Raw genomic sequence first — 52,246 nt, forward strand, 5'->3', positions numbered from 1 at the left:
CACACTGGAGAACCGATTCACTGGGGTTCAGGGCTTCCAGAGCAGCCTGGTCTGGTTTGCAAACTCCGCACTGGAGAACCGATTCATTGGTCTGGTTTGCAAACTCCGCACTGGAGAACCGATTCATTAGGGTTCAGGGCTTCCAGAGCAGACCTGGTCTGGTTTGCAAACTCCGCACTGGAGAACCGATTCATTGGTCTGGTTTGCAAACTCCACACTGGAGAACCGATTCATTAGGGTTCAGGGCTTCCAGAGCAGACCTGGTCTGGTTTGCAAACTCCGCACTGGAGAACTCCCATCCAGGAGGGTCCAGCTTATACTCTCTATCAGCAACACGACACTGAACCAAATAATGGTGCAGCAAAAACAGCCAGCCATCAAAATGTGGTTCATAATAAGTCTCTGACATTTTATTTGGCAGCCAATAAAAATGAAAATTACTATCAACTCCAGCCACAGGATTCTCTTCTCCACCTCCAGCGGTTACAATCTGAAAAATTAAAAAAATTAAAACATTATCATAAAGGTGAAGCACAGAAATCATCCTAGTAATCATTAAACAACACACACAAAATACTGGAGTAACTAAGGAGGGAGGGAGGGGAGCGGGGGGGCGCGAGGAGGCGGGAGAGGGGAGTATGAGGGTGAGAGGGTAGCACAGGGGGGGCGGGGGGGGGGAGCTGTGAACGTAGAAGCCACAGGGATTTACTGTGTAGAGAAAGACTGCCATTTCCAGGCTGATTGTAAAATGATCCTAACATGTTGCAGATGTCCATCCACCACAAGGGAATGGATTTGGCTTGCCATGCTGATCCAAAGGTATTAAACAAGTGGGGGGGGACAGAGAGAGAGAGGGGGAGAGGGAGGGAGAGGGGGAGGGGGGAGAGAGAGAGAGAGACAGAGAGACAGAGAGGGAGAGAGAGAGACAGACAGACAGACAGACAGACTCACGCAAAAGCAGCCCCAGGCAGTTGGGCAGAAACTAGAGGCCAGACTTTCAGAGCTCAGGTTTTAAAGAATCAACTCCAAATCTCAGCTCAACAATTGGGCAAGTGGCATGTTTTCTTTTATAGATTACCTTACATGGATATTGTGTTCCTTGCAAATTTATGGAGAAGTCAAATGCTGTACAAGAAGCCTGAGGGGCCTGGGTAGGGTGGACTTGGAGAGACCGTCTCCTCCTGCTACCTAGCACTGGGATCTGTGTTTGAAAATAAAGGGCTTATTTAACATAGATCAGTGCAGGCCCTTCTGCCCATGATGTTGCAGCCACCTTTGAACCCACTCTAAGATCAATATGACCTTTCGCTCCCACACAGCCCTCCATTTTTCTGTCAGAAATGTCCCTAATATATCTGCCTCTACCCCCTCCCTGGTAGCACATTCCTCACACCCACCACCCTGTGTAAAAATATTACCTCTGACGTTCCCCCCTATACTATCCTCCAATCAGCTTAAAATTAAGCCCTCTAGTATTAGCCATCTAGTATTTTTCCCTGGGAAAAAGTCTCAATCTATGCCTCTTATCATCTTGTACACCTCTTTCAAGTCACCTCTCATCCTCCTTCGCTCCAGAGAGAAAAGCCCTAGCTCACTCAACCTATCCTCATAAGGCACGCTCTGTAATCCAGGCAGCATCCTGGTCATTGTAAATTGTCCTGTGATTGGGTTAGGTTTAAATGGGTTTGTCAGAGGTTGCTGGAGCAGCATGGCCTGAAATAAATAAATCTCCTCTGCACCGTCTCTGAAGTTTCCACATCCTTCCTATAATGAGGCAACCAGAACCGAACACAATATTCGAAGTGTGGTCCAACCAGTTTTACAGAGCTACAATATTACCTTACAGCCTTTGAACTCAATCCCCCAATTAATGAAGGCCAACTAATTAAAAGAGATTTCCTCTCTCGGGGGGGGGGGGGCTTTGCAATTCTTCCTCAAAGGGTACTGGAAGCAGTTGAATATTTTAAAAGGAAAGCCCTTCCACTCATCTAGTCTGTGCCGAACTGTTTAAGCTGCCTACTCCCACTGACCTGCATCGGGACCATCGCTCCCCTTGCCATCCATGCACCTATCCAAACTTTGTTTGAACATTGAAATTGAGCTTGCTTGCAGCACTTGTGCACAGAAAACAGGAGCCAGTGGAACTCTTTGTAAGTTCCTTCAAGGTGTGAAATGGATGGGGGTGGGGGGTGGGGCTGTGGGAAGGTTTGGGAAGACCAGTAGAGTTGTGCTGTGTAGTTTCTTTCCGTGCCTTGTGGTGCATCAGGCAGCAACCTTGCTGTTTCCTAAGCATTTGTGTCGAATTGCTAGCTTGATGCTCAACACAGCACGGATGGAAAGCATGCAAGGAACTGACCGGACTCCAACCCAGGACCACTCGCCTCGAAGTCCAGTGCGGATACCATCGACCTGCTAAAAAGTTGTAGTCAAGGGGGTGGCTGGGGGCAGCAATTGCAGTGTGTAAGCAGAACAGAGAACTGCTGTGTGGGCACACCACTTGTATGGGAGACGTGCACGTTACTGGGCTGCAATCAATGGTACTTTGACACCGGGACCACTAGACTCAAAAAGACAGTTACCTCCCTCATGCCATCAGACTGATCAACACCCCCACCCACTAACCGCACCACCACTACATCCACATCAACAAGTGTCACTTTACGTCCGTACACTCGGTCTACGTATACGTTGTTGTTCCTCTCTGCGCCTCGCGGCACATCCGGCTGCTACCTTGCCGTTTACTTAGCATTTGTCTGTTTTAAGAGGCTGAGTTGCTAGCTCGATGCTCAACACAGCACAGACGGAAAGCGCACAAGGAGCCAGCCGGATTCGAACACAGGACCAGGCGCCTCCACGTCCAGTGTGAATGTCACTGCACCACCGGCTGGCTAAGTCTACATATACAGTACACATTAAGTTTTATAGGATTGCTGTTATAATTATGTTTGTGTTTTCCTGTGTTTTTTTTTAATGTTTATTGTTTCTTTTGTGTTGCCTTGGATCCACAATAACAATCACGTTGTTCTCTTTGACACGTCATATCATCATATGCTGTGTCATATGATACCATCATTATATGTTGTGTTATGACATCATTATGTGCTGTGTCATATGACATCATCATCATGTGCTGTGTCATGACATCATCATGTGCTGTGTCATATGAGGGCAATCGTGGTCTTTCCATGACCTTGATTGTTTTTGGCAAATTTTTCTACCAAAGTGGTTTGCCATTGCCTTCTTCTGGGCAGTGTCTTTACAAGTCAGGTGACCCCAGCCATTATCAATACTCTTCAGAGATTGTCTGCCTGGCGTCAGTGGTCACGTAACCAGGACTTGTGATCTGCACCAGCTGCTCCCGTGGCTTCACGTGACCTTGATCTTGGCGGGGGGGGGGACAGCACTATGCAGGTGCTACACCTTGCTCAAGGGAGACCTGCAGGCTGGCAGAGGGAAGAAGCACCTTACATCTCCTCTGATAGACACATCTCCACCCCACTACCATTTACACTTCTGTATTGAAAAATGACAAGAAACAATCTTGAATTCCAAATCACTTCAACTGCAGTCTGTCTCAGAAACATCACATCACATCATCTCTCCCTGACATCCCACCATCATTCTTCAAAAAAACATATTTTTGAACTAGCCTCAATAATTGGCCAAACTACACTCTCTTGGATGAGGAACTACCAAGTGCTCATTCTGAAAAAAAAAGGATGGCTGCAGGTTTTTATAGATCCAGGGGACTTCTCCCAGTTCGTCTGCGAGACAGCTTATTCTTCTTTTCTCACGACTCTCTTTTCAAGACAGCTGGGGTCCTGTCGGAGCCCATGATTTACAGCTGTACTACGGTTCTCCACAAGTGGTGGGTTTCCACACCAGCCGTGCAGCTTGGTGTTTTGATACCCGCAGGTGCAGCCTGTAAAACGTGTGCCTTTGGGGTGCTGCCCCGTAGATGACCAGTTCCTTGCTGATGTCGCTGACTGAAGACTAAAGCATCAAGACAGCAGGCGGTGCGCACTGCTGTCAGAAGGAGGACCCTCTACTCGAGTGATCCTCTCTCTCTCTCGCTCTCTTTTTGATGGTGAGTGAGATCCTGTCGGTCCTCAAGTTGGGGTGTGGGAGGGACCTCCAGAAGCAATATGAAAGATTGCAACATCAGAACAGAGAACTGCTGGTCTCACTCCCTCGCTAGTGGGTGAAAACCTATCCGACATACAGTCAAGGTGTTCTGGGGGAGGTATTGTTGATGGTGCAAGTGGGGGGAGGGTCCATAATTTTGCTGCTGCTCATGTGTGGTGGGGGAGGTTGTGGGGGCTCTGACGTTTCTATCGTTCATTCTTTGGAGCTCTTTGTTTCATGGGTGTCTGTGAAGAGTAAGAATTTTAGGTTGTATACTGTATACATTCTCTGATATCAAACTGAACCATTTGAGCTGTGGACAGACTGGACACTTACGTAACTTCTCGGAACGCCCGCTTCTCAACATATTTTAGCTTGTACTTCCTCTTGAACCTAAGGAAGAAAAATAACAAACAGGTAAACAAAAAAACAGGTACAGATCAAACCCCTCTCAGGTGGATATAAAATATCCCAGTGTGGAATGAGCACCCTCTTCACCCATGACTGTGTCTGCCCCTGCCTACACCACCAACTCAATCATCAATCACGGCAAAGATTCGATTAATTACAAATAATTGCAAAACAGCAGAGAGGAGGTACAGAAACTGTTGTACTGGTGCAATAACCATAACTTTTCACTCAACATATTAACATTTTGTTGGGCATCACAGTAGCGTAGTGGTTAGCACAGCACTTTACAGTACAGGTGCTCCAGTTCCAATCACAAGTACCTTCTCCCTGTTACCACTTGGGTTTCCTCCACAGTCCAAAAACGTACCAGTTAGTAGGTTAACCGGTCATTGTAAATTAGGCTAGGGTTAAATCAGGTATTGCTGGGCAGTGCAGTTCAAAGGGCTGGAAGTATCTCAATAAGTAAAAAATAATAAGCCAAAGAATCGATTTCAGGAAACCAAGATGGTATGAACAAGCTCCACTGCTCATAAACAGCGAAGCAGTGGGAAGTTCTTGGGAGTGAACACGCCCTCTTGGACCACCAAAACTTCCTCGATCTTAGGGAGGCTCAGCAGCACCTATACTATTTTACGAGTTTATAATCTGCCCCAAAAGCTGATGGCGAATACGTAACTGTAAGCATACTGACCTACTGCATGACATTATGGTACATTGCTGCAACAAGATCGATCAGAAAGCACTTCAGCGGGTGATCAGGACACCAGAGAACATCACTGGGTTTCAACTACCAGATATGGAAACCATTTAGGTGAATTGGTCACTGTAAGTTGTCCTGCGATTAGACCAGCATTAAGTACGTGGGTGGCTGGGCGGGTGCAGCTTGCTGAGCCAGAAGGGCCTCTTCCCTATGTATCTCCAAATAAATATTAATTTATTTCAGAGACGTTTGGATAGGTATATGGATGGGGGTGGGTTTGGAGGGATAGTCTCCAGGTGTAGTTGATGGACTAGTCGGTTTGGAATAGGTCAGAGGGCCTGTTTCTGTGCTCAGTACTCTGACTCTGAATCAGCGTTGGGATAGCTGGAGGGGAGGGACTGGCATGATTCTGCCTCCAACTCCACCATACCCGACTCAGCTATAAAAACCTTGTTAGAGGGCAAGCTGCTGCCGTGTGTAACTGCATATTCACAGAAATCCACACCGTTCACATCCACTTACTTCGCTCTCAGTCTGGGTTCAATCAGATTCCTCTTCTGCAAGCTCTTAAAGCGGTCGCCAAGGATGCTTCCCTCTGGCTGTTGGAAACAAAATTCATGTTACAGATTAAAGATTCAGTCACTGCTTCCCTTCAGTGTAGACACAACATAGGCATGTAGAGAAATTTAAAATCCTGATGAAGGGTCTAGCCCAAAGTGCCATCCGGTTATTCCTCTCCATAAATGCTGCCTGACCTGCGGAGTTCTTCCAGCATTTTGTGTGTGTTGCTCTGCATTTCCAGCATCTGCAGAATCTCTTGTCTTCATCAATTTTCAACACCATTAAAATTCAAAGTTTAAAGTATAATTTATTATCAAAGTACATGCATTTCATCATATACAGCCCTGATTAATAGCTTTACACAAAGGACTTGAACACATCATCACCCACTTCCCCCTGGTACCCCCACCCCCTGTGCAGGGAGGAGAGACAAGAATGGAAAGGGGAAGTTATCCAGTGGGACAGAAACGCTGAGGAGGCAGGTAAGTGGGTGGGGGGCAATAGAAGGTAAAAGGAGAGAAGCTACAGCTTGTAAGATTAATGCAGGAACAGAGGGAGAGAGCTAGGGGTGGAAGGGAAGTGGGGAAAGAGGGGGAAGGGGAGGGAAGGAAAGGGTGAAGGGGGAGTGAAGGTGGGGGGGAGTGAAGGGGGAGTGGGGGAGGAAAGGGAGGGAGAGGAGGAAAGGGAGGGTGAGGAGGAAAGGGAGGGTGAGGAGGAAAGGGAGAGTGAGGGGGAGGGAAGGTGGGGGGGGAAGGAGATGTGTTGGTAGGTGGAACAGAGAGCAGGACATGAAGGGAATACACATTGAAAAGGAGGAAATAGCACAGGAAGGGGATAGGTGTGACAAGCCCATAACACAAGCTCTAAATCTTGTTCTGAACAATGCTGTAATACTAACCTTTAAAGCCCGGAGTGAACCAACAAGCTCATCACTGAGTTTCACTTCAAGGTCAGGGTCCTCATATCTGGAAGGAAAGCAAGTACACTCAGTAAGCTAAATACTGTAATTAGAGTCTAGGGCAGGGTCCATGACATAGAAAGGTTGGGAACCCCTGCTACAGAGGTACAGACAGGGCAAATACAAGCAGGATTTTTTCCTCTGAGTTTCAGTGAGACTAGAATGAGAAGTCATAGGCTAAGGGTGAAAGGTGAAATGCTTAAGGGAACATGAACTTCTTCCCTCAGAGGGTGGTGAGAGTGTGGAACGAGCTGCTAGTGGAAGTTGTGGATACGGGTTCAATTGCAACATTTAAGAGAAGTTTGGACAGGAGGAGGGGTAGAAGTAGATAGAATAATAGTTCAGCATGGACTAGATGGGCTGAAGGGCCTGTGACTGTGTTGTAGTGCTAGATGCTAAAAACCAGAATTTAAAAAAATACAAGATCCTAATCCAATTAGTAGATCCCACACGGATAGCACCGACAGAATGGTCAGAATCAGAATAAGGTTTAGTATCACTGGCATATGTCATGAAATTTGTTGTTTTGTGGCAGCGGTACAATGCAGTACACAATATTAAAAATGTAAATTACACAAAGAAATATATACAAATTATATTAGTAATGCAAAAAGAAAGCAAAAAAAGTGAGTGAGTGTACGAGTTCACTGTCTAGTCAGAAAATGAATGGTGCAGGGAAAGAATGTTCCTCAGGCTCCTGTACCTCCTCCGTGAGGTAACGATGAGAAGAGGGCATGTCCCGGGTCATTAATGAAGAAGGCTACTTTGTTGTGGCATTGCCTTTTGAAGATGCTGAGAGGTCAATACTCCCTTAAAACACCTGGTTTAATATTCCTTCATGTATTCCACCGCAGAACTACCTCCGTAGCCAGTGGTCTCTCCCCCTTGCAGGAAAGCAGTATCCATCATCAGGGACCTCCACCACCCAGGACGTGCTCCCTTCTCACTGTGCCACCAGGAAGAAGGTACAGGAGCTTCAGGAGTCACACCACCAGGTTCAGGAACAGTTATTACCCCACAATCATCAGGCTCCTGAACCACAGGGAATAACTTAACTCAACTTCATTTAACCCATCACTGAAATGTTCCCACAACCAATGGATATTTCATCTCATATTTATTGCAGTGCCTCAAGAAGGCGGCGTCCATCATTAAGGACCCCCATACCCCAGGACATGTCCTCGTTTCATTGCTACCATCAGGGAGGAGGTACAGAAGTGTGAAGACGCACACTCAATGATTCAGGAACAGCTTCTTCCCCGCTGTCATCAGATTTCTGAATGGACATAGAACCCTTGAACACTACCTCACTGCATTTTTAATTACATATATATATATATATATATATATATACACACACACACACACAAACCTACTGTAATTCATGTTTTGTTTCTCTATTATTAAACACTGCATTGTACTCCTGACCTAAAGGTAACAAATTTTACAATATAGGCCCGTGATATTTAGCCTAATTCTGATTGTTCTTTTTGTACTTGCAGTTTTTTGTCCTCTGCATTCTGGTCCAATGCCCTCATTGGGTAGTCTCTCATTATATGTAGTTACTATTCCATGGATTTGCTGAGTATGCCTACAGGAAAATGAATCTCGGGGTGGTATGTGGTGCCATTATTGTATGTACTCTGATAATAAATTTTCTTTACTGAACAGCAGTGATGCCATTTTACACTGCAGTTTATGACCTCCCAGGCACTGAGAAGTGAGCTCGGTCTCAAAGCTCTCTCACTTCCTCTGAACATGTGCTACTCGCTTCATCAAAAGGGATTAGTTCCGATTATTGTCTTGACAAGCATTTCCCACATTAGTTGCCAGGAACCTTGTTTGTTCATTCTCAGCGTGTAAGCTGTTTAGTCAGTTTCCAGTCTCCAGCTCGTGACAAGACTGCACACAGCAGTAGAACAGAGAACGCGGAACAGTACACAGCACAGGAAGAGGCTCTTCAGCCCACAATGCTGTGTCTAACCAAATAGTGAACAAGTGGCCAATCTCTTCTGCCTACTCAATGTCCATATCACTCCAATGTTCCTCACATCCATGTGCCTATCTAAAAGTCTCTTAAAATTTTCTAACATATCTGCCTTTACCACTACTTCAGGTAACACATTCCAGACTCTCTGTGTAACAAACTTGCCCCATAGCTCCTTTGAAATTACGCTCTCTCACCTTAAACCGAGGCGTCCCAATCCGAGGTCCACAGACCCCTTGGTTAAAGGTAAGGTTCCACGGTACAAAAAAGGTTGGGAACGCCTACCTTAAACCTCTGGTATTTAGACATTTCAACCCTTGGAAACAGATACTCCCTGTCTACTCTATCTATGCCCCTCATAATCTTATAAACCTCTTATCAGTTCTCTCCTCAGACTCCGTGACTCCAGAGAAAACCACCCAATTTTATCCAGCCTCTTGTGATAACACAAGCCCTCGAATCCAGGCAGCACCCTGGTAAACCTCTTCTGTCCCCTCTCCAAAGCCTCAACGTCCTTCCTACAGTGGGGAGACCAGAACATATAAAGGGGCAACTAGTATAATGGGGTAGAGGCTCCACCCCTCCCTCAGCACATAACGATGACAAATTGGAATACCACCTTGGAAATCACTCACTACAATTTTCATACAGCTACCAAAAATGAAGTAAAGTTTTACATTCAGTTTTCCCCTCCTCAGATACGATATGGTAACAAGCTGTGTAGAGACCATTATCTCCCTGGATTGTGGGGCTTCCCTCCCAGTGAGACACATCCTTGACCGTCCTAGGAAGGAGTCTCTGAGATCTTGTTTACTTAGAACATGGACTAGAACAGCACAGGAACAGGCCATTTGCCCCAGTGTTGTGCAAAACCAGCTAAAAAGCAAATCAAACACCCAGACACTATTCCCTCCTACCTACACAATGTCCATATCTCGCTAAAGCCTCAGCATGCTTCCTATAGTGGGGCGACACAGACTCTAACCCTAACACAGAAACCAACTTACACCTGGAGAGACATGCATATAGAGGGACAAACTATAAGCAGTTAAGAAAATTACTATTGAATGGGTGTCTTAGTCAGGGTTACATTAATGGTTACTACTTATCGTTGGATCCAAAGAAAATAATAGTATTTTTTAAAAATATTGTTTAATGATTTAGAAATAGAGCACTGTAACATGCCCCTCTGGCCCAACAAGCCCAAGCCACTTAATTACACCCATGTAACCATTAACCTACCAACCGGTACGTTTGGAATGTGGGAGAAAACTGGAGTACACACAGGAAACCCACACAGTTGTTGGGGTGTATTCTGGAGACATGGAATATAGCAAATTTGATTTCAACAGCAACCAGTCTGCAGATTGAATTTAAAATGCTGCCCAGAACAATGATGTTCCTGGAGCTGCAGACTGCGGTTGATTGCAAACCAGGAAACACCCCATTGACCTGAGATGTCTGCATATGCATGAATGCAGCTTAGATACAGCAGTGATCTACATTCATTTTGGGTGTCCGGAGTGTTGATGTGAAGATCTAAGTGTTTAAAAACTGTATGTAATTCAAAGGAAGCATTGTAGATACATTGTCCTGCTGTTACCTTTTATCTTTAACATATAAAAATGTCATGTAATATTGGGTTAGGAAGCCTCTATCCAAGAGAATCTCCAATATGATGCCCGCTTCTTGTGCTGAATAAAGACTTCTATATTCACCAGCTTTAGTGTCTCTCCGGTGACTTCATTCACAGCCACAATAGAGGTCACAGGGAGAACTTACGAACTCCTTGCAGACAGCGGCAGGTATTGAATCCGGGTCACTGGCGTTATAAAGCATTACGCTAACCACTATGCTTTCAACAATGACCATAACGCATCAAGTGACCTATCAATCAGCAAAATCACAGAGCACTGAGTGTGTTCAAAGCCGAGAGGGGTGGATATTTGGTCACGAAGGATTTGTAACCGGGGGAGCAGACTCAAGGGGCTTTTCGTGTTAGGTTAAATATTTTCAAAGTAAAAGAATTGAGACTGACCAGCGGGGTCATCCTGAGCACTGGGGGACAGACTCCGCCCAGCACTCCAACGATCATACTCCTAGCAGACAGACCATACACAGAGGAAATGCCAGAATGCTTACTTCAACCGGCCCAGTCTTCGGGGCTTGCTGGCTTCCGCCCTCCGTTTCTCCGCACGCCCGGCTTTCCTCTTTGCCAGCTCAACCTCCAGCTGCCTCACCTCGCCCTTGATGGAGCGGAGGCGGAAGAGCTGCTGCTGCCTCTCCTGTGCCTGCTTCAGCTGCTTCAGCTTCTGGTCCTGAAAAGAACAAGGAGAGTACACGGAGCTGCAGTCAAACTGGTTGAGCAGGGGCATGGCATTCCCAAGTTAAGTTTGAAAGTCATGATCTTTCAGCAAGAATAACCTCTCTGTTCTCCCATCTCAGGGAGAGTGATCTCCTCGCAACATTATGAGCAGTTTCTGGGCCCCATATTTAAGAAAGGATGTTCTGGCATTGGAGAGGGCCCGGAGGAGGTTCGAGAGAATGATTCCGGGAATGACAGAGTTAACGTACAAGGAGCTCTGGGCCTGTACTCATTGGGGTGGGAGGGGGAGATCTCATTGGAATCTATCAAATATTGGAAGGCCTAGATAGAGAGGCTCCTTCCTATAGTGGGGGAGTCAAGGTCAAAATACAAAGACATCCCTTTAGTAGAGATGAACAGGAATTTCTTTAGCCAGGGGGTGGTGAATCTGTGGAATTCATTGCCAAAGACAGCTATGGAGGCAAAGTCATTGGATATATTTAAAGCAGAGGCTGGCAGGTTCTTGATTAGTCAGGGTGCCAAGGGTTACAGAGAGAAAGCGGACAATGGGTTTGAGAGGGGTAATACATGATGGAATGGCGGAACAGACTCAGTGGGCCAAATTGTGTAAATTTGTACCCACGTCTTAGGTCTTCTAGCACATTGGTAACAGAAGATGTAACTTGCAAGCAAAAGTCACTGAATTGTCACACCACTACATGAAGGAGGAAGGTGGAGAGGGCAGGGAAACAGTTGGTGTGAGAGTCCAACCCAAGCCGCACTCAGAGTTCAGAATGATTCTATCTGAATGCCAGCAAGGACAATGACCTAGGAAATCACACTTACAGCTTTAAAACAGTGTCACACCTTCTGTAAAACCCAAACAGACCACTGGTTGGGTTATAACGTCCACCCGTGTGCAAAAACTTCCAGTTGTCTTCCACACAACGCAGTTGCTGGAAATCGCGTGAAGGCATATGAGCTGCTGCAGCTCTGAATGAGATAGTATTATTTGCACTGCCCTCAGTTCCCAGGCCGCCCACTTGGCAAAGCCCAGGAATCCCTGTGCTGTCCTCACATTCCCAGACGGCACAGCCGCAGGAATTCTTTGTGCGCAAGGATGTCTCTCATCATCAGGCAGTGAAATAATTCCAGTTTTCTGTCAAGAGTTTAAACACAAAGCTCTATATCAGGGGCTCCCAAACTTTTTCCAGTTTTATTTTATTGTTCAATATAACTATATTCTACTGTATTCAGATCCTGAAGCCTAGGAAGGTATCCTGAAGCCTAGGAAGGAATTATGTTTTGGAAATGTGTTGCAGGAACAGCCAGAGGGAGGTGAATCTGTGGAATCTGTCACCACAGGTGGCCATGGAGGTCAGGTCATTGGGTATACTTAAGGCAGAGGTTGATAGTTTCTTGGTAAGTTAGAGTGTCAAAGGTTATAGGGTGAAGGCCAAAGAATGGGGTTAAGAGGAGGGAGAGAGGGAGAGAAAGAGCGAGAAAGAAAAAGGAGACAGAGATAGAGAGAAATAAAATGAAATAAAAATAAATACAAAGATATACAATTGATTAATTGATTAAGATAGAGTATGGAATAGGCCCTTCCAGCCCTGCCATCCAGCATTTCTCCAGTTTAATCCTAGCCGAACCACAGGACAATTTACAATGACCAATTAACCTACCAACCGGAATGCCTTTGGACTGTGGAGGAAACTGGCACTCCCGGAGGAAACCTACGCATCCACAGAGCAAACATACAGACTCCTTACAGACAGCAGCAGGAACTGAGCCCGAGCTGCCTGTACTATAAAAGTGTTGCTCTAACCACCATGCTATCATGCCGCTGCGGTGGAATGACGATTCGAGAGACTGAATAGTCTACCTCTTCTCCTCCTAGGGCTTATGGTCTTATGGAAACATGGCAGATAACAGACAGACAGTAATGCGATGACGGCCTGTTATAGTGATACTGGGTTAAGTAGAACAGTACAACATAGGAACAAGCCTTTCGGTCTACGATGACTGGGACTAATCATGATTTCAAATTAAACTAATACCTTTTGCCTTCACATGATCCATATCTCTCCCATTCCTTGCATATTCCATTTATCCATCTAACAGCCTCTTGAACACCACAATCGTATCCGCTTTCACCACTACCCAGTGGCAGCTTGTTCCATTCACCCATCACTCTGCAAAAAAAAAACTGCCCTACACACCACTTTTAAACTACCCCCCTCTCAGCCCAATACTCCATTAAGGCTTTACTCAATTCAGGAACTGACTCTGTGACTGTGACCTACAACCATCGTCACTCCCCCCAGCACTGAACTGACTCTGTGACTGTGACCTACAACCATCGTCACTCCCCCCAGCACTGAACTGACTCTGTGACTAACCTACAGCTATCGTCACTCCCTCAACACTGAATTGTCTGTGACTGTGACCTACAGCCATCGTCACTCGCTCAGCACTGAACTGACTCACAGCTGTGACCTGCGGCCACCGTCACTCCTCAGCACTGAACTGACTCACAGCTGTGACCTGCGGCCACCGTCACTCCTCAGCACTGAACTGACTCACAGCTGTGACCTGCGGCCACCGTCACTCCTCAGCGCTGAACTGACTCACAGCTATGACCTGCGGCCACCGTCACTCCTCAGCACTGAACTGACTCACAGCTGTGACCTGCGGCCACCGTCACTCCTCAGCACTGAACTGACTCACAGCTGTAACCTGCGGCCACCGTCACTCCTCAGCACTGAACTGACTCACAGCTGTGACCTGCGGCCACCGTCACTCCTCAGCACTGAACTGACTCACAGCTGTGACCTGCGGCCACCGTCACTCCTCAGCACTGAACTGCCTCACAGCTGTGACCTGCGGCCACCGTCACTCCTCAGCACTGAACTGACTCACAACAGCTGTGACCTGCGGCCATCGTCACTTGTCTCAGTGCTGAACTGAGTCACAGCTGTGACCTGCGGCCATCGTCACTCCTCAGCACTGAACTGACTCACAGCTATGACCTGCGGCCACAGCTGACCTGCGGCCACCGTCACTTGTCTCAGCACTGAACTGACTCACAGCTGTGACCTGCGGCCACCGTCACTCCTCAGCACTGAACTGACTCACAGCTGTGACCTGCGGCCACCGTCACTCCTCAGCACTGAACTGACTCACAGCTATGACCTGCGGCCACCGTCACTTGTCTCAGCACTGAACTGACTCACAGCTGTGACCTGCGGCCACCGTCACTCCTCAGCACTGAACTGACTCACAGCTGTGACCTGCGGCCACCGTCACTCCTCAGCACTGAACTGACTCATAGCTGTGACCTGCGGCCACCGTCACTCCTCAGCACTGAACTGACTCATAGCTGTGACCTGCGGCCACCGTCACTCCTCAGCACTGAACTGACTCACAGCTGTGACCTGCGGCCACCATCACTCCTTAGCACTGAACTGACTCACAGCTGTAACCTGCGGCCACCGTCACTCCTCAGCACTGAACTGACTCACAGCTGTGACCTGCGGCCACCATCACTCCTTAGCACTGAACTGACTCACAGCTGTAACCTGCGGCCACCGTCACTCCTCAGCACTGAACTGACTCACAGCTGTGACCTGCGGCCATCGTCACTTGTCTCAGTGCTGAACTGAGTCACAGCTGTGACCTGCGGCCACCGTCACTCCTCAGCACTGAACTGACTCACAGCTGTGACCTGCGGCCATCGTCACTCCTCAGCACTGAACTGACTCACAGCTGTGACCGGCGGCCACCGTCACTCCTCAGCACTGAACTGACTCACAGCTGTGACCTGCGGCCACCGTCACTCCTCAGCACTGAACTGACTCACAGCTGTGACCTGCGGCCACCGTCACTCCTCAGCACTGAACTGACTCACAGCTGTGACCTGCGGCCACCGTCACTCCTCAGCACTGAACTGACTCACAGCTATGACCTGCGGCCACCGTCACTTGTCTCAGCACTGAACTGACTCACAGCTGTGACCTGCGGCCACCGTCACTCCTCAGCACTGAACTGACTCACAGCTGTGACCTGCGGCCACCGTCACTCCTCAGCACTGAACTGACTCATAGCTGTGACCTGCGGCCACCGTCACTCCTCAGCACTGAACTGACTCATAGCTGTGACCTGCGGCCACCGTCACTCCTCAGCACTGAACTGACTCACAGCTGTGACCTGCGGCCACCATCACTCCTTAGCACTGAACTGACTCACAGCTGTAACCTGCGGCCACCGTCACTCCTCAGCACTGAACTGACTCACAGCTGTGACCTGCGGCCACCGTCACTCCTCAGCACTGAACTGACTCACAGCTGTGACCTGCGGCCATCGTCACTTGTCTCAGTGCTGAACTGAGTCACAGCTGTGACCTGCGGCCACCGTCACTCCTCAGCACTGAACTGACTCACAGCTGTGACCTGCGGCCACCGTCACTCCTCAGCACTGAACTGACTCACAGCTGTGACCTGCGGCCACCGTCACTCCTCAGCACTGAACTGACTCACAGCTGTGACCTGCGGCCACCGTCACTCCTCAGCACTGAACTGACTCACAGCTGTGACCTGCGGCCACCGTCACTCCTCAGCACTGAACTGACTCACAGCTGTGACCTGCGGCCACCGTCACTCCTCAGCACTGAACTGACTCACAGCTGTGACCTGCGGCCACCGTCACTCCTCAGCACTGAACTGACTCACAGCTGTGACCTGCGGCCACCGTCACTCCTCAGCACTGAACTGACTCACAGCTGTGACCTGCGGCCACCGTCACTCCTCAGCACTGAACTGACTCACAGCTGTGACCTGCGGCCACCGTCACTCCTCAGCACTGAACTGACTCACAGCTGTGACCTGCGGCCACCGTCACTCCTCAGCACTGAACTGACTCACAGCTGTGACCTGCGGCCACCGTCACTCCTCAGCACTGAACTGACTCACAGCTGTGACCTGCGGCCACCGTCACTCCTCAGCACTGAACTGACTCACAGCTGTGACCTGCGGCCACCGTCACTCCTCAGCACTGAACTGACTCACAGCTGTGACCTGCGGCCACCGTCACTCCTCAGCACTGAACTGACTCACAGCTGTGACCTGCGGCCACCGTCACTCCTCAGCACTGAACTGACTCACAGCTGTGACCTGCGGCCACCGTCACTCCTCAGCACTGAACTGCCTCACAGCTGTGACCTGCGGCTCAGCACTGAACTGCCTCACAGCTGTGACCTGCGGCCACCGTCACTTGTCTCAGCGCTGAACTGACTCACAGCTGTAACCTGCGGCCATCGTCACTTGTCTCAGCACTGAACTGACTCACAGCTATGACCTGCGGCCATCGTCCTCCTCAGCACTGAACTGACTCACAGCTGTGACCTGCGGCCACCGTCACTCCTCAGCACTGAACTGACTCACAGCTGTGACCTGCGGCCACCGTCACTCCTCAGCACTGAACTGACTCACAGCTGTGACCTGCGGCCACCGTCACTCCTCAGCACTGAACTGACTCACAGCTGTGACCTGCGGCCACCGTCACTCCTCAGCACTGAACTGACTCACAGCTGTGACCTGCGGCCACCGTCACTCCTCAGCACTGAACTGACTCACAGCTGTGACCTGCGGCCACCGTCACTCCTCAGCACTGAACTGACTCACAGCTGTGACCTGCGGCCACCGTCACTCCTCAGCACTGAACTGACTCACAGCTGTGACCTGCGGCCACCGTCACTCCTCAGCACTGAACTGACTCACAGCTGTGACCTGCGGCCACCGTCACTCCTCAGCACTGAACTGACTCACAGCTGTGACCTGCGGCCACCGTCACTCCTCAGCACTGAACTGACTCACAGCTGTGACCTGCGGCCACCGTCACTCCTCAGCACTGAACTGACTCACAGCTGTGACCTGCGGCCACCGTCACTCCTCAGCACTGAACTGACTCACAGCTGTGACCTGCGGCCACCGTCACTCCTCAGCACTGAACTGACTCACAGCTGTGACCTGCGGCCACCGTCACTCCTCAGCGCTGAACTGACTCACAGCTGTGACCTGCGGCCACCGTCACTCCTCAGCACTGAACTGCCTCACAGCTGTGACCTGCGGCCATCGTCACTCCTCAGCACTGAACTGACTCACAGCTGTGACCTGCGGCCACCGTCACTCCTCAGCACTGAACTGACTCACAGCTGTGACCTGCGGCCACCGTCACTCCTCAGCACTGAACTGACTCACAGCTGTGACCTGCGGCCACCGTCACTTGTCTCAGCGCTGAACTGACTCACAGCTGTGACCTGCGGCCACCGTCACTCCTCAGCACTGAACTGACTCACAGCTGTGACCTGCGGCCACCGTCACTCCTCAGCACTGAACTGACTCACAGCTGTGACCTGCGGCCACCGTCACTCCTCAGCACTGAACTGACTCACAGCTGTGACCTGCGGCCACCGTCACTCCTCAGCACTGAACTGACTCACAGCTGTGACCTGCGGCCACCGTCACTTGTCTCAGCACTGAACTGACTCACAGCTGTGACCTGCGGCCACCGTCACTCCTCAGCACTGAACTGACTCACAGCTGTGACCTGCGGCCACCGTCACTCCTCAGCACTGAACTGACTCACAGCTGTGACCTGCGGCCACCGTCACTCCTCAGCACTGAACTGACTCACAGCTGTGACCTGCGGCCATCGTCACTTGTCTCAGCGCTGAACTGACTCACAGCTGTGACCTGCGGCCATCGTCACTTGTCTCAGCGCTGAACTGACTCACAGCTGTGACCTGCGGCCATCGTCACTTGTCTCAGCACTGAACTGACTCACAGCTGTGACCTGCGGCCACCGTCACTGTCCTCAGCACTGAACTGACTCACAGCTGTGACCTGCGGCCATCGTCACGCTCCTCAGCACTGAACTGACTCACAGCTGTGACCTGCGGCCACCGTCACTCCTCAGCACTGAACTGACTCACAGCTGTGACCTGCGGCCACCGTCACTCCTCAGCACTGAACTGACTCACAGCTGTGACCTGCGGCCACCGTCACTCCTCAGCACTGAACTGACTCACAGCTGTGACCTGCGGCCACCGTCACTCCTCAGCACTGAACTGACTCACAACAGCTGTGACCTGCGGCCATCGTCACTTGTCTCAGTGCTGAACTGACTCACAGCTGTGACCTGCGGCCATCGTCACTCCTCAGCACTGAACTGACTCACAGCTGTGACCTGCGGCCACCGTCACTCCTCAGCACTGAACTGACTCACAGCTGTGACCTGCGGCCATCGTCACTTGTCTCAGTGCTGAACTGAGTCACAGCTGTGACCTGCGGCCACCGTCACTCCTCAGCACTGAACTGACTCACAGCTGTAACCTGCGGCCACCGTCACTCCTCAGCACTGAACTGACTCACAGCTGTGACCTGCGGCCACCGTCACTCCTCAGCACTGAACTGACTCACAGCTGTGACCTGCGGCCACCGTCACTCCTCAGCACTGAACTGACTCACAGCTGTGACCTGCGGCCACCGTCACTCCTCAGCACTGAACTGACTCACAGCTATGACCTGCGGCCACCGTCGCTCCTCAGCACTGAACTGACTCACAGCTGTAACCTGCGGCCACCGTCACTCCTCAGCACTGAACTGACTCACAGCTGTGACCTGCGGCCACCGTCACTCCTCAGCACTGAACTGACTCACAGCTGTAACCTGCGGCCACCGTCACTCCTCAGCACTGAACTGACTCACAGCTGTGACCTGCGGCCACCGTCACTCCTCAGCACTGAACTGACTCACAGCTGTGACCTGCGGCCACCGTCACTCCTCAGCACTGAACTGACTCACAGCTGTGACCTGCGGCCACCGTCACTCCTCAGCACTGAACTGACTCACAGCTGTGACCTGCGGCCACCGTCACTCCTCAGCACTGAACTGACTCACAGCTGTGACCTGCGGCCACCGTCACTTGTCTCAGCGCTGAACTGACTCACAGCTGTGACCTGCGGCCACCGTCACTCCTCAGCACTGAACTGACTCACAGCTGTAACCTGCGGCCACCGTCACTTGTCTCAGCGCTGAACTGACTCACAGCTGTGACCTGCGGCCACCGTCACTCCTCAGCACTGAACTGACTCACAGCTGTGACCTGCGGCCATCGTCACTCCTCAGCACTGAACTGACTCACAGCTGTGACCTGCGGCCATCGTCACTTGTCTCAGCACTGAACTGACTCACAGCTGTGACCTGCGGCCATCGTCACTTGTCTCAGCGCTGAACTGACTCACAGCTGTGACCTGCGGCCATCGTCACTTGTCTCAGCACTGAACTGACTCACAGCTGTGACCTGCGGCCACCGTCACTCCTCAGCGCTGAACTGACTCACAGCTGTGACCTGCGGCCATCGTCACTTGTCTCAGCGCTGAACTGACTCACAGCTGTGACCTGCGGCCATCGTCACTTGTCTCAGCGCTGAACTGACTCACAGCTGTAACCTGCGGCCACCGTCACTCCTCAGCACTGAACTGACTCACAGCTGTGACCTGCGGCCATCGTCACTCCTCAGCACTGAACTGACTCACAGCTGTGACCTGCGGCCATCGTCACTTGTCTCAGCGCTGAACTGACTCACAGCTATGACCTGCGGCCATCGTCGCTCCTCAGCACTGAACTGACTCACAGCTGTGACCTGCGGCCACCGTCACTCCTCAGCACTGAACTGACTCACAGCTATGACCTGCGGCCATCGTCGCTCCTCAGCACTGAACTGACTCACAGCTGTGACCTGCGGCCACCGTCACTCCTCAGCACTGAACTGACTCACAGCTGTGACCTGCGGCCACCGTCACTCCTCAGCACTGAACTGACTCACAGCTATGACCTGCGGCCATCGTCGCTCCTCAGCACTGAACTGACTCACAGCTGTGACCTGCGGCCACCGTCACTTGTCTCAGTGCTGAACTGACTCAGTGGCTCTGGACCCATGTTCTGGGACTCTGGGTTTCATGTTCTATGTTACTTGTTTACTTTTTTATTTGCACAATTTGTTTTTTTTCCTGCTAATTGGTCATTATTACATGTTTCACTTGGAGAACTACAAGCAGTTTTGAGAATGAGGGTGTGGGAACTCACTCAATGTTGAAAGGCCTTGATAGAGTGGATGTGGAGAGGATGTGGGCGGGGGGGGGGGCCGGGGGTCTGAGACCAGAGAACACAGCCTCACAATAGAGGGACTTCCATTTTGTACAGCAATGAGGAGGAATTTCTATAGACAGATAGTGGTGAATCTGTGGAATTCATCGCCACAGGCAGCTGTTGAGGCTGTCACTGGGTGTATTTAAGGCAGAGGTTGATAGATTCTTGGTTGGTCAGGGCATGAAGGGATACGGGGAGAAGGCAGGAGATTGGGGTTGAGAGGGAAATGGATCAGCCGTGATGAAAATGGCAGAGCAGACTTGATGGGCTAAATAGCCTAATTCTGTTCCTGTACCTTATGGTATTTATTGTGTGGGGGTTTTGTTAAATGGATTCTATTGTGTTTCTTTGTTTTGTGGTTGCCTGCAAGGAGACAAATCTCAAGGATTTATACGGTATACATACTTAGATAATAAATGTAATTTTAGCCTGATATTGCAGGAGCATTATCTCTCTCTCTCCCTCATGAGAGAGAGTCTGTCTGTGTTGGATTGGACAGTAGTTTTTTATGGAATCTAGATCATGGTCCCTTTGGGAGCTTTGCTATTGCTTGTATGGTGGGTGGTGGGGGTTTGAAGCTTTCTCTGAAGCAAGTTGGTGATTGGGAGGGGGAGGTGGCTTCGGGGTTCTAACATTTTCTGTCATTCATTCTTTGTATTTTTCTGTTTCATGGATGTCTGTGAAAACTAAGAATTTCAGGTTGTATACTGTACATTCTCTGATATTAAATTGAATCTTGAATGCACTTTAAAGCTATGTCTACATACATTCAACATATCTTCCACAGATTTAAAATTCTCGCTGTCTGCCCTCTCTGTGGCTTTCATAATTCTGCAAACTTCCCCTCAATTATTGTAGTAACGTACTAGCCCAGGGAGCTACACAAGTGGCAACAGTCCTATCAGTTTTAAGAAATTTGAAAGACTATGAATGCAAGAATGAAAAGGTATCGAACAGCTTATTCTTGTAGATACAATTTATCTCAATTTTTTAAAAACCTGTTAGTTCTCCCCTCAGCCTGCAACACTCCAGAGAAAAGAAAACAATCTTAGCTTGCCGAACCTCTCCTTATAGCTATTACCCTCCAATCCAGGCAGAAGTCCGGAGAACCTCTTCTGTACCCTCTCCAAGTCACACCCTTCCTATAATGGGCTGGGCAGAATAGCACACAACAAAAGAGCACTCTAACCACACCTGCAACATGACTTCCTGACTCTTGTATTCTGTGCTTCTAGCATGGGCTAGTGATGATGCTTAGCACTCGATAAGATTCAAAACTCTCCTCCTCTCCAAAATAACACTAGCAAATTTTGGTTTAACATCTACTGAATGATTAGATAGGACCTAGGTGTAACATCTCATCCAGCATTCTTCGTTATCACTGGAAAGTCAGTCTGAATTTTGCTTTTATGGAGTTCAAAGTGAATTTATTATCAAAGTACATATATGTCACCATGTACAATCCTGAAATTCATTTTCTTGCAGGCATATTCAATAATTCCAAAGTAAAATAGTAACCATAATAAAATCAGTGAAAGATTGTACCCACTTGGGCATTCAACCAGATTGCAAAAGATTGCACAAATTGTGCAAATACAAAAATAAAGAAATAATAATAAATAAATAAGCAATAAATATCAAGAACATGAGATGATGGAGCTTAGGAAGATGATGGCACCTAATGGCGACTCCTTTGGTTACATCTTCGGAAACAGCTCTATTTCTATCTTTGATATCTCTCTTTTTTTCCTTTCAAGGTTCTTTTGAAGACATGACCTGGAGTTACACGCTGACTTCAGTTCTTTGTGGAAATGGGACCTGCTCTTGGGGCCTCATGACCAGCCGCTTTTTGATATGCCAAGCACGAGGCCTGGAAGTCTAGCGTGCCTCCAGGGTGCCAGATTTTCGTGGCTCTGGAGGCAGGTGGATTCAGGGCCGGTGCCGCCACCTGATGTGTCGTGGCAGTACACGGAAGATCAAAAGCAACAAGGAGTCTCCTGGCTGTGTGCCCAGAGACCCGTGTTCTTTGGGCACAGAGCTCAGAAAAAGTGATGCAAACACCATAAATCAGTGAGGTGTCTCCCCTCTCGCTGTGAAACGAGGACAACTCTTTTTTCCTTATTAGGGAGAGAGAGCCTGTAATATGTCGAATTACCAGGTGAATCAGTAGTCTTTGGGGTATTGTAAGTCTGTGCCTTTACTGATGCTTTGTTGCGCATGAGTGCTCGGTGTTTTTGCTGGTGGGTGGGGGGGGTCTTTGCTTTGCTGCATGGGGGGGGAGCTTTGGGGTTCTAACCGTTAACTATCATTCATTCTTCAGACACTCCTTTGTTTTTGCGGATGTTTGCGAAGAAAAAGAATTTCAGGATGTATATTGTATACATTTTTGTGACAATAGATGTACCTGTTGAAACCTATTGAAGAGACCTTGCAAGGGAGTCCATAGGTTGTGGGAACATTTCAATGATGGGCATGTAAAGTTATCTCCTTTGGTTCAAGAGCCTGCTGGTAATAACTGTTCCTGAACCTAGTGGCAAGGTTCTGAGGCGGCTGTACCTTCTCCTGGATGGCAGCAGCGAGAAGAGAGCATGACCTGGGTGATGGATACTGCTTTCCTACGATGCATCATGTAGATGTGCTCAATGGAGATGAGGGCTCTATTGAGGAGAAAGTATTTTACACCAACCTGTATTTTGAGTTGCTTTTCCTTTTTCCGATCTCTTTCAGTTTTCTTCTCAGAAGAGGCAGCATTCCACACGTGCCCGTCTCCCGTTTCCGTGTGGTCACCGGCCGGCACAGTGCCCTCGTGTTCCTCGCCTTCGGAATCTTCTAACAGACCCTGGCACAGTTCCTCAAGGACAGTTTCCTGCAGACACATTGGGCCAATTCTAGTTAGGACTAGTACAGATTCCTACAGTAGTTCTGAGCCAGGAGCCAGGACCCAGAGCAGATTACATTTCGCCGTATGCTTTGACATTTCGATGTAGACACAACAGATAAAGCTAATCCTTTTGGTGAATTAGGTGGGAAATATAGATCCATCTGCACCTGGCAGAGCAAACCTGTGAAACTTAATCTCTCAGAGGGTAGACAAGGAAAGGGCCAAACAGAATAAAAACAACAATCACTGGAGGCTGGAGGCCTGACGTCTGAATGTCTGATAGTCCGGGGGTGTGGAGGCCCAGATCCCTGCCTATCAACTCCCCCTGGTGCCCTTCCTCCTTCCCTTTCTCCCACGGTTCACCCTCCACTCATTAGATTCTTTCCTCTCCAGCCCTTTACCTTTCCACACACTCAGGACGCTGAGTCAAGTTTTCCCTCATGTTCCCCTTAAACTTTCAAACTTTCACCCTTAACCATGAACTATAGTTGTAGTCCCACCCAACCTCAGTGGAAAAAACGTGCTTGCATTTACCCTAACTAAACTCCTCATAGTTTTGTATACCCTATCAAATCTCCCCTCAATCTTCTACATTCCAAAGAATAAAGTCCTAACCTATTCAACCTTTTCTTATAACTGGAGGACACATCAGGCCCTCCAGTCCTGGCAACATCCTTGTAAATTTTCTCTGCACTCTTTCAATCTTATTTACATCTTTACTGTAAGTTGGTGACCAAAACTGCATGCAATACTCCAAATTAGGCCTCACCAACATCTTATACAATTTCACCATAACATAACAAGCACTTCAAAGGAATCAGAAAGTATAAAAATATATTTTTTTAAAAGTGCTTCAAATGATCACTTGTTACCCCCAGCACATCCTTAAGTGGTATTGGCTGTTAACATTTCACCGTATGTTTTAATGTACATGTGGTTAATAAATCTGAAACCACTCTCACCTTTGTTGCAAGTTCAGTTGAAGATGGTAAAGATAACTGACGATCAATTTTCTCCTCAGCTCTCAGTTTCTTAACTTCCACTTCATGAGCAGTGAGGAGCAGAGCCTGTGGGAACAAGAGGTCTTTTAGAACAGAATTAAACTGCAACAAAAATGCTATTAAGTAAATGTACTGTCCAACACTGAACTCTGTGTATTACTTATGCACAGAGCAAGAAAAACAACAGAGTAGTCCAAGTAAACATATTCTGTCTGGGTAGCCTCCAACCTGATGGCATGAATGTCGATTTCTCCTTCTGGTAAAAACAAATTACCCCTCTCCCCTCTTCTATTCCCCTCTTCTCACCTTCCTATATCCTTCTCCTGGTGCCCTTCCTCCTTCCCTTTCTCCTATGGTCCACTCTCCTCTTTGTTCTTCTCCAGCCCTTGATCCTTCCCTCCCACCTGGCTTCTCCTATCACCATCCAGCTAACCTCCTTCCCTTCCCCCCACCATCTTATTCTGGCATCTTCCCCCTTCCTTTCCAGTCCTGAAGAAGGGTCTCAGCCCATAACATTGACTGTTTATATGTTTCCATTGATGCTGCCTGACCTGCTGAGGTCCTCCAGCATTTTGTGCGTGTTGCTTTGGATTTCCAGCATTGGAAGAATTTCTGCTGTTTATAATTAAACTTTTTTTTTGCTCTCTTTTTGCATTACTTATTTAATCAAACTTTTCAAATAAATATATTTCTGATTGTAATTTATTATTTGTTATTACACTCAGACTGCACTTAACGCTGAGGATACAATGCTTGGACGTGGAGCAGTGTGTAAATCAGACTTATGCAGGGTCATTATGACATTACGTAAATGGATATGTGGTCTATAAAAAAAATCAAACCCAAGTATATGACATATTATTTTATGTACACAGATACAGTAGACACTTCACCTACGAGTCTGTTGGTGTCATTTACTGTATCTGGTGCTCCTGGTGTGGCCTCCTGTATACTGGTGAGACCCGAAATAGAGTGGGAGACCACTTCACCGAGCAGCTGTGCTCCGTCCGCCAGGAAAAGCGGGATCTCCCAGTGGCCAACCATTTGAATTTCGCTTCCCATTCCAACATGTCAATCCACGGCCCCCTCTACTGTCGCGATGAGGCCACACTCAGGTTGGAGAAGCAACACTTTATATTCCGCCTGGGCAGTCTCTAACCTGACGGCATGAACATCGATTTCTCGGACTTCCGGTAATGCCCCCACCTCTCCTTCCCCATTTCCCATCCCCTTTTCCCTCTCTCGCCTATCTCCCTGCTTGCCCATCACCCCCCTCTGGTGCTCCTCCCTCTTTCCTTTCTTCTATGGCCTTCTGTCCTCTCCTATTAGATTCCCCCATCTCCAGCCCTGTACCAATCAGCTTCCCAACCCTTCACCCCTCGCCTGGTTTCAACCATCACCTTCTGTTTCTCCCTCTCCTCCCCCTACCTTCTAACTCACTCATCTTTTTGGTCCGGTGCAGGTCGATGGGAGAAGGCAGTTTAAATGGTTTGGCACAGACTAGATGAGCCAAAGATTCTGTAACCATGCTGTACTTTTCCATGACTCTTATGTACTTTGATTAAAAAGCCTTGACCATTCAAGTAAATGAGAGGGCAACATTATAAAGGTCTCTAAAATTCTGTAAGGACTAGATAAGGTGGATGCTAACTGTCTTTTCCCAAGAGTGGAAGAGACCAAAGCTAGGGGTGGCATAGGTTTAGGGTGAAAGGGGTAAGATTTAAAAGGAAACTGAGGGGCAAATCTTTCCGTGCAGAAACTGAAGAGTGCATGGAACATGCTGCCAGAGGAAGTGGTTGAGGCAGGTACAATGGTATCATCTAATTAGCATGCTGGGTTGGAAGGTTAATTGGTCATATGGGCACAATTTGGCAGCATGGTCTCGCTGGGTTGGTAGGGCATTACCACGCTCTATCTGCAAAATAAATAAATAATACCATAAAATAAAGGCCCTTCAGTCTATCTAGCCCATGCCTACCCATTTAAACTGCCTACTTCCATCAATCCACATCAGGACCATAGATCTCCATATCTCTATTTATGCACCTTACAAACTTCACTTAAACATTGAAATCAAGCTCACATGCACCACTTGTACTGGCAGCTCGTTCCACACTCTCACCGCCCTCTGAGTGAAGAAATCTCTCCTCATGTTCCCCTTAAACTTTTCCCTTTCACCCTTAACCTATGACCCCTGGTTGTAGTCCCACCTAACCTCAGTGAAATCAGCCTGCTTACATTTACCCTATCTATACCCCTCATAATTTTGTACATCTCTATTAAATATCCCCTCAATCTTCTACATTCCAAGGAATAAAGCCCGAACCTATTCAATAATTAAGGATAGGAGAAGATGGCAGCGTGACGCAGCTCGCAGTGGCCACTCTGGTGGTGATGTCTGTTATTTGTCAAGTAGGGTGCCGTGCACAATCCTGATTTGATGGAGACCGACGTGAAAGCACGGAGGAACATCTGGTGAAACTTCTGAAATGCCTGCTTCGCTGCTGCTACTACTGTGTGGTCCAGAATCTCCAGAGGGGAAGGCCCCGAGTCCTCGGCTTCGCTTGCTGCTCCACAGCTGGGGCGGGGTCGAAGCGCTGGGCAGGAGATGGTGCTCAGTGCTCGGTGTCGAAGGGCTGGTTGGAGGCTCAAAGTTTTCGGACGGACTCAAGAGTCTGCTGCGGTCGGGTGCTTCTAATGGTGCTGCATCGGCAAGTTTGCGGTGCTTGGAGGTTCATGGCAGGGAGAGTTTCTCCCTTCTACCGTCTGCGTGAGATGATGAGGTTATCGGGACTTTGAGACTTTTTTTTACCGTGCCCATGGTCTGCTCTTTATCAAATTATGGTATTGCTTTGCACTGTTGTAACTATATGTTATAATTATGTGGTTTTGTCGGTTTTAGTCTTGGTTTGTCCTGTGTTTTCTTGTGATATCATTCCGGAGGAACACTGTATCATTTTTAAATGCATGCATTTCTAAATGACAATAAATGAGGACTAAGTGTCCTCATAATCTAAATCTAAAATCTTTCCTTATAACTCAGGTCCTCCAATCCCAGCAACATCCCTGTAAATTTTCTCTGTACTCTTTCAATCTTGTTTATATCTTTCCTGTAGTTAAGTGACCAAAACTGCACACAACACTCCAAATTAGGCCTCACCATTGTCTTCTACAACTTTAACATAACATCCCATCTCCAGTACTCAATACTTTGATTTATGAAGGTCAATGTGGCAAAAGCTTTCTTTACAACCCTACCCGTGTCGCAACATTCAACAAATTATGGACCTGTATCCCCAGATCCCTTTTGTTCGACCACACTCCTCAATGCTCTACTGTTCACTGTGTAAAACCTACCCTGGTTGGCATACCAAAGTGCAAAACCTCACACTTGTCTGTATTAAATTCCATCTGCCTTTCCTCAGCCCATTTTTCCAGCTGATGCAGATCCCTCTCCAAGCCATGATAGCCTCTGCCCGTGTGCAGGAATATTTTTTCCAGGCAACAGACATAGTCTTCCATGTCACTGTAAGCTGTGTTGCCAGGACACAACACAGCCTTTCATCAGCATACCTGATGAGCTTCAAATGTTGGGTTGTACGAACCGCCTGGGGCAATCACTTCTATCGCAGACACTTGCGAGGGTCTCTGGTTCAGTTTCTCTGGGCGCTGTGTAAGAGAAAGAACAAAAATTAAAGGAGTTTGTATCCTGTGATGCAACAAAAAAATCATATTTATTCATATCCAGACTGAAAACATTTCAAGATATGAAAAAAACACTCTTTGCTCACTGCAGAAGAAAGAACTGTGACTAGATTATTGTCCTACCTCATTCAGTGTAAAAGACAGTGTATAAAAGCAAGGATATAATGTTGAGGCTTTATAAAGCACTGGCGGGGCCTCACTTGAGAGTATTGTGAGCAGTTTTGTACCCCTTATCTAAGAAAGGATGTGCTGACATTGGAGAGATACAAAGTAAATGGCAGGATACTTGGTAGTGTGGAGGAGCAGAGGGATCTGGGGGTACATGTCCATAGATCCCTGAAAGTTGCCTCACAGGTGGATGGGGTAGTTAAGAAAGCTTATGGGGTGTTAGCTTTCATAAGTCGAGGGATAGAGTTTAAGAGTGGCGATGTAATGAAACTCTATAGAAAGGATGTGGAAGCATTGGAAAGGGTACAGAGGAGATTTACCAGGATGCTGCCTGGTTTAGAGAGTATGGATTATGATCAGAGATTAAGGGAGCTAGGGCTTTACTCTTTGGAGAGAAGGAGGATGAGAGGAGACATGATAGAGGTGTACAAGATAATAAGAGAATAGATAGAGTGGATAGCCAGCGCCTCTTCCCCAGGGCACCACTGCTTAAGGTAAGGGGTGGAAAGTTCAAGGGGGATATTAGAGAAAGGTTTTTTACTCAGAGAGTGGTTGGTGCGTGGAATGCACTGCCTGAGTCAGTGGTGGAGGCAGATACACTCGTGAAGTTTGAGAGACTACCAGACAGGTATATGGAGGAATTTAAGGTGGGGGGTTATATGGGAGGCAGGGTTTGAGGGTCGGCACAACTCTGTGGGCTGAGGGGCCTGTAATGTGCTGTACTATTCTATGTTCTACATTCTATGATTCAGAGGAGGTTCACAAGAATGATTACAGGAATGAAAGGGTTATCATATGAGGAGCGATTGACGTCTCCTGTACGTACTTGAATTTCCTAAGGAAAAAAGGCTGAGTTCACTCAACCTATTCTCATAAGGCATGCTCCCCAATCGAGGGGAGCTCCTCTGCACCCTGTCTATGGTTTCCACATCCTTCCTGTGGTGAGGTGACCAGAACTGAGCACAGTACTCCAAGTGGGGTCTGACCAGCGTCCTATATAGCTGCAACATTACCTCTCAGCTCTTAAACTCAGTCCCACGATTGCTGAAGGCCAATACACCATATGCTTTCTTAACCACAGAGTGAACCTGCACAGCAGCTTCCAGTGTCCGATGGACTCGGACCCCAAGATCTATGAGATAATGTTGCAGCTCTATAAAACCCTGGTTAGACCACACTTGGAATATGGTGTTCAGTTCTGGTTGCCTTATTATAGCAAGGATGTAGCAGTTTTAGAGAGCGTGTAGAGAAGATGTACCACAATGTTGCTTGGATTAGAGAGCCCGTCTTATGAGGATAGGCTGAGCAAGCTGGGACTTTTCTCTTTGGAGCGAGAAGATGAGGGATGACTCGATAGAGGTATAGAAGAGGCACAGATTGAATGGAGAGCCAGGGACTTACCTTCCCCCAGGATGGAATTGGCTAACGGCAGGGAGCATAATTTAAAGGTGATTGGAGGAAAGTATGGGGGTAGGGAATGTCAGGGTTAAGTTTTTTTGCCCAGAGCGGTGGGTGAGCGATAGGATAATGGAGGCCTACAGAGGAGGGAAGGGTTAGATTGACCTTCTGTCTGAGGCCTCCAATGGTCAGAGTTGACCCAGCTACCTAGATATGCAAGCCTGGGCAGTACGATATGGACAGCAAGCTGTTGCCCATGAAGCAAGCTCCCCCTCTCCACACACCTGATGAGCCCGAAGGCACAGCAGAAACTAATTTAGTTTGGTACCAACAGCATCACAGGAGCTGCCAGTCAGCATTAAACTCAATGTAGAACTGCCTTACGAGACGCCAGCTCCAGAATTTTTCCTTCGAAGCTTACTCCCAAAGCCTTCCCCATGAGTGGGTATAGCCGCAGGGTTTGAAGGTTTGAGATCAGAGTTTTCCTTCTCCAAGATGAGCTGCTAACCATGGCTGATGAGCCCCATCTGCCCAAAGCAACTGGTTTTAAGGTGCCAGTAACCTGCCTTTGCCCCTTCTCCTGTCAGTAGAAACAGTTCCATCGGGCTTAGTAGCTCAGCCACACATGAAGGCCAGGAGCTAGAGTTTGTTGTTATAGCCGGGGGTGGTAATGGGACAAGCTCCCACTACCTATTAAGTGCTCCCAATGGCATGCACTAGATTGACCTTGGGGTAAGTTAATATCAGCACAATATCATGAGCCAAAGGACCTGTACAGTGTCGCAATATTCTTTCTACAATTGATGAAAAATGGAGGGTTATGTAGAACAGTGGTCCCCAACCACCGGGCCGTAAAGCATGTGCTACCAGGCCACAAGGAAATGATATGATTTGGCGATATGAAACGACACGAGTCAGCTGCACCTTTCCTCATTCCCTGTCATGCACTGTTTGACTTGAACATAGGGTTGCCAACTGTCCCATATTTCCCCCGCTAAGGTACAGCGTTCCTATGAAACCGTTCATAAGCCGAAATGGCGTAAAGCGAAGAAGCAATTACCATTAATTTATATGGGAAAAATCTTTGAGCGTTCCCAGACCCAAAAAATAACCTACCAAATCATACCAAATAACACATAAAACCTAAGATAACACTAACATATAGTAAAAGCAGGAATGATATGATAAATACACAGCCTATATAAAGTAGAAATAATGTATGTACAGTGTAGTTTCACTTAACAGAATCGGGAAGATTAAGCCAAAACCGATTTGTAGAAAAAAAATCGGCACGTCACGCGTGCACACACAGGTGCCCATGCAAGGCTTCATGGTCATGGAAGTCTTTCACAGAGTAAACACAAGTGTCCCATATTTGACTGCTACTTTTGTCCCTTATTTGGGAGCGAGAAAGTTGGCAACCCTACTTGAACACCCCCTCCCCAGTCCGCAAGAATATTGTCAATATTAAACTGATCCATGGTCCCTGATGTAGAAGAGAAGGGTTGAAAGGTCAGCACAAATCATGAGCTGAAGGGCCTATATGATGCTGTAAAGTTCCATGTTCTAATCCTGCCGACTGCACTGGAGGCAGGAAATAGATTGGAAGGATAGGACCTCCAACTGAATGACTGACTTGCTCTTTACAGAGTGACAGAGGCAGCAGGTGCTCCTGTCACTACGGTAGAAACTTGGTCCATTAAAACAGCTTTCGTAACTCTTTCACACACTTGCCTTTTGCCTTTTCCGCTTGGTCTGTTCCAGGAACCATTCCTCCTTGCCTTCAAGCTCTTTGTCAAGGGGACCTCAAAAGACACAAGTAAACACAGCTGAGTGAAGCTACTTGCAATGATATAAAAAATACACAAAAAAATCAGCCATAAGGAAAAACAGTAAATGCTGGGAAAAAGACCATAAGACATAGGAGCAGAATTAGGCCATCAAGCCCGCTCCGCCATTCTATCATGGCTGATTTATTATCCCTCTCAAGCCCATTTTCCTGCCTTCTCTCCTTAACCTTTGGCACTCCTACTAATCAAGAACCTATCAACCTCTGCTTTAAATATACCCAATGAACTGGCCTCCACTACCATTTGTGGCAATGAATTCCACAGACGCAGCACCATCTTTGTTCTAACTGAATGCCCCTCCAGTCTGAGGCCATGCTCTCTGGTCCTACACTCCCCTACTATAGGAAACATCCTCACCGCATCCACTCTACCATGGCCTTTCAATATTCGATAGGTTTCAATGAGATGCCCTCCACCCCTCAACCGGAGATGTCTACAAAGCACTGGCCCGGTCTGTAAACTGCCGTGAGATGTTCTCATTGCGTCAGCCAAACACAAGACAATGTGGGTTATGTTAACCTGCCTAGATCAAGCCAGGCAACACCAAGTTATTATGACTGAGATCAAGGAAGCTTCCAAACCAGGTGGATTCTGATACTTAGCACAAACTTTGGAGAGCGCGGTAGCATAATGGTATTTCAGTGCCAGTTTCAATTCCACTGACTGTAAGGCATTTGTACCCCTTGAGAGTGTGGGTTTCCTCCCGCATTCCAGCTCACTGGGTTGGGGAAGGCCTGTTACAGTACTGTATCTCGAAGTCCTACCCTATGTCCCCGTCACTGAGAGGTGGAAATGGGTACGGCCGGCTTACAGGGCTCTGGTGAAGCCATACAGGCCAATCCCCTTACTATCTCTTATTCTCTTACTATCTCTTCTCTCAGTTAGCTCTGACGAAGGGTCCCAGCCCGAAACGTCGACTATACCTCTTCCTATAGATGCTGCCTGGTCTGCTGCGTTCACCAGCATTTTTTGAATATCAGATAAGTGCCTGTTTCCTAGTTCCAAGCTGCATTTTAAATTTAATCTGCAATCCATATTCAGATCTGCAGGTCGGTTGCTAAAGTTAATGTTCGCTACATACAGTATCTACCAAAATACACCCTACAGATCAAACCTTGCAAGGTGCATGTAGCAGACAATGAACACGCTCACACAAAATTGTGAAACTCTCTCTTACTTGTGTTTGACCAAAGGTCATAGAAGCCTCGAGTGGGGTCATTGTTGGCGCTGGGCTTTGCTATCACTGCAGGCTTCTTCAGCCTGGCGAACAGCAGCCGTTCTTTCCGACGGACAATCCCAAAACGCTTCTCCTGGTCCGCTTTCTTCCTCAGCTTCCGACTGTTGGGAATCTGATGCGCTAAAATACTGGTGAGGATAGGATATACAAAAAAATTACACCTCTCTTGAAAAAGGAATGTTAGGCTGAAGATTACAATAAAACATTTGATAAAATAAATGCAACATACATCAAAGTTGCTGGTGAACGCAGCAGGCCAAGCAGCAACTATAGGAAGAGGCGCAGTCGACGTTTCAGGCCGAGACCCTTCGTCAGGACTAACTGAAGGAAGAGTGAGTAAGGGATTTGAAAGCTGGAGGGGGAGGGGGAGATGCAAAATGATAGGAGAAGACAGGAGGGGGAGGGATAGAGCCGAGAGCTGGACAGGTGATAGGCAAAAGGGGATACGAGAGGATCATGGGACAGGAGGTCTGGGAAGAAAGACAAGGGGGGGGGTGACCCAGAGGATGGGCAAGAGGTATATTCAGAGGGACAGAGGGAGAAAAAGGAGAGTGAGAGAAAGAATGTGTGCATAAAAATGAGTAACAGATGGGGTACGAGGGGGAGGTGGAGCTTTAGCGGAAGTTAGAGAAGTCGATGTTCATGCCATCAGGTTGGAGGCTACCCAGACGGAATATAAGGTGTTGTTCCTCTAACCTGAGTGTAGCTTCATCTTTACAGTAGAGGAGGCCGTGGATAGACATGTCAGAATGGGAATGGGATGTGGAATTAAAATGTGTGACCACTGGGAGATCCTGCTTTCTCTGGCGGACAGAGCGTAGATGTTCAGCAAAGCGGTCTCCCAGTCTGCGTCGGGTCTCACCAATATATAAAAGGCCACATCGGGAGCACCGGACGCAGTATATCACCCCAGTCGACTCACAGGTGAAGTGATGCCTCACCTGGAAGGACTGTTTGGGGCCCTGAATGGTGGTAAGGGAGGAAGTGTAAGAGCAGGTGTAGCACTTGTTCCGCTTACACGGATAAGTGCCAGGAGGGAGATCAGTGGGGAGGGATGGGGGGGACGAATGGACAAGGGAGTTGTGTAGGGAGCGATCCCTGCGGAATGCAGAGAGAGGGGGGGAGGGAAAGATGTGCTTAGTGGTGGGATCCCGTTGGAGGTGGCGGAAGTTACGGAGAATAATATGTTGGACCCGGAGGCTGGTGGGGTGGTAGGTGAGGACCAGGGGAACCCTATTCCTAGTGGGGTGGTGGGAGGATGGAGTGAGAGCAGATATACGTGAAATGGGGGAGATGCGTTTAAGAGCAGAGTTGATAGTGGAGGAAGGGAAGCCCCTTTCTTTAAAAAATGAAGACATCTCCCTCGTCCTAGAATGAAAAGCCTCATCCTGACAGCAGATGCGGCGGAGACGGAGGAATTGCGAGAAGGGGATGGCGTTTTTGCAAGAGACAGGGTGAGAAGAGGAATAGTCCAGATAGCTGTGAGAGTCAGTAGGCTTATAGTAGACATCAGTGGATAAGTTGTCTCCAGAGACAGAGACAGAAAGATCTAGAAAGGGGAGGGAGGCGTCGGAAATTACCAGGTAAACTTGAGGGCAGGGTGAAATTTGGAGGCAAAGTTAATAAAGTCAACGAGTTCTGCATGCTTGCAGGAAGCAGCGCCAATGCAGTCGTCGATGTAGCGAAGGAAAAGTGGGGGACAGATACCAGAATAGGCACGGAACATAGATTGTTCCACAAACCCAACAAAAAGGCAGGCATAGCTAGGACCCATACGGGTGCCCATAGCTACACCTTTAGTTTGGAGGAAATGGGAGGAGCAAAAGGAGAAATTAAGAGTAAGGACTAATTCCACTAGACGGAGCAGAGTGGTGGTAGAGGGGAACAAAGCTTTCTCAAAGTTCTACGCTTCTTTTTGGATTCCAGACCTAATCAGTTCCCCTCTACCACCACTCTGCTCCGTCTAGCGGAATTAGTCCTTACTCTTAATAATTTCTCCTTTTGCTCCTCCCATTTCCTCCAAACTAAAGGTGTAGCTATGGGCACCCGTATGGGTCCTAGCTATGCCTGCCTTTTTGTTGGGTTTGTGGAACAATCTATGTTCCGTGCCTATTCTGGTATCTGTCCCCCACTTTTCCTTCGCTACATCGACGACTGCATTGGCGCTGCTTCCTGCAAGCATGCAGAACTCGTTGACTTTATTAACTTTGCCTCCAAATTTCACCCTGCCCTCAAGTTTACCTGGTAATTTCCGACGCCTCCCTCCCCTTTCTAGATCTTTCTGTCTCTGTCTCTGGAGACAGCTTATCCACTGATGTCTACTATAAGCCTACTGACTCTCACAGCTATCTGGACTATTCCTCTTCTCACCCTGTCTCTTGCAAAAACGCCATCCCCTTCTCGCAATTCCTCCGTCTCCGCCGCATCTGCTGTCAGGATGAGGCTTTTCATTCTAGGACGAGGGAGATGTCTTCATTTTTTAAAGAAAGGGGCTTCCCTTCCTCCACTATCAACTCTGCTCTTAAACGCATCTCCCCCATTTCACGTATATCTGCTCTCACTCCATCCTCCCACCACCCCACTAGGAATAGGGTTCCCCTGGTCCTCACCTACCACCCCACCAGCCTCCGGGTCCAACATATTATTCTCCGTAACTTCCGCCACCTCCAACGGGATCCCACCACTAAGCACATCTTTCCCTCCCCCCTCTCTGCATTCCGCAGGGATCGCTCCCTACACAACTCCCTTGTCCATTCGTCCCCCCCATCCCTCCCCACTGATCTCCCTCCTGGCACTTATCCGTGTAAGCGGAACAAGTGCTACACATGCCCTTACACTTCCTCTCTCACCACCATTCAGGGCCCCAAACAGTCCTTCCAGGTGAGGCATCACTTCACCTGTGAGTCGACTGGGGTGATATACTGCGTCCGGTGCTCCCGATGTGGCCTTTTATATATTGGTGAGACCCGACGCAGACTGGGAGACCGCTTTGCTGAACATCTACGCTCTGTCCGCCAGAGAAAGCAGGATCTCCCAGTGGCCACACATTTTAATTCCACATCCCATTCCCATTCTGATATGTCTATCCACGGCCTCCTCTACTGTAAAGATGAAGCCACACTCAGGTTGGAGGAACAACACCTTATATTCCGTCTGGGTAGCCTCCAACCTGATGGCATGAACATCGACTTCTCTAACTTCCGCTAAGGCCCCACCTCCCCCTCGTACCCCATCTGTTACTCATTTTTATGCACACATTCTTTCTCTCACTCTCCTTTTTCTCCCTCTGTCCCTCTGAATATACCTCTTGCCCATCCTCTGGGTCACCCCCCCCCTTGTCTTTCTTCCCAGACCTCCTGTCCCATGATCCTCTCGTATCCCCTTTTACCTATCACCTGTCCAGCTCTCGGCTCTATCCCTCCCCCTCCTGTCTTCTCCTATCATTTTGCATCTCCCCCTCCCCCTCCAGCTTTCAAATCCCTTACTCACTCTTCCTTCAGTTAGTCCTGACGAAGGGTCTCGGCCTGAAACGTCGACTGCGCCTCTTCCTATAGATGCTGCTTGGCCTGCTGCGTTCACCAGCAACTTTGATGTATGTTGCTTGAATTTCCAGCATCTGCAGAATTCCTGTTGTTTGTGATAAAATAAATACTCAGTTTTAAACAGAATAAAGCAGGAGAGAAGATAATTCCAGCCCCTAACTTGGGAACAAATTAGCGAAGGACTGGACCTGCGCACAAAAGCGCCAAAACTCTGATAATTCTACACCTCAACAAATATTGTACATTCTTATAAAAGCACAGTGGAGAGAATTACTTTGCATCACATCTCAGGCAAGCTGCTTATTCTACTTATACCTGGCGAAGTGCTTAGAGAAGAATCAGGTTTACTGTCCCTGACATGCTGTGTGTAGTGAAATTAGTTGTTTTGCAGCAGCAGTACATAACTGTAAATTAGTTTAAGTATACGTATATATAAACATACACACATACATTTATACATGAACACACACATATATTTCAAAATTTAAATAAGTAGTGCAAAAAAAGAAAAAAACAGTAGTGAGGTAGTGTTCATGGGTTCAATGTCCATTCAGAAATCTGATGGCGGAGGGGAAGAAGCTGTTCCTGAATCATTGAGTGTGTGTCTTCAGGCTTCTGTACCTCCTCCCTGATGGTAGCAATGAGAAGAGGGCATGTCCAGGGTGATGGGGGTCTGAATGATGGACACCTATTTCAGGCATCACCTCTTGAAGGTGACCTTGATGGCGACTAGTGCCCACGATGGAGCTGGCTGAGTTTACAACGCTATACAGCTTTTTCTGATCCTGTGCATTGGAGCCTCCATACCAAGTAGTGAAAGCCAAAGTGATTAGCTGACTCAAGTATTTTATTATTTCTATATATCATCAGGTTTCAAGATATAATCACCATTACAGGAATATAACCCATGCATATCAATAGTTAACAGCAATAAGATCTTCAGGGGTTATACTTTGTCGAGCCTGTGCTGATCAATATTGTACCCCTGCTTAATAACACCACCACCAATCCTAAACCCAGTGTTCCTCAGCTACAGAATACTCGATCAAATGTCCACAGACGTACCGTGGAGAGCATTCGAACTGGTTGCATCACCGTCAGGTACACAGGGGGTTGATGCACAGGATCGGAAAAAGCTGCAGAAAGTTGTAAACTCAGCCAGCTCCATCATGGGAACTAGCCCATCCAGCATCGACATCTTCAAAAGGCGATGCCGCAAAAAGGTGGCGTCCATCATTAAGGACTCCAATCACACAGAACATGCCCTCTTCCCATTGCTACCATCAGGGAGGGGTCACAGGAGCGTGAAGACACACATTCAACATTTTAGGAAGAGTTTTCTCCCCTCTGCCATCAGATTTCTGAATGGACAGTGAACCCATAAACATTATCTGTTTTTTGCACTTTTTTAAATATACTTCTTATTGCATCCGATAATCCGATAATTTTTAAATTATGTATTGCTGCTGCAAAAACAACATAGTACATTCCAGTTATATTAAACTTGATTCTGATGTATTAAGGAAACTGAAACATAAAGAAAAAATATGGGAACTGGGGGCTGTGGAGAAGAGACTGGATGAGATTCAAGATTGTTTCCTTACTGAATGGTGAAGCAGGTTCAATAGGACAAATGGCCTTCTTACAGCAGTGACAGATCTGCCCCCTCTAGTGATGTACACCAGGGCTTCACAGGAATAGGCAGTCTCACCCACAACCATCTCATTGTCATACAGGGAGATCCTTATCCACTAGAACTGTAACTCACTGTTACAGAATGAAGGCAGTGTACCCCTAGTGTTCTACACAAGCCTGCAGCCACTGGGAAACTGGGAGCAAAACTTAGGTTGGAGGCCATGCCTCATATTTCATCTGGGTATCCTCTAACTTGAACATTCATTCCTCTAACATCTGGTAATTTCTCTCCCTACACTCCCCTACCCTCTTCTCTTCTCCTCTGCTGCCCATCACCTCCCTCTGGTCCCCCTCCTCCTTCCCTTTCTCCCATGATCCACTCTCCTTTCCTATCAGATTTCTTCTTCTTCAGGCCTTTACCTCTTCCACCTATCACTTCCCAGCTTCTTACTTAATCCCCCTCCCCACCCACCCACCTTCCCCCTCACCTGCTCTCACCTATCTGCTGCCATCTTGTACTCCTCTCCCTCTCCCCGCCTTCTGCCCCCTTCCTTTCCAGTCCTAATGAAGGGTTTCAGCCCAAAATGTTGACGTTTGTTTGTGTTATTGATTTGTTTGTTTATTGAGCTACAGCGCAGAATCAGCCATTCAAGACGCACTGCCCAGCAATCCCTCCACTTAATCCCAGCCTTATTATGGGACAATTTACAATGACCAATCAACCTACCAACCCATACGTCTTTGGACTGTGGGAAGAAACCAGAGCACCTGGAGGAAACCCACACGGTCACGGGAAGAACATACAAACTTCTTACAAGAGTGGAGGGAGTTGAACCTGGGTCGCCTGTACTGCTAAAGCGTTGTGCTAAACACAGCCGCATCATTCCTCTCCACAGACGCTACCTGACCTGCTGAGATCCCCAGCATTTTCTGCATTTCCAGCATCTGCAGAATTTCTTGTGTCTAGAATGCCTCATGACTCTGCATGGATTTTTTCTGTTTCACTTCCACAGTAGAGAACCGCGTTTGTGGAATTTGAATAGCGGAACGTGTCAGAAACTCACTCTTTCGGAGGTGCTACTTTGGAGTCTGATTGTAGAACGAGGTCAACCCACAGGGGTTTCAGTTTTCCTTTATTGTGAATGAGATCTATTAAACAAAAATAAAGCATTATTGACCATGCATAAAGTTTTTAAAAAATCCTTCCCCCTCTTCCTTTCCAGTCCCAATGAAGAATCTTGGCCCAAAATATCAACTGTTTATTCCCCTCCACAGATGCTGCCTGATCTGCAGAGTTCCTACAGCACTTTGTGTGTGTTGCCCTAGATTTCCAGCATCTGCAGAATCTCTTGTATTTATCATGTGCCTATCTCCAGTCTCGTGTCTGGCTCCCTTCCCTTCTCCTTCTGTCCATCACTTCCCTCTAGTTCCCCTCCTCGTTCCCTTTCTCCCATGGTGAACTCTCCTATCAGATTCATTCTTCAGCCCTTTACCTCTTCCATCCATCACCTCTCAGCTTCTTACTTCACCACCTTCCTGCTCACCTGCCTTCACCCATCACCTGCTGGCTTGTACTCCTTCCCTTCTTCTTATTCTGACATTTTCCCCCTTCCTTTCCAGTCCTGATGAAGAGTCTTATCATCTCCAAGTTTGCGGATGACACAAAGCTGGGTGGCAGTGTTAGCAGTGAGGAGGATGCTAAGAGGATGCAGGGTGACTTGGATAGGTTGGGTGAGTGGGCAAACTCATGGCAGATGCAATTTAATGTGGATAAATGTGAAGTTATCCACTTTGGTGGCAAAAATAGGAAAACAGATTATTATCTGAATGGTGGCCGATTAGGAAAAGGGGAGGTGCAACGAGACCTGGGTGTCATTATACACCAGTCATTGAAAGTGGGCATGCAGGTACAGCAGGCGGTGAAAAAGGCGAACGGTATGCTGGCATTTATAGCGAGAGGATTCGAGTACAGGAGCAGGGAGGTACTACTGCAGTTGTACAAGGCCTTGGTGAGACCACACCTGGAGTATTGTGTGCAGTTTTGGTCCCCTAATCTGAGGAAAGACATCTTTGCCATAGAGGGAGTACAAAGAAGGTTCACCAGATTGATTCCTGGGATGGCAGGTCTTTCATATGAAGAAAGACTGGATGAACTGGGCTTGTACTCGTTGGAATTTAGAAGATTGAGGGGGGATCTGATTGAAACGTATAAGATCCTAAAGGGATTGGACAGGCTAGATGCGGGAAGATTGTTCCCGATGTTGGGGAGGTCTAGAACGAGGGGTCACAGTTTGAGGATAGAGGGGAAGCCTTTTAGGACCGAGGTTAGGAAAAACTTCTTCACACAGAGAGTGGTGAATCTGTGGAATTCTCTGCCACAGCAAACTGTTGAGGCCAGTTCATTAGCTATGTTTAAAAGGAAGTTAGATATGGCCCTTGTGGCTACAGGGGTCAGGGGGTATGGAGGGAAGGCTGGGTTCTGAGTTGGATGATCAGCCATGATCATAATAAATGGCGGTGCAGGCTCGAAGGGCCGAATGGCCTACTCCTGCACCTATTTTCTATGTTTCTATGTTTCTATGTTTATTCTCCTCCACAGACGCTGCCTGACCTGCTGAGTTCCTCCAGGATTTTGTGTGTTATCCCCGACCTCCAGCACCCGCAGAATCACGTTTATATAAAAAAAACTTGCCAAAAGTATCAACCCAGTTTCCCCAAGAGTCAACCTAATTCCTCTCTTAAACCTGGATTTTTTCTCTCCCATACATGTTTCCTTTGAGGGAGCAAAGCCAGGATTTAATGACCCACCACCATCAGACATAGGAGAAATAGGCCCTTTCGGCCTATCGTTGCCTTGGTGGTGTCCTTCAGTGGCTTCATGCACATCAGCGCTTCATTGGGCCACGAGTTTAGAATCCGGGGCGGAGGGAGGCAAGCCTTTTGGGGTCTGAAGCCATGTTCTCTGCAAGTCCATAGCTCTCTGAAAGAGGCAACTGCTTTGGGTGGCACCCAGTCTTTATCCTTTATGAGTCAGGGCAGTGAATATAGAAGTTGGGAAGTCAAGTTTCAGCTGTACGAAACTTTGACACTAACTGGCTGCATCACTGTCTGGTATAGGGTGGGGCTACTGCATAGGATTGAAGCTGCAGGAAGTTCTAAACTCAAAGTCAGCTCCATCGTGGACACTAGCCTCTGTAGTATCCAGGGCATCTTCAAGAAGCGATGCCTCTAAAAGGTGGCATTTATCATCAAGGACTCCATCACCCAGGATATGCCCTCTTCTCATTGCTACCATCAGGAAGGAAGTACAGAAGCGTGAATGCACACACTCAATGATGCAGGAACAGCTTCTGCCATCCAATTTCTGAATGGACACTGAACCCATGAACATTACCTCACTACTTCTTTGCACTACTAACTCAATTTAAATATTGGGGGCTTTGGAGAGGGTATAGGAAAGGTTCACCAGGATGCTGCCTGGATTAGAGTACTCGCTACAGGGAGAGATTGGACAAGTTTGGATTGTCCGCTCTGAAGCAATGTAGCTGAGGGACAACATGATAGGTTAGATAGCCAGACTTTTTCCAAAGCCAAAAATGGCTAATATGTTAATTCATTATGTACCATGTCATATGACTTGGGCGATCGTGGTCTCTCCAAGACCATGATTGTTCTGGGCAAATTTTTCTTCTGGGCAGTGTCTTTACAAGAGGGGTGACCCCAGCCATTATCAATACTCTTCAAAGATTGTCTGCCTGGTGTCAGTGGTCACATAACCAGAACTTGTGATCTGCACCGGCTGCTCATATGGCCATCCACTACCTGCTCCCATGGCTTTACATGACTGTGATTGGGGGGGGGAGGGGGGGAGGAGAGGGGGCTAAGCAGGTGCTACACCTTGCTCAAGGGTGACTTGCAGGTCAGCGGAGGGAAGGAGCGCCTTACACCTCCTTTGGTAGAGGTGTATCTCCACCATGTATTTCTAATACACGTATGTAAGTCAGTCAGTAAGTAAGTAAGTAAATATATAAATAAAGGCATAATTTAGGCAGAAGGCAGGAGAGAAAGCAGCGCGCTGAGCGTGTGCAGCTCTCCGGTGAAAAATGATATCGTATCCGTTAAATAGGGGCCGTGGACAATTCTGATTTGATGGAGAATGGACGTGAAAGCACAGAGGAACATCTGGAGAAATTTCTGAAACGCCCGTTCGCTGCTGTCGTTACTGTGTGGTCGTGAATCTTTCGGAGGGTAGGCCTCAAAATCCCCGGCCTTGCCTGCTTTTGGCGACTGAGAAGAAGGTTGAATCGTTCGGACAGAGATGGCGCTCAGTACTCGGTGTCGGAGAGCTGATCAAAGCTCGAAGTTTTCGGATGACTCAGAGTCGGATTGTGGTCGGCATGGCAGGGAGAGCTTTTCTTCCTTCTCCCGTCTGCGTGAGATGTGGAACATTTGAGAGACTTTGAACTTTACTGTGCTGATGGACTGTTCTTCATCAAGTTATGGTATTGTTACACTGTTCGTAACGATATGTTATAATTATGTGGTTTTGTCAGTTTTTTCAGTCTTGGTCTGTCCTGTGTTTTGTGATATCACACCGGAGGAAATAATGTATCATTTCTTAATGCATACATTACTAAATGACAATAAAAGAGGACTGCGTGTCTTTATAATCATAATTTTAAGGTGATTGGAGGAAAGTATAAGAAGGATGTCAGAGAGTGGTAAAGCCTGCCAGAGGTGGTGATGGAGGTAGATACATTAGGGGCACTTAAGATCTGCCAAGCAGAGGAAAGGAGCACCTTATACCTCCTTTGGTAGACACACATCTTCACCCCATCACCCATGTAGCTCTCAAAAATAGAATAAATTCAGAAACACAAGAGATTCTGCAGATGCTGGAAATCCAGAGCAATACACACAAAATGCTGGAGGAACTCAGCAGGACAGGCAGCATCAATGGGAAAAAGTCAACATTTCAGGCAGAGACCCTTCATCAGGACTGGAAAGAGAGAAGGAGAGGTCAGACTAAGAAGGTGGGGGGAGGGGAGGAAGAAGTACAAAATGGTAGGTGATAGGTCAAACCGGGAGAGGGTGGAAAGGGTGACGTAAAGAGCTGGGAAGCTGATTGGCAAAAGGGACAAAGAGACGGAGAAGGATAAATTCAGTATTGGCTTCAGGCAGTGAAGATTCAGCCTGATGTGCAGGGCATTTCTCTGTCTGACAGAAGACATTTCTCACCTTTCTTTTCATTTCCTGTGTCAACGAAGTACAGGCTGTCATCTGTCTTTTCAGACACAAGACCTCTGGAAATAAGCAGAGTTCACTCCATTAGACAATCCAAAACCAGAGTACAAGAAAGCTATTTCATACACTGCAACACAAAGACTGAACAGTAAGTTACACACCTATGTCATTATTTACAATTTGTTGAGGGCTGCAATCACCACTAAAGGCTTCACAATGGGTCTTGCAGTTCAAAGTTCTAAGTAAAATTTACTATCAGAGTACATACATGTCCCCAGATGCTTTTTTTGCAAGCATACTTAGCAAATCTATAGAACAGTAAATGTAAACTGGATCAAGGGAAAACAATGTGTTCAAATACAGATATACATAAATAGCAATAAATAACGAGCAGGAAACAACAGGATACAGATTCCTTAAAGTGAGACTATTGGTTGTGGGAACACCAGAAATAGAATGAGTGTAGTTATAACCTTTTGTTCAAGAGTCTGATGGTTGAGGGGTAGTAACTGTAACTGAACCTGGTGATGCAAGTCCCGAGGCACTTGTACACTTTACCTGATGGCAGCAGTGAGAAGAGAGGTGAGGACCTTTGATGATGGGTGCTGCTTTTTTACAGCAACATTTCATGTAGGTGTGCTCAATGGTTCAGTGGGATTTACCTGTGATATACCGGCCAAATCCACTCAAAGGTATTGGTGTTCCCATAACAGGCCATGGTGCAGTCAGTCAGCACACTTCCCACGATACACCTACAGGAAATTGCCAGCATTTCTGATGACATGCTGAATCTCCACAGATTCCTGAGTAGAGGCACTACTGTGCTTTCTTCGCAATTGTATTTATATGACGGGTCCAGGACAGGTCTTCTGAGATAGTGACACCCAGAAGTTCAAAGTTACTGATCCGCTCCACTTCTGATCTTCTGATGATTACTGGTTCATGGACTTCTGATTTCCCTCTCCTGAGGTTTACAATCAGTTCCTTGGTCTTAATGACATTGAGTGAGAGGTTGTTGTTATTACACCACTCAGCAAGATTTCAATCTCCCTCCTGTATGCTGATTCATCACCACCTTTGATACAGCCCACAACGGTGGTGTCATCAGCAAACTAGTATATGGTGTTGGAGCTGTACTTAGCCACACAGTCATAGGTGTAAAGCGAGTAGAGCAGAGGGCTAAGTACACATCCCTGTGGTGCACTGTGCTGATGGAGATTGTGGAGATGTTTTTGCCAATCAGAACTGACTGGGGTATTGAGACCCCGGTCTAGTTAACTGATTAGTTTTGAGGGGACGATGATATTAAATGCTGAGCTACAGTCAATAAACAGCTTCACTTCCACATCTGGACATCTTTGCTGTCCAGATGTTCCAGGGTTGTGTGAAGAGTCAACAAAATAGCATCTGCTGTAGACCTGTCGCTTCAGTAGGCAAATTGAAACCGATCCAAGCTGCCACTCAGACAGGAGCTGATATGCTTCAACACCAGCCATTAAAACACTTCATCACAGGACGGTAGTCTTTGAGACAGGTTACCATGCTCTTCTTGGGCACCAGTATAATTGAAGCCTGCTTGAAGCAGGTGGATACAACACACTGCTGGAGCCAGAGGTTGAAGATATCTGTGAAAACACCAGCCAGCTGGTCGGCACAGGTCTTCAGTACTCGGCTAGGGACTCCATCCAGATCAGATTCTTTCCTTGGATTCGCTCTCTTGAAGGCAGCCTGCACGTCATCTTCAGATACTGAGACCAAAGGATCATCAGGAGACGTAAGGATACGTGATAATTCCTCACTATTCCAGGGGTCAAAGTGAGTATAGAAGGCATTGAGCTCATCTGGCAGTAAAGCTCTGCTGTCCCCTATGTTGCAAGAGATTTAACTTTGTAGGAGGTTATGGCATTCAAACCCTGCCACAGGCTGTCCTCATCGACTCCAGTAGGTCTGGAATCTCTACCTCACTTGTGAGATGGCTTTCCAGAGATCATACCTGCACCTCATTCCTGATCTCCAGACTTGAATGCCTCTGATCTGGCTCTCAGCAAATTCCAGATTTCAATGTTCAACCAGCACTTTTGATTGGGGTAAACCCTGAACGATTTTGTGGGGACACACTTATCCACAGCTGTTTTAATAAAGTCTGTTATTTGTAATTGTTGTAGTCATTCAGGTCCTCAGATGAGTTCTTGAACTCAGCCTAGCCCACTGACTGAAGGCAATCCTGTAATCGTTCCTCTGCCTTCCACAACCACCTCTTAGTTGTCTTGATCTCTGGAACCTTGCTCTTTAGGCTGTCTGAATGCCAGCGGTAGGAGTACAGCCAAATGATCTGACTTGCCAAAATGCGGTCTCGGGAAGGAATCACAGGCATTCCTTATTACAGTGCAGCGAAGAGTTGGGACCTCTGGTGCAACAGGTTACGTGCTGGTGATAATTGGGCAGGGTTTTCTTCAAACAGGTCTGGTTTGAAGTCACTGACTATAATTTGAGCAACACACACAAAAAATGCTGGTGAACACAGCAGGCCAGGCTGCATCTATAGGAAGAGGTACAGTCGACGTTTCGGGCCGAGACTCTTCGTCCTGACAAAGCGCCTCGGCCCGAAACGTCGACTGTACCTCTTCCTATAGATGCTGCCTGGCCTGCTGTGCTCACCAGCATTTTTTGTGTGTGTTGCTTGAATTTCCAGCATCTGCAGATTTCCTTATGTTTGCAACTATAATTTGACGTGCTGGGATGGACTGTTTCTTGCCAGCAGGCAACATTCTGCAGTTTCGCGAATGCTTGCTTATAATTAGCCACTGGTGGTATGTACATTAAAACTCCAATACAATGACAGAAATTACACGTGCATACGTATGTAGAGGGAGAGTTCGTACCTGGCTAGGACCATCACAGGTGGATGCTTGAGTTAAACCTGTCTCAATCAATACTACACCTTCTGAAGAAATGATATAACATTAGCAGTCAGATGCAAGTAGTTAGGAAGGCAAGAGGCATGTTTCTCTTTAGTACAAGAGGGTTGGAGTTTAGAAACAGATTTTGTTACAATTGAGCTCTCAATCTGTCTAAGTCCTTCTGGAGCCTCTCTACTTAAAACTACCTGCCCCTCCTCATGTCTTCATATTGTCTGCAAACTTTGTAACAAAGCCATCAATTCCGTCATCCAAATTACTGGAATATAACACAAAAAGCACCAGTCCGAAGACTCCTGAGGAACACCACTAGTCACTGGCAGCCAAACCGAAATGGCTCCCCTTACTCCCACCCTTTGGCCCTCACCAATCAGCCACTGTTTAATCCATCCATCCCTGTAATAATAAGCCAAGGGCTTATTAAGCAACCTAGAGTGTGGCACCTTATCAAAGGCCTTCTGAAAATCCAAGTACACAACATCTTTTTCTATCATTTGGGTTGCTTTTCCAGCTCGAGTTTCACTTAAGGAAACCAATTCTCCTTTGTCGACCCTGCTTATTACTTCTTCCAAGAATACCAACAGATTTGTCAGGCAAGTTTTCCTTAAGGAAACAATGCTGACCTTAGAAAAACAGAGGGCTATGGGTAACCCTAGGTAATTTCTGAGGTAAGGACTTGTTTGGCACAGCTTTGTGGGCCAAAGGGCCTGTACTGTGCTGTAGGTTTTCTAAGTTTCTATGATCTCTCTCTGTCTCTCCCCCTCTCACTCGCTGTCCAAGGGAAGTGCTGGAGTCTTGTGTCTTGAACAAGGTTTAATTGACATGGTTTGTGGATCGGACTCTGTAGTTTACGGTTTGATGTGTTTCTGGTTGCCCCTTCTTTGTTGCTATTTTGTGCTTTTGATGGGGGCAGACAGGCTCCGCAGCCTGCAGTCAACAAACAGCACAGCATTAAGATTCAACTGAACATTCCTGAACTGTCTGACCTTATATGTTCTGTGTTTTTCACCAGTCCAGTTTTTTTTTGTTTGTGCAATTTGTTCTTTTTTTTGCATGTTAGGGGTTTGATTTTTTAAAAATAAGTTCCATGGTTTTCTTTGTTTCATGGCAGTCTGTGGGAGAGGCGAATCTCAGGGTTGTAAATTGCATGGACGTTGATAATAAATATATTTTGAATCTCTGTGACCCACTAACATAAAGAAGAAGATACAAGTGCATCAGTACTAGTACCGCCAGACTGGGAAACAGCTTCTACCCCCAGGCTGTGAGACTAACGAATACCCTGCCATCACTGAGGTCTCATCTCTTGAGACAGCAAGTTGCTTACTGTTTCCCTGTGCTGCGCACCACATACATTTTGAATTATATTTGTTAAATTATTTGTGGTAATGTATTGTTTTATGTGCTGTGTGTGATGCATGTTCCGTAGATGCATTGTGGTCCGGAGGAACATCGTTTTGTTTGGATGTACAGGTGTGTATGGGGTGTCCAAGGAGGGGAAGCACTTCTGGTGAAGGGGCTCGTCCTGTCCATTCTGGGGCAGCTCACTCACTTTTGGTCTCTACTGGACACTCAGCTCTCACCTGTGGCTCCAAGTAGCTGTCTGCATGTGACAGAGGCCACACCCTGGTACACCACTTTGACAGTGGGCTAAACCAGGTGAGGGTGACTGGCGGGCCGGCCTCATACCCCCAGTGAGATAGAAAGGTGAATGTCTCAGCTCCAGCGGAGATCTACAGTGAGATCCAAGGGTGACCTGCAGGCTTGAGCAGGGAAGGAGCAGCTTACACCTCTGGTAGAGATGTCTCTCCACCCCATCACATATTACCAGCAGTACGTTAACCACATTGAACCGCAAGAGACCTCCACTCAATCCCATACCTATGTGGTACACTGACAAATCTATTCAAGTCCAGAATCATGTTACACAGTAATGCGCTAGCATCTGGCACCCCAGTGTTACACAGTGACAAACTGCTGGAGGAACCTGGCAAGTCAGACATCAGAAGACATTGGAGCAGAATTAGGCCATTCAGCCCATTGAGTCTGCTTCACCATTCCATCATGGCTGATTCATTATCCTTCTCAACCCCATTCCTCTGCTTTCTCCTCACAACTTTGACACCCCAGCTAGTCAAGAACCTATCATCCCTCACTTTAAATATACCCCTCCACAGCTGTCTGTGGCAATGAATTCCAACACATTCACCACCCTCTGGCTAAAGAAATTCCTCCTCATCTATGTTCCAAATTGACACATTTTGAGGCTATGCATTCTTGGTAGGACCCTTTATCAGGACTTGGCCCAAAATGTCAACTGTTTCTTCCCCTCCTTAGAAGCTGCCTGACCTGCTGAGATCTTCCAGTATGGTGTGTGTGTTCCTCTGGGTTTCCAGCCCTGATTCAGAGTTTCAACCTGAGACGTCAACATGATGAAATGGGTGAACAGACTCAATGGGCCAAAATGGCCTAATTCTGCACCTATACCTCATGGTCAATTCCTCAAATTCAAGTTTATTGTCATGCAACTGTGCACATGTATACCACCAGATGAAACAATGTTCCTCCTAACCAAGGTGCACAACGTGGTACATAATTCACACACAACTCAAAGAAAAATTACCACAAACAAATCAACAAATAGTAAGGAGTATTAAAGCAACAAGTTAAAACATAAACAGCATAATGTTACCGGTGCTTCATATGCGATGAGTCCTGGGTGGTGGCAGGGAATTCAGTAGTCTCAAAGCCTGGAGGAAGAAGCTGTTTCTCATACTAACCATCCTTGCCCTACAGTACCTCCTGCCTGATGGTAAGGAGTCAAAGAGATTGTGGGACAGATGGGAGGCTTCTCAGACAATGCTTCTCCTCCCTGAGTTCCTCCAGCAGATTCTTTGCCGTTCCAGATTCCAGTACCTACTCTGAGACTCCGAGGAAAGCCACCGCTACAACCTGCAACCTGCTCATCGCTGAGGCTGAGGTACACATATGTTTCCAATAGATGTACCTTACGTACCTATGTACCTTCCAGTCGCAAGGCTGTGTGACTGGACAGCATCCCAGGGAGAGTACTCAGGATGTGCGTGGCACAACTGGCAGGTGTGCTTACAGACATTTTTAATCTCTCCCCCTCCCAGTGTAGAGTGCCCTCCTGCTTCAAATTATCCACCATTGTCCCTGTACCAAAAATGACCAACATGTCTGAACGACCGGCATCCTGTCACACTCACCTCAATAATAAGTAAATGCTTTGAGAGGCTGATCAAGGATTACATCTGCAGCTTGCTGCCACCCAGACTGGACCCAATACAATTCGCCTATCGTCACAAATGATTGACAAATGACGCAATAGCCATTGCTCTACATACCGTCCTTACAAATCAGGGGAAGAAGGATGCTCATGTGAGAATGCTGTTCTTGGACTACAGTTCAGCATTCAACACCATAATTCCATTCAGGCTTGACAAGAAGCTCAGAGACCTCGGCCTTCACCCTGCCTTGTGCAGCTGGATCCTGGACTTCCTGTCAGATCGCCAGCAGGTGAAAGTGGGCTTCCTCACCTCCAGCCCTCTGACTCTCAACACAGGAGCCCCTCAGGGCTGTGTACTAAGTCCCCTCCTTTACTCCCTGCTTACCCATGACTGTGTTGCCACACAGAGCTCCGATCTGCTAATTAAATTTGCTGATGACACTACATTGATTGGTCTAATCTCAAACAATAACAAGGTGGCCTACAGGGAAGAAGTCATCTCTCTGACCAGTGGTGTCAAGAAAACAACCACTCCCTCAATGTCGCAAAAACAAAGGAGCTAGTTGTGGATTACAGGAGGAATGGAGACGGGCTAACCCCTGTTGACATCAATAGATCTGGGGTTGAGAGGGTGAATAGCTTTAAGTTCCTCGGCATCCATGTCACTTCACGTGGTCTGTACACACCAGCTGTGTGGTGAAAAAGGCACAACAGCGCCTCTTTCACCTCAGACAGTTGAGGAAGTTTGGTATGGCCCCCAAATCCTAAGAACTTTCTACAGGGGCGCAATTGAGAGCATCCTGACTGGCTGCATCACTGCCTGGTGTGGGAACTGTACCCTCCTTAATCGCAAGATTCTGCAGAGAGTGGTGCGGACAGCCCTGCGCATCTGTAATTATGAACTTCCCATGATTCAGGACGTTTACAAAGACAGCTATGGAAAAAAGGGCCCGAAGGATTATTAGGGACCCGAGTCAGCCCAATCACAGTCTATTCCAGCTGCTACCATCTGGGAAACGGTACTGCAGCATAAAAGCCAGGACCAACAGGCTCCAGGACAGCTTCTTCCACCAGGCTATCAGACTGATGCTGATTTGAGTCACGCTGATTTGAGTGTATTTCCATGTTACATTAACTGTTCTATTTATCATAAATTAGTATAAATTACTATGGTTGCACATTGTACATTTAGACAGAGATGTAATGTAAAGATTTTTACTCCTCATGTATGTGAAGGGTGTAAAAAATAAAGTCAATTTAATTATTCTTGTAAGTGTGGAGTTGAGGCAGAGGCAAAGAGGAATTGAGAAATACAGGTGAGGGAAAGGGGAAAGTAGGAGATATGGAGGGTAGACAGGGTAGCTGGGAGTGTAGATGCTGGAAAAGGAGGACAGAATATGGTGGTTAAGCTAGTCAAGAGGGAGGAAGAGGATGGATAACGGGGGACTAGAGAGGGTGAAGAGGAGGACAAGGATTGGTGAGGACCGGGAATGGTAGGGTGAAGGGAGGTCAGGGGCTAACATAGGACAAAAGGCCACTAATTGGGGGAAAGACTAAGCTCTGACCCCTGACCACTGGTCACCAACTTCCAGGCAGAATATTCTCCATCTACAATCTCTGCCTCCTATTATTTATATTTGCATATACACAGTTTGTTGTCTTCTGCACTCTGGTTAATATTTCATTGATCCTGCTATAGTTACTATTATACAGATTTGCTGAGTATGCCCGCAGGAAGATGAATGCCAGGGTTGTATGTGGTGACATACATGTAGTTTGATAATAAAATTTACTTTTGACTCTGGGCAGATTCAATGGGGACATTTAATAAACTCTTAATATAGGCACATGAATGAAAGAAGAAATGGTGGGTTATGTAGGAGGGATGGATTAGAATGCAGCTAAAGTACGTTAAAGGATCAACACAACAATGTGGGCCGAAGAGCCTGCACTGTTCACGCTCCCATCATTACCTTCGCCACCCCCTCCCCGTGCACTCACCCCACCGTCCTCTCCTGGAGCCGCACGTCCTCCAAGAACTCCTCCACTTCCTTCACATCGCTGTGCTTGGTCCAGTTCTTCTTCTTGTTCTTGTTGAGGCGCCGGCGACGGTGGGGCGGAACGGCAGGACCGAGAGATCCGGACTCGGAACGGAGTGAGACGAAGCCAGGCGGCTGCTGGCTGATGGCCGCCATGTCCGAGAGAGAAAAAGAAAGGGAGAACGGCGTCAGCACATTCGACACGTTCTTCCTCAGCATAGCCAATCCACGCCAGCCTCCAATAAATATTAAATATATATTTTTATCATCAGAATATCATTTTTAATTTATATTTAGGCTTAAGTCTTGAGTTTTATATTTACAGTCCGCACTTTCGCTTGGAGGACCCGAGACGCCGTCAAACCTCCCAAACTTCCGCCCCCTGCTGTCTGGGAGTGAGAACGACGTCAGCGCAGCCTCTCCACGGTAGCAAACTTAGCTATATGTTCTTTTCTCATCAGGCTCTCACTTTTATATTTTACATTTAGATTTAAGCTTTTGAATTTTAGAGTTTGACCCGCACTTTCGCGTGGAGGATCCGGTTCGCCGCAAATCTCCCAAATGTCCGCCCGCTCCGTCGACAACATTCAAGAAAAACGCCAACCCATTTGAATTGGCTCCTTATAACTTCTGTTAACAAAGGACATAGAACTGTACAGGCCTTTCGGCCCACGATTATGTGCTATCTTTTAACATACTCCGATATCAATTTAACCCTTTCCTCCACACTATCTTCCGCCTGCCTGGCTAAGAATTTCACAAATGTCACCGATGTATCTGCTTCTACCGCCATTCCCAGCAGTTCCAGGCACTCGCCACTCTTTGTGTAAAATACTTACCTCTAATAGCCCCCCATACTATTCTCCAATCGCCCTAACATTAAACCCCCTCGTATTAGCCATTTCCACCCCGGAAAAAGTCTCTATTACTGACCTATAGGTCTTATCATCTCGTACACCACTACAAAGTCACCTCTCATCCTCCTTTGCTCCAAAGGGAAAAGCCCAAGCTCACTCAACCTATCCTCAGAAAGCAAACTCTCCAGACCACAACAAAAAGAACTTCAGTTGCTGCAATGTAAGACAGGTCGGGTGGTAAGAGGCATCAAGTGGGCCGCCAGCA

The 52,246-nt window shown here is 47.5% G+C and overlaps 1 protein-coding gene across 1 annotated transcript; it reads right to left on the bottom strand.

The window, feature by feature from the left end:
* Positions 1-388: 388 nt before the first annotated feature.
* Positions 389-51,289, bottom strand: nop53 (NOP53 ribosome biogenesis factor). The gene is made up of 13 exons (XM_063063601.1): positions 51,087-51,289; positions 42,912-42,976; positions 38,738-38,822; positions 32,437-32,624; positions 31,144-31,214; positions 27,712-27,807; positions 24,100-24,204; positions 22,943-23,122; positions 10,885-11,060; positions 6,696-6,762; positions 5,759-5,835; positions 4,462-4,518; positions 389-490 (listed from the first exon to the last, which is right to left on the bottom strand). Exons 1-13 carry the CDS (start codon positions 51,278-51,280, stop codon positions 484-486), a joined length of 1,368 nt encoding a protein of 455 aa, XP_062919671.1. The 5' UTR covers positions 51,281-51,289; the 3' UTR covers positions 389-483.
* Positions 51,290-52,246: the final 957 nt, after the last annotated feature.

The sequence above is a fragment of the Mobula hypostoma genome, chromosome 12 (genome assembly GCF_963921235.1).
Source record: "Mobula hypostoma chromosome 12, sMobHyp1.1, whole genome shotgun sequence".
NCBI lineage: Eukaryota > Metazoa > Chordata > Chondrichthyes > Myliobatiformes > Myliobatidae > Mobula > Mobula hypostoma.

Bases quoted from the DNA above. Each gene is read 5' to 3' on its own strand.
- nop53 (XM_063063601.1), bottom strand. From the start codon at position 51,280: ATGGCGGCCATCAGCCAGCAGCCGCCTGGCTTCGTCTCACTCCGTTCC. The intron at 42,977-51,086 runs GTGAGTGCACGG...GCTTATTTCCAG, and splicing joins CTCCAGGAGAGGACGGTGGG to AGGTCTTGTGTCTGAAAAGA. The intron at 27,808-31,143 runs GCAAGTGTGTGA...TCTCTTACACAG, and splicing joins CCAAGCGGAAAAGGCAAAAG to CGCCCAGAGAAACTGAACCA.